Source organism: Notolepis coatsorum (assembly GCF_963971535.1).
Source record: "Notolepis coatsorum genome assembly, chromosome: 11".
Classification (NCBI taxonomy): domain Eukaryota; kingdom Metazoa; phylum Chordata; class Actinopteri; order Aulopiformes; family Paralepididae; genus Notolepis; species Notolepis coatsorum.
In genome coordinates this window covers 63,155,842-63,227,930 of record NC_140175.1, presented here as the reverse complement: position 1 = coordinate 63,227,930, position 72,089 = coordinate 63,155,842, and the positions used below count along the sequence as shown (strand labels likewise).

The 72,089-nt window shown below is 44.2% G+C and overlaps 1 protein-coding gene across 1 annotated transcript; it reads left to right on the top strand.

The window, feature by feature from the left end:
* The first annotated feature begins 32,638 nt into the window (after positions 1 to 32,638).
* On the top strand, positions 32,639 to 49,973 carry LOC311236367 (myosin heavy chain, fast skeletal muscle-like). Its single transcript, XM_084324023.1, has 41 exons — positions 32,639 to 32,664; positions 33,398 to 33,441; positions 33,815 to 34,033; positions 34,126 to 34,269; positions 34,362 to 34,518; positions 34,606 to 34,633; positions 34,713 to 34,818; positions 35,394 to 35,486; positions 35,574 to 35,637; positions 35,718 to 35,816; positions 35,934 to 36,037; positions 36,145 to 36,283; positions 36,397 to 36,515; positions 39,258 to 39,407; positions 39,514 to 39,684; positions 39,778 to 40,078; positions 40,314 to 40,378; positions 40,468 to 40,555; positions 40,686 to 40,803; positions 40,886 to 41,009; positions 42,103 to 42,239; positions 42,623 to 42,878; positions 42,980 to 43,222; positions 43,306 to 43,482; positions 43,562 to 43,707; positions 43,831 to 43,921; positions 44,073 to 44,462; positions 44,551 to 44,677; positions 44,860 to 44,978; positions 45,068 to 45,264; positions 45,359 to 45,542; positions 45,629 to 45,794; positions 46,648 to 46,772; positions 46,906 to 47,214; positions 47,576 to 47,779; positions 47,878 to 48,003; positions 48,199 to 48,369; positions 49,218 to 49,322; positions 49,432 to 49,527; positions 49,635 to 49,766; positions 49,869 to 49,973. The coding sequence occupies exons 3-41, from the start codon at positions 33,827 to 33,829 to the stop codon at positions 49,884 to 49,886; spliced, it is 5,796 nt and encodes a 1,931-aa protein (XP_084180149.1). The 5' UTR covers positions 32,639 to 32,664; positions 33,398 to 33,441; positions 33,815 to 33,826; the 3' UTR covers positions 49,887 to 49,973.
* Positions 49,974 to 72,089: the final 22,116 nt, after the last annotated feature.

Genomic DNA, 72,089 nt, shown 5'->3' with positions numbered 1-72,089 from the left:
TTTGTGATACAGAAGGAGTCAAGAAAAGGGAGTATATACATTTGACGTAGAAACTGTACATTGGAGGAAGTTGGGTGGGGGGGGGTTGGGTACACTGGGATATTGACAACCATACTGGGTAATTTACATTGGAGGTGGTTGGGGGGGGGGGGGGCACACTGTATAAACAAGCAAAACTGTACATTGAGGGGGGGGGGGGAGACTCTGTACAAACAAACAAAATTGTACATTGGACTATTGACAAAACCATACTAGGTAAATGACTGTACATTGGAGGGGGTTGGGTTAGGATATTTACAGGGGCCAGTGTTGAATTGCTACGGTTCATTTGAGATGTGAATGCAAAGCGGACCAAAGGCAGGAAAAGACCCAAAAATCGAATATTTCTTTTATGAGAAGACTGAAACATAATTATAATGAAACACACAATAGTTTTTTTCGATTGCTTAAGCATGATTTTGAAAACAGGGCCCGGTGTTTCAAAACACACAATTAGCACAACCACACACACAATTATCAGAACACCTCAGATCCTTTGCTAAATTAAACACTTGTCAAAATCATACACTAATTTATAAAAACTACATTTTGTTACCATATGAAACACACGTTTCATATGACTCAATTCTGTTTGAACCAGTTACACACACTGCTGTGCTTAACCTAAAACACATTTAGCAATTCTACTTCTCAGTGATTAGAGTACTGTAAGTGAAGTATGCAGAGAATGTGCAAATATACAATAAATTCACCAAACACTACACAAGACCAATGCTGTAGAGTAGACTGATGAAAATATAATTTATTTATCTACATAAACCCAAATCAATGATGCAGACTGCTAAAAAAACATTTTCTCTCCATATACCCAAATCAATGATGCAGACTGATGAAAATATAAATGTTCTCTCCATATAACCAAATCAGTCAACATTTCAACATGGAGAATCACAACAAAACATGTCCCAGTTTTCATGCTACTATGTGCATAACACTGTAAGCTCAGCAAATATCAGACAAGCATAAAATACTGTATCCAGTACAGGTTAAAATTACAGTAAAACAAAAACAATTTTGAAAAAATGTAAATAGAGTACAGAAAATACTAGACATTATCTCTTTGCCTATGGATCTGGCAAGAACATTTTTTGTTGTGATTCTCCATGTTGACATGTTGACGGATTTGGGAAAATGGGAGAAAATGTATATTTTCATCAGTCTGCATCATTGGTTGTCTTGTGTAGTGTTTGGTGAATGTATTGTATATTTTCACGTTCTCTGTGTACAGTACTTCACTCTCTTTCCATTTTGGTTGAAGACAGGTGAACTCACCTGCTGCATTTTTATAGTGCTTAAACCTGATTGGTGTATCTACAATTAAGCAATGGTGTGTTTGTGCATCTGATGGCTGTGTTTAACCAATTGGCTCATATGTGTGGTAATTTGACATTCTGTGTCTAATGTAATGGAAGTGTGTTTAGTGTTTTGCAAATCACTGTGTGTATTGTTTTGCAAAAAGTGTGAGGCTGACATTGTGCTTATAGGGGTGCAAATCTGGGCCTACGTTTTGCTCCTTGAGTGTAAGGTTTTGATAATTGTGTAATACTTTTGATTTGAGTGTTTATGCAATTGAAGAAAACTGTAAAGACTAGAGATGAACTGTTTATTTCTTTTGTACATAGGCTGTGCATAATGTTTGTTTGTTTGTTTGTTTGTTTATTTGCTTATGTGTATGATTCTTAACTGTTTTTATTTTGTTATTGGTGTATATGTGTGTATGTATGTACAGTATATGTATATATATTATATATATATGTATATATATATGTGTATATATGTATATTTGTACTCCTGTTGGGGCCTCTTGGACCAGATCAATGTTTTATCTGGCAAAATAAAGGTTAAATAAATAAATAAGAAACTGATGATTTGGTCCTGTTAACTTTGAATTTTCTATGGGAACTGCCCAGATCCCTCTCATGGACATGGACCTCACTTTGAGAACCTCTAATGATTCGAGTTCTTCAGTATTCATCTCTAATTACTCTAAAATTGCGTATTTCTGTGTTTAAAAAAAAATAAAAAAGGGGGGGGGGGAGCCCCCCTCCACCCCCCGGGCTGAAGCCCCCAATGTTTTCTAACCCTAAAAACGCCCCTGCCCTCCACTATTAGAGGATTTACGGTATCTCCATTTGACCATCTTAAGGTTACAGTTAAATTAGCCCTCATCCTTTACAAAACCCATAATAATAAGACAACTACAGTATATGGGGCAATAACCTTTTTTTGTGTTGTTTAAGTGCTGTCCACTGTGCTGTCACAGGGATGCAAGCTGTGACTGTCACCTTTTCTCTTTTATTTTTGAACCCAAAATAGGACATCCATGTGAATGATTGATGGGGGCATTTGTGTCTGCCCTGTTGTGTCACCTTTTTCAATCTTCTAAAGTTTGCATCCCTGTGTTAACATGATTGATACTGGTTTCCATTTTCTGTTGTGATTAGGACAATTCTGGAGTAAATGGGCCTGGGGGAAAATGTGACCAAATATATCATTTTACAATTTTAATAAACACTTTTGCTTAAATTCGTTTAGTTGCTGTTGTTGTTCTTGTTAACTGCCATGATTGATTTCCTCTGCCTCAGGATTGCAAGTGTCCAGGGCCAGGAGATGACATGAGTGGCAAACCCACTGCTGTTACTTGGCCGTGGTTTGCGGAGGCATTCCACCACAAACCCTGTCCTAATTGCTTCCATCTCTGAGGACACACCAGGGCCAAGTACAGCAGTGGATGAGGAGGAGGAGGAGGAGGAGGAGGAGGAGGAGGAGGAGGAGGAGGAGGAGGAGGAGGAGGAGGAAAAAAGCCAGTCAGAGCCATGTAAGAGAAAGAGAGGGAAAGAGGATGAGCTTCTTGAGCAGATGAAAGAGGACATGAGGTTGCAGAGAGTGAGAGGAGAGAGATAATGGTCCAAACATTCAACCAGCGTAGCTTGGAGGTAAGGCAACAATAGCCCACTTGTAATATCTCCATTTGACCATCTTAAGGTTACAGTCAAATTAGCCCTCATCCTTTACAAAGCCCATAATAATAAGAACACTAGTAGATTGGGCAATAACCAACCGATTTTATTTCATGAGATAAAATTAAATCATTGTTTAATAATACAATGGGCCTCATTCAACAATACTCTCTTATTATTTTTCTTATATTCTTGCTTACCTGTCTGTTAAGAGAACAATAAGAAAAGCCACCACAGATACCACACACCACAGATACCACAAATTCTTCTATGAAAGAGAGACATCGAGAGGTTTTGTATCAGATTTGTATCATCAATTACTAACGTCCTCGTATGAAACCCTCCACTTAGAATCAGTCTGGAGGAGGGATATTCCAGACCTGGAAATAGATTTTGATTTGCAAGAAGCCTGGGCAAATGTTCGACTTGCATCAAGGAACCCGGACCATCAACAAATCAATCTTAACTATATTCATAGGACATACTTGACTCCTATAAGACTGAACAGAATGGGTCTTAAACAAGACTCCAAATGCTCCTTATTTACAAATGGGGACGAGGGGACATTTATGCACATGTACTGGGACTGCCCACCAGTTAAAATATTGTGGAAAGAAGTGACCCAGCAATTATCAAATCTCTTAACTATGAATATACCTGTACACCCCTCTGTATTACTGCTGAATGATATTTTTGAGGATGCAGTACCTATACAGCTAAAGAGATTGGTTTTATCTGGTATCACAGTGGCTAAAAAGCTGATAGCATCACGATGGTTTCAACCGGAAAAAATTTGCTGGAAGGTCTGGATTCTTACATATCTCGATGTGATTTATCTAGAAATATCTACAGCAAGAATTTTGGGTCTCAATGAATCCAAAATGACAATGTGGTTAGAAGTGGTGGAGAGAATAAAAGCTAGCATATAATGGTAGTGTCTGGTTAGGAGCGAGTGATAATGGATGGATTATCCAATGGGGGGTCCGGGAGGGGGGGGGGGGGTACGAGCTAGAGCATATGTGTGTAGGGTATTAGATAGCAGGTATTAGGGGTATATCCTGTATAAAACAATTAACTAAATGGTGATTTCATTGGATGTGCACTGTTAATTAATGCTTGTATATCTTATCTTGTGTTGTCATGTTTGTTTATGTGTTTGTTTAAAAAATTATAAAAAAATAAAATACAAAAAAAAAGAAAAGCCACCACCACATTCATCAAGCCGTCCTTAACGTCCAAATCTGTGCTTACCCAGGTGTCTTGAATGATGAATCCCACTCATTATTAAACTGAAATGCGCGTTCGCGCTCAATTAATATCCATACAGACACACCCGCCATCTCCTTATAATGCACAAATCCCACCAGGCACGGACCGACGTAAGCACGCCCGGGTTTCATGCGAGAACAGCGCGCGTGGCTGTCCACACCGAGTCCGACTTCAGAGCGGGCGAAAGGGCACTGAGGAAGGCACATTTACATTGAAACAGCTGTAAATGCCTAGTCTGCAAAGTCAGTCCCCGTTTGACGATTTCTTTTAAGATTTCCAGTTCCAGTGTTCTATTGTCCATTTTGCATGTATAACCAGTTATTATATAATTAATTAGAATGTTAGAATTCATTTTAGAATGGTGATCAGTGTGACTGTACTCCTGAAAAAGTATAGTATGGTTTATTTGTATTGTATGGGAAAGATCATACAGGTGTCAAGTTAGACCGCGCTCTCAAGATTCGACACTGGGTGCTGAAATCCCATTAAGTATTACCGGTATATAAAAAAGAAGCAGTGAAGCTAGACCAGCACTCTCAGGTTCAAGAATTTAATGGCAGCCTGAAACAAACATGTTTCGGAATTACATATTCCTTCGTCAGTGTTATAGCTTGCAATGCACATGCAGTCAAGATGATGGTTATATACACAGGTGGTTAATGACTTGGCAGGAAATGACATCACGGCGCAGGTGTGCCTGAGTCTATTGGTCCTCAATGACAAAAGGAAAGACCTATCAAAGTAGAGTCTGTTAGTAAATACAAATTATACAACATATATAAAAAAAAAAAAAAAGCAAAAGCTAAATTACATTACATTACCAAGAAACTTGCTATGTAACATGCCCGTAGTTTATAGGGCTAATTGAGCCCCTTTACTTATTTACATACTTTTTTCTTTTTTCTATTAAGCATCATAGGATAAACATACCTCTTGCATGAAACAACCACTTGGATTAAACCATAATCTTATAGGTAAAAGGTACTTAAAGGAAACACGTTCTCTTCATTCATTCCTCTAGGTTCTATGCAATTAAACAGGTGAATATAATAACATTCCCGTCGCAATAATAACTTGTGTCTGTCTCCCCCTCTCGCGGGCCTGTGGACTAACTCAAGTCCCATATATCTGAGATCGTTAACGGTATGTTTACACCTGGAAAAATGTCTAGCTACTGACGACTTTATATCTGAATTTCTCACTGAACACTTATGTTCACTGATTCTTGTTTTAAAGGGTCTGGTTGTCTTCCCCACATAAGAAAAATCACACAGGCATTTTAGCAGATACACAAGATTGGAAGAATTACACGTGATACGCCCTTTAACAGGTATTTTTTTGTTCGTTTTCGGGTGCGTGTAAAATTTCTCTTTGATCATGCCTTGACACTGTACACAGGCATGACAAGGAAAATTTCTTTTTTTTGTATATGTTGTATATTTGTATAATTTGTATTTACTAACAGACTCTACTTTGATAGGTCTTTCCTTTTGTCATTGAGGACCAATAGACTCAGGCACACCTGCGCCGTGATGTCATTTCCTGCCAAGTCATTAACCACCTGTGTATATAACCATCATCTTGACTGCATGTGCATTGCAAGCTATAACACTGACGAAGGAATATGTAATTCCGAAACATGTTTGTTTCAGGCTGCCATTAAATTCTTGAACCTGAGAGTGCTGGTCTAGCTTCACTGCTTCTTTTTTATATAATACTTAATGGGATTTCAGCACCCAGTGTCGAATCTTGAGAGCGCGGTCTAACTTGACATTTGATTCATAGCTACCCTGGTAGCTTTTGAGACCAGCAGCTCCAATCCTTAGTTTTTTCTCTTTTTTTACATATTTAGCAGTCCACCCCGAAAAATGGAGAACAAAGGCTATGCTTATTCCAAAGTGGATAGCGACAGAATATGTCGCTTATTTCCAGTGCCAGAGAGTTAGGCACCTCCACCCAAAGGAAGAGAGGCACTGGCCTTGTCTCTTTCTAGACTACGGCAGAGAGAGACACGTACCCTGCTCCATGGTACGACCCTTACCAAATACTGGCAGGACGACATCATTCCGAGGGGCCTGCGCATCTCCAAGGAACCCACGCTAGGAAGAGAATCACCAGAATTTTGTGACAAATGGTGTTCGATCCTAGACAAGTGCTCCATGGATCTTATGCTTTTAATTATTGATAACGAAGGCTCCAAATTAGCCAAGGTCAGAGCTGAACTTTCCTCGTTAGAGGTTGAAATCAAAACGGTTTTAACGCCTGACCAGCTGACCGAAATGCTCGAGTCAGTGCACCAGAAGCTTGACAAGTACAAATTGGACATCGAGCTGCACAAGAGAGCTAAGAGGAGAAGAGACGAGCAAGACTATGCAACGCAAATGGTGTACCCATGGCTCCATCATCCCCACTCCAGGAACCGTAGGCAGAATTGGCAGCCTAGAGATAAACAACGGCATTCTGATTCTTCCTCCACAGCGGCGAGCTCAGACGAGACGCCCTCTCAAGGCAGATACCCTCTTCGAAGCCAGTCTAATTTTCGCGGAGAGCAGGACGCTCCTCTCCCTCCCAGACCGGCGAGGGATCCCGCAGGAAGACGAGGAGGAGCCAGAGAAAGAAATCCACGGTTCCGGTGATAAACATTGATTCTAATATAGTAAACATTTCTGACGCACATTTGAGCGACCCACATCACAATATCCTTTCTAAAGGTTTATCGTTTGTCCCGGCTCGGAAGGCGGACTCCTTTACTACCAAAGTGGAGTTATTTAAGTTTTTTAGAAACATTAAGTTAAAAGCATTTTATGCCAGAGGGTTTGATAAGAGAACTCAATATGTTGCTAATGAAAATGTGCCTATAAGCGATGATGTTGATGAAAGGCCAGAAACAGAGCCTGATACCCTTTGTTCTAAAAGAAAGGTATTTAAACCATGCAGCGTGTTTACCCCTCATCTCAACCCACCCTCAGTGGAGACATTCTGCAGATTGGTACAAAATGATGTCCTTAAATTATGTGAAACCAGTCACAAAGCCCATCTTTACCCTAATTTATTAGAATCAGAGTCAGCAGCACTTAAGGATCTCATGAAGAACGATGATTTAATTTTTAGGAAAGCCGATAAAGGTTCTGGAATCGTGCTCCAAAATAAGAGTTCGTATGTATCCGAGATCAATAGACAATTGAACGATATTGAGGTTTATACCCTTTTAAATACAGACCCAGTATTTAAATTTTCCACGGAAATTAAAACAACCCTTAAAAGCCTTAGATTGGCAGAGGTGATTACAGAAAATGAATTTAAGTTTATGTTCATAGAGTACCCGGTTACGCCTATTATTTACACTTTACCGAAGATCCATAAGGATCTGGTTAACCCTCCTGGTCGACCGATCGTCTCTGGTATAGGTTCTGCTACAGAAAAAATCTCGCAATTTGTTGACTTGCATATTAAGGATTTGGCCTCTTCTCAACGTGGTTATTTAAAAGACACTACTACTTTTTTGAGCAAACTATCGACCTGCAATATTAGTCCCTCGGACTATTTAGTTACCATAGATGTAGTCAGTCTATACTGCAGCATTCCACATGCTGACGTGCTAGACGCACTGAGTTTTTATCTAAACTCGAGAGAGGAATTACTCCCCTCCACAGAAGCGCTAGTTAATCTAGCCAACCTAGTTCTAACTCGGAATTATTTTAGATTCCAAGATAAATACTACTTGCAAAACAGAGGCCTCAGCATGGGCTCCCCAGCCGCTGTGAACCTAGCCAATCTGTACATGTCCAAGTATGAGTCTGATCACATTTTTAATAATAACCCGTTTGAGAAATTCGTCAAATCCTATATGCGATATATCGATGATATGTTCTTTATTTGGTCTGGTACATCGTCTGATCTTGATGCCTTCCTTGAGTACCTGAACACCTGCAGAGAAACTATAAAGTTTACATTAAAGTTTGATATGCATATTTTACCTTTCCTAGATGTTTTGATCAAGAAAGCCCCTGATGGTATCTCATTACATACAGAGGTCTTCAAAAAGGAGACAGACCGTAACTCGTTCTTACATTATTCCAGTTACCACACTCCTGCCTTGAAGAATAGTCTACCTTTCAGCCAAATACTCCGTTATAGGAGAATTTGTGACACTGAAGATAGATTTACTGCACAAGCAGAAGTTCTAAGAAGCAGTTTTCATGAGAGAGGCTATAGAGTCGATTTGACACGTAAAGCCCTGAATAAAACCAATCTGATCGATAGGGCCACGTTGTTTATCCCCAAAAAGAAAAAAGAAAAGACAGACAAAGTATCCTTTGTGTCCACTTTTAGCCCCATTACGAGAGGCATACGGGGCATCGTCAATATATATTGGCATATTCTACAGTCGGATCCAATAATAGGGACAGCATTTCAACATTCGCCTAATTACTTTTATAAAAGACAAGCTGTGAGGTTTCTGTCCTTGCTCACTCACTCGTTCTGTTCCTTTAAACCACCTCGCTCTGTTTTCATTTGTTTCTGTTAATCATTCATTTCCCCCATTCACACGCTTCTTCCCAGTGACGTCGTCAGAGACGTCGTTGATTGGTTCTCTCCCGTCCGCACGCTTTTCAATCACATTCCCCAGCTGTCACTGCTTGTCAATCAATCAATCCCGTATTATTTATACCCCGTTTCTCCACTCTAGTTTTGTTGGATCGTTTTGATATTTCTCTGTTTGCATTCTCCGTTCCTGCTGCTGCTGCTGTTTGCTCTCTGTGCTTTACCTCCAGGATATTCCAAGAAGCCTTCCTCTTGGACACCTTTTCCCCGTGGCGACGCGCTCACTCCGCTGCTGTTCCAGCACTCATTACGCACTTCGTCTGGGTGAGTTTTTTACTGACTGTCTTGATCAAATTCCGTTTTCGTGTGTTTCTATAACACTGAAGATTACCACCTTTTTTATCAGACAGTCACTCACCCAGCGATCGCCTTTTTGTTGTTCTCACTGGGATAATATTTTTGGGACTTTACATCTCCCACTGTGTGTTGTTCACACCGAAGATATTATTCACATTGGATTGTTTTTTGGACTTCACTCTCAGTGTCTATTTTTGCACCGAAGATATTCACTTGGGATTGTGTTTTGGAACAGTGCTCACTGTGTGTATTTACACGAAGATATTCACTTGGGATTGTGTTGTGGAACTTTGCTCACTGTGTGTATTTACACGAAGATTAGTTCACTTGGATAACTTTTGTATTTGGGTACAAGTCACCTCTCCTGTTCTCCTGCTCGTTCCACCTGCACCCTTGTTGACTCGCTCCCTCTCTCTCTCTCTCGGTCCCGCAACACTTCGGAGATTCTGCCGAGAGAAGTCTGCAGAGCGGCTCAGACGTCAGCATCTGCTACCCCCTACTACCACCACGGGAGAAGCTGCAGAGCAGCAGAACATTTTCCCCCTTGCTTGTGTACCTGTCTTGTTTGACTTGCCTATTCTGTGCTCATTAATTAGTCTCAATAAACAAGCCCTTGTTTTTGGCAACTCTGAATTCCTACTCTCTTGTGTCGTGCGTTTGGGGTCGGTGTCAAACCATAACATTACGATCCAACCAAAATGACGACCCCAGCCGACACAGAGAGGGTCAGAACCGCACTTGCTAATCAAGTCGAGTTGACCAGGGATCACAGTCTCCAATTAGAGCGGGCTGCGGCTGCGGTGCAGAGTCTCAGGGATCAGGTCCTGCCTATGCAAGGGTCAATGGCCGCTATGGCGGGACAACAGTCCGACATTCTCGCTCAGCTTCACTCGCTGGGCGACACTGTTAATGCTTTTCATCTCTCACAACCTTCAGGAGCATTCCCCGCAGCCCCAGCAGATCCCGCACCTCGGGAACCCCGTCTCTCCGTCCCACGGCTGTTCGACGGCAATCCCGAGGAGTGTGCCACATTCATCATGCAATGTGAGTTGGTTTTCCGTCATCAACCAAGCTGTTTTTCTGCTCGTGGGTCCCAAGTGGCTTATATGACGAACTTGCTTTCAGGCCATGCTGCCCAGTGGGTCACTTCCTCCTGGGCAATGGAAGCAGATTTTGTGTTTTCCTATCCAGACTTCGTGGCGGAGCTCCGCAGAGTGTTCCACCATCCAGCCCGAGGTCTGGACCCTGGAGCCCGGTTGGGGACTTTCCGACAGGGGAGCGGCAGGGTGACGGACTATGTCTTGGAGTTTCGACTGGCGGCGGTGGAGAGTGGATGGAACGAACCTGCTCTTCGCCTAACCTTCTTGAGGGGGCTCAGTGACGCAGTCCGGGACCAGCTCGCTACCCGGGAGATGCCCGACTCCCTCGAGGATCTGTTTAGCCTCGTCATCCGTATTGACGGACGCCTCCTGGAGAGAAGGCGCGAGAGGACCCGACTGTTACCTCCTGAGGCACCCCGGATTCCCCGGACGCATGACGTCACTCCTGGACGCCCTGTCCTCAACACTACTGGTGGTAGCAGGCCCCCCCGTTCGGTTCGCGAGGAGGAACCCATGCAGCTGGGACGCTCTCATCTGAGCCAGGCGGAGCGTGAGGCAAGGCTCAGGTCCGGTCTCTGCCTCTACTGCGGAGGTGCGGGACACCGAATCGCCGACTGCCCCACCCGGCCAAAAGATCAGGCTCACCGAGACCCCGGGAGATCCTGGTGAGCCGTTTTTCCCATTCCCAGCGCCGCGCACCACCTGACCATCTGATGAGCGTCACCCTGGCCTGGGGGGACCAACGTGCCACGGTGGAGGCCCTCATCGACTCAGGGGCAGACGAGAATTTCCTCGACTTCGAGTTCGCCACCCGAGCCAACATTCCACTTGAGGACCTTGTGAGGCCCTTGGAGATCTTTTCGTTGGACCAACACCGCCTGGCCGACATCTCTCAACGCACCGGCCCAGTCGTGCTGACCATCGCTGGGAACCACGTCGAGAGAATCCAGTTCCTCATCACCCAATCCCCCCTTGTCCCGGTGGTCCTGGGTAGGCCCTGGCTCGCGCTGCACGAGCCCCACATCGCCTGGTCCTCCGGTACCATCAGGGGCTGGAGCTCCTCCTGTCACGCCCTGTGTCTGCAGGCGGCGTCCTGTCCCCCGCCCCGGAGGCCCGCTGGTGAGTTGCCTCCGGACCTCTCGTCCATACCTCCCGAGTACCACGACCTCTTGGAGGTTTTCAGTAAGACCAGGGCTCAGGCCCTTCCACCTCACCGCCCCTATGACTGCGCCATCGACCTCCGCCAAGGGGCTCCCCTTCCCGGCAGCCGCCTCTACAGTCTGACTGTCCCGGAGAAGAAGGCGATGGATCTCTACATCTCTGAGTCATTGGAAGCAGGACTCATTCGGCCTTCCTCCTCCCCGGTGGCGGCCGGGTTCTTCTTTGTTGGTAAGAAGGATGGGGACCTGCGACCCTGCATCGACTATCGTCAGCTCAACGAGATCACCATCAAGAACAAATACCCTCTACCTCTCATGAGCTCCACCTTCGAGCCACTGACCCAGGCCTCGTTCTTCACCAAGCTGGACCTCCGGAGTGCCTACCATCTTGTCCGTATCCGTGAGGGCGATGAATGGAAGACCGCCGTCAAGACCCCCAGGGGCCACTACGAGTACCTAGTAATGCCGTTCGGCCTCATCAACGCCCCGGCGGTATTCCAGGCACTCATGAACGACGTCCTTCGTGACATGCTGGAGGTGTTCGTGGTGGTGTACCTGGACGACATTCTCATCTTTTCCAGGACCCTCGAGGAACACATCCAGCATGTCCGCCGTGTGCTGGAGCGCCTCCTCCACAATCGGCTCTTCGTCAAGGCGGAGAAGTGCCGTTTCCACTCCAACTCCGTCGACTACCTGGGCTTCATCGTTGAGAAGGGCTTGACCCGAGCGGATCCTCGCAAGATCCAGGCTGTGGAGGATTGGCCAGAACCCACCACTCGGAAGGAGTTACAGAGTTTCCTCGGGTTCGCCAACTTCTACCGAAGGTTCATCCGGAACTACAGTCAAGTGGCGGAGCCACTTACCAAGCTGACCTCCCCCGCTCTGCCGTTCGACTGGTCCCCAGCGGCATGCGCTGCGTTCGTATCCCTCAAGAGAAGGTTCACTTCCGCCCCTATCCTGCTCCACCCTGACCCCAAGAGACAGTTCATCGTTCAAGTTCAAGTTCTTCAAGTTCTTTAATAGTTGTCATACAGAAGTACAGAATACTTTCATACAAAATGCTTCTTACTGTTACGCTCCAGAGACTGTTCTAGACAAGATAGTATCAAATAACATAATAACATAATATAGCATGAATTTAGAAGAAGAAAATGAGGTCACAGTGTTCGGTATAGACATATGTACAATGTTCTGAGTTACCATATAATATACAATACACAATACTATGCAGTGTACTAATGTACAGTACTATCTAGTGCAAAGCAGAAATGGGATGAGGTACAATTTTAGGTACAATTTACAGTAAGGTGTACGAGTTGTAGTGCAATCCTTCATCCATAAATATAAAGTGTGGGGAGTGGGTGCTACAGTGTGTTTGTTTAAAGTGGGTGTGTGCTATAAAGTGTGTGTAGTGGGTGCTACAGTGTGTTTGTTTAAAGTGAGTGTGTGCGTGCGGATGTGTGTGCTATGTGTGTTTGGTGGTTGTTGTTGTGTAGTGTTCATTCATTGTTCGTTTAGCAGCCTGATGGCCTGGGGATAGAAGCTACTTCTGAGTCTTTCTGTGCTCGCCTTGAGACTCCTGTATCGCTTGCCTGACGGCAGCAGTTCAAAGAGGCAGTTGTTCGGGTGGCTCGAGTCCTTAATAATTCTCTTAGCCTTCCCCTTGCAACGCTTGTAGTAAATGTTCTGGAGGGTGGGGAGCCCCCCTCCAATTGTGCGTTCGGCTGAACGTGTCACTCTTTGTAGTCTGCTTTGGTCTTTTGCAGTGCTATTCCCAAACCAGGAGGTGATGTTGCCGGTCAAGATGCTCTCTATTGTACATGAGTCATCGTGGAGGTGGACGCCTCGGATTCTGGCCTGGGCGCTGTCCTATCCCAACGTTCTCTTTCAGACCAGAAGGTGCATCCTTGCGCCTTCTACTCGCGTCGCTTCCTCCCTGCCGAGAGGAACTACGACACCGGCAATCGGGAGCTGCTGGCGGTCGTGGCTGCGCTGGAGGAGTGGCGTCATTGGCTAGAGGGTGCCGAGGAGCCTTTTACCATCTGGACGGACCACAAGAACCTGACGTTCATCCGCGCTTCCAGGCGCCTCAACGGTCGGCAGGCGAGATGGGCCAGTTTCCTCAGTCGGTTCGACTTCTCGCTGACCTTCCGCCCCGGTTCCCGCAACACGAAGGCCGACTCCCTGTCCCGGATGCACTCCAAGGGGGCTCCACCCTCTGAGGACCCTACTCCCATCCTCCCGGAGGCCCGAGTGGTTGGAGCCATCACCTTGGGCATCGAGAGGGTGTGGTAAGGCGTGCCCTACGCTTCCAACGTGCTCCTAGCAACGTCCCTAGGAGTCGTCTCTTCGTCCCCGACTCTGTCCGGTCCCAGGTACTGCTGTGGGGCCATACCAGCCGGTTCGCCTGCCACCCTGGCGTCCATCGCACGTTCTCCTTCCTGGCTCGTCGTTTCTGGTGGCCCACCATGCGGAACGACGTTAAGGAGTTCGTGTTGGCCTGCACGGTCTGTGCCCGCAGCAAGGCCTCTCACCAGGCACCCTCCGGGCTCTTGCAGCCACTTCCCGTTCCGAGCCGTCCGTGGTCACATGTGGCGCTAGACTTCGTCACTGGTCTGCCCTCCTCCCAGGGGAACACCTGCCTTCTGACCGTGGTGGATCGATTCAGCAAGGGGGTTCACCTCGTGGCCCTCTCCAAGCTTCCCTCGGCGGCCGAGACGGCGGACCTCCTGACGCACCACGTGTTCCGCCTTCATGGGTTTCCCCAGGACATCGTCTCTGACCGGGGGCCCCAGTTCACCTCCCAGGTATGGCGGGCCTTTTGCAAGGGATTGGGGGCAACGGTCAGTCTTTCCTCTGGTTATCATCCCCAGACTAACGGGCAGACGGAGAGGATGAACCAGAGCGTGGAGTCTGCTCTTCGGTGTGTGGCAGCCGAGAGACCAGCATCCTGGAGCCGTTTCCTTCCCTGGGTTGAATACTCCATCAATTCAATGGTCAGTTCCGCCACCGGCCTCTCCCCCTTTGAGGTCTCCCTGGGCTACCAGCCCCCTCTTTTCCCCGCACAGGAGACGGAAGTGGCAGTTCCCTCCGTGCAGGTCCACCTCGACCGCTGCCGACGAGTTTGGGAGATCACCAGGACCGCGCTGCTCCGGACATCTGAGCGCGCCTGTCGTGGTGCCGACCGGCGCCGGGTTCCTGCGCCGACTTACCGCCCTGGGCAGAGGGTGTGGCTCTCCGCAAAGGACCTCCCGCTACGGTCCTCGGCCAAGAAGCTCAACCCCCGTTTCGTCGGACCTTTCGAGGTCCTGAAGGTACTCAGTCCGGCGGCCCTGCGCCTGAAACTTCCTGCATCCATGCACATCCACCCCGTGTTCCATGTCTCCCGGGTTAAGCCCGTCTCCCTCAGTCCCCTTATGCCTCCAGCTCCTGATCCGCCGCCTCCCGTGTTGGTGGATGGTCACCCCCAGTGGCAGGTCCGCCGGTTGATGGGCGTTCGTCGGCGGGGCCGGGGGTTCCAATACCTGGTGGACTGGGAGGGTTACGGCCCTGAGGAGCGTAGCTGGGTCTCCCGGCAGCTCATCGTGGATCCCGGCTTGATCACTGACTTCCATCGTGCCCATCCTGACGAGCCGGGTCGGCCTGGTCGCCGGGTGGCTCCCGTGGAGGGGGGGGTACTGTGAGGTTTCTGTCCTTGCTCACTCACTCGTTCTGTTCCTTTAAACCACCTCGCTCTGTTTTCATTTGTTTCTGTTAATCATTCATTTCCCCCATTCACACGCTTCTTCCCAGTGACGTCGTCAGAGACGTCGTTGATTGGTTCTCTCCCGTCCGCACGCTTTTCAATCACATTCCCCAGCTGTCACTGCTTGTCAATCAATCAATCCCGTATTATTTATACCCCGTTTCTCCACTCTAGTTTTGTTGGATCGTTTTGATATTTCTCTGTTTGCATTCTCCGTTCCTGCTGCTGCTGCTGTTTGCTCTCTGTGCTTTACCTCCAGGATATTCCAAGAAGCCTTCCTCTTGGACACCTTTTCCCCGTGGCGACGCGCTCACTCCGCTGCTGTTCCAGCACTCATTACGCACTTCGTCTGGGTGAGTTTTTTACTGACTGTCTTGATCAAATTCCGTTTTCGTGTGTTTCTATAACACTGAAGATTACCACCTTTTTTATCAGACAGTCACTCACCCAGCGATCGCCTTTTTGTTGTTCTCACTGGGATAATATTTTTGGGACTTTACATCTCCCACTGTATGTTGTTCACACCGAAGATATTATTCACATTGGATTGTTTTTTGGACTTCACTCTCAGTGTCTATTTTTGCACCGAAGATATTCACTTGGAATTGTGTTTTGGAACAGTGCTCACTGTGTGTATTTACACGAAGATATTCACTTGGGATTGTGTTGTGGAACTTTGCTCACTGTGTGTATTTACACGAAGATTAGTTCACTTGGATAACTTTTGTATTTGGGTACAAGTCACCTCTCCTGTTCTCCTGCTCGTTCCACCTGCACCCTTGTTGACTCGCTCCCTCTCTCTCTCTCTCGGTCCCGCAACACTTCGGAGATTCTGCCGAGAGAAGTCTGCAGAGCGGCTCAGACGTCAGCATCTGCTACCCCCTACTACCACCACGGGAGAAGCTGCAGAGCAGCAGAACATTTTCCCCCTTGCTTGTGTACCTGTCTTGTTTGACTTGCCTATTCTGTGCTCATTAATTAGTCTCAATAAACAAGCCCTTGTTTTTGGCAACTCTGAATTCCTACTCTCTTGTGTCGTGCGTTTGGGGTCGGTGTCAAACCATAACACAAGCGAATTTATCTAACCTATTAGTTAAAACCGACTTGCCCGTAAGGAAACCTACACATTTTTTGTCGAATATCCCTGATGGAAATTTTCCTTGTCAAGCCTGTGTACAGTGTCAAGGCATGATCAAAGAGAAATTTTACACGTACCCGAAAACGAACAAAAAAATACCTGTTAAAGGGCGTATCACGTGTAATTCATTCAATCTTGTGTATCTGCTAAAATGCCAGTGTGATTTTTCTTATGTGGGGAAGACAACCAGACCTTTTAAAACAAGAATCAGTGAACATAAGTGTTCAGTGAGAAATTCAGATATAAAGTCGTCAGTAGCTAGACATTTTTCCAGGTGTAAACATACCGTTAACGATCTCAGATATATGGGACTTGAGTTAGTCCACAGGCCCGCGAGAGGGGGAGACAGACACAAGTTATTATTGCAACGGGAATGTTATTATATTCACCTGTTTAATTGCATAGAACCTAGAGGAATGAATGAAGAGAACGTGTTAACCTGTTTCCTTTAAGTACCTTTTACCTTATTATGGTTTAATCCAAGTGGTTGTTTCATGCAAGAGGTATGTTTATCCTATGATGCTTAATAGAAAAAAGAAAAAAGTATGTAAATAAGTAAAGGGGCTCAATTAGCCCTATAAACTACGGGCATGTTATAGCAAGTTTCTTGGTAATGTAATGTAATTTTGCTTTTGCTTATATATATATATTAATATATATATATATATATATATATATATATATATATATATATATATAATATATATATATATATATATATATATATATATATGTATAAATGTATATGTTGTATATTTGTATAATTTGTATTTACTAACAGACTCTACTTTGATAGGTCTTTCCTTTTGTCATTGAGGACCAATAGACTCAGGCACACCTGCGCCGTGATGTCATTTCCTACCAAGTCATTAACCACCTGTGTATATAACCATCATCTTGACTGCATGTGCATTGCAAGCTATAACACTGACGAAGGAATATGTAATTCCGAAACATGTTTGTTTCAGGCTGCCATTAAATTCTTGAACCTGAGAGTGCTGGTCTAGCTTCACTGCTTCTTTTTTATATAAAGATCATACAGACACATTAGCTTGTTGAACTACATCTATATGTGTAGTAATAATGCAGATATTGAGTGTATTTCTGTGAAAATGCACGTGGCGCACGCCTCTGAATCCAACCAAAGCGATTTTATTCGCTTCCTGCGCGAGTCGCCTGCCCGCGCGCGGCTGGTGGGAACAGCGACGCCTGTTAACATGGGAGCGAAAGTGAAGCGCTGATAGCCCGCCCGCCCTCCTCACCCGCGTCGCGCCTGGTGGGATTCGTGCGTGGCGAATGAGGCGTGTGTAAAACAGTTGTGGTCTCACGACTCGTGACTGTGTGCATGTGTGTGTGTGTTCCTGTGGGTCGCTCATCGCATGTGTATGTGTGTGTTAATCTCATGACAAATAAAAACGTATACTTGTACTTATACGTATACGTACTGTATAGTGCGAAATAAATCGTTCCAGCAAAGTATAGGCTTTGTCAATACTGAACGACTGCACGCTTGTCAAGAACCAATCGTGCAGTATACTTAAGCATTACATCATGCAACGGAGTGTGTTATAGACATTAGATCACGCCTATGGGTGGTTGTTAGGCCAGAGGTGCAGCCGAGGGTCGTTAGACCCCCATAGGTGTGATCTAATTTCTATAACACACGACGTCAAGTGGTGTAATACTTTTATACAATGGCCGAATTCATCCAACCTTATTGCTATACAATAAACACACAGTAATTGAAGCATGATGGAGATGTATTCACAAAACCATCCGCAGAAAAAGTAGGTACATATTTTTTTAAATAAGTTGCCTCCGTGTCTAGAAGCAGCTGGGAGGTGCGGTGCTTCAAAGCATGCCATCTAACAGTGAAGTTACCGGTTGTTATTTGATTGATTGTTTGATTGATTGAAAATGTTATTAACAGATTACAGAATGGGTACAATACAGTACAGCTCAATACACACAATTGTTAAGGGGATGCAGACCAGAGAAAGACTTTCGTCTTGTTTACATCAGGGTCCCCCATTTTCAATGCATCATAACATATATGACATACAGATAGACAGTGCTACATCTATACATAGGTTGCTACAAAGCATGCCATCTAACAGTGAAGTTAGCGGTTGTTATTTGATTGATTGAAAATGTTATTAACAGTGAAATGACAGTGTCATTTTGAAGGAGAGGGAGGTTCTACAACGAATGGCATCTAACAACACACTTCCCGCAATTTATATTTTGTTTCACAATGAGTCATGACCAACCAATTACATAATCCAACATTGTGTAAGCAACTAACACATTCCACGTGACTTTATCGTTTTTGAATGAGTCGTTATGACGATATCAATACATCCATTCATAAAGAGAAATACTTTCATCTTGTTTATAGATGGCGTCGGAAGCTGCCCATATAAGGGCGTGGAAGTAGGTAGAGAAATAGCGGCTCTCGCCATGATTGTGACAGAAAGAAGTGTTTCAGCCAATCAGAATCAAGAAATGTGTATAATTGTATAATGATATGTATGCCGCTGATCCTATGCTCTATCCTTTCAGAGAGAGATGACAGATGTACCTATAGGTTCGGAAAGACTGGATCTGTCACCTGTCATCTCTCTCTGAAAGGTCCCTGTGGCTAAAACCCAGAGTGTGCTCAGAACTTGTAGGTGTGGAGCAGAGAAGAGAAGAGAGGATAGAGGGGAGGAGAGGAGAGGAGAGGTTATAAATATGCGTTCTATGCGTACGGCCTGGGCAGCCAGCATCTAACTGTTCTAACAGCAATAATATAACCCATTTCAGAAGCAGAACGCATGCAATAAGTTATAATAATAATAATTATTATTATTGAAAAGTTCTGAGTTTATAAAGTCGTATTTGGGGGCAATTGACCAATGGTTTGCTTTCAACCCATGAACTCCTTCCTCTCTCACCTTTTTATATATTTTTATTTGATCTACTAAAACTGTATTGTATTATATTGTTTGTTTTGTAAAGTGTCTTTGAGCATTAGGAAAAGCGCTATATAAATCTGATGTATTATTATTATTATGAATGGTAGGCTTTTTTTTAAATGTTTCTCATCTGGGTAAGAGTTTCTTATCTGGGTAAGAGTGCTCTCGTCCACTCTTAGAATTTGGTCTTGCCTGAGAGAAAAGCAACAATAAGAAAACATTGCTGAATCCCAGGTAAGAACTAAATAAGAGGAAATGCTAGTTAAGAACGAAATCTGTTCTTATATCGCTTCATGAATGAGGCCCATTGTTTATTATTTATTTACAGTGATTTTTTAAACAATGTACTTATTTTATAAAAAAAAATCCTTTTGATAATCCTCATATATATATATACTGTATAATTGTTTTTGTAAATAGTTCAGCTGAGCAGGGAGTCGAAACGCTGGTGGTGCTGTTGGACCTAGATGGGCTGCCACAGTAAAGACCCTGGTTACTTTACTTGCATATCCTCCAGGGCAGACACCTCCGCAGACAGCTGGTCACGCCAGGGAGCCACTGACTGCCTCCAAACCATTTCCCTCCTCATCCTCCTCCTCTACGTCCTCAGGCTCATCCTCCTGGGCCACGATGTCACCAGCCTCAAGGCAGAGGTTATGGAGGACGGCAGATGCTGTTATGACCTTAAATGGTGAAATGGTAAAAAAGAAAATGAAAATAAAGGCAAATAAAAAATTATACCTCCTGAAAAAAGAATTCATCATGTTTGATTTACTCTTTTTTAGTATTCAAAAATTCCCGTTGGGTGATTAGTTACATGAGGTAAAGGTGTGCTGCACCTCCAACGCTTGTAGGAAGATGGCACGGAATTGGGTCATCCCAAAAGCACACTATAATGGGGTCACTCTAGCATCATGGACCGACCCAGGCCAGCCCATGTAGGTGTCTATGAAGTGGCCCTGATGCTGATGGTCACAAACAGCCTGCAAGATAATGGAGGGGAACAGTTTCCTGTTTCTGTAGCACTAACCATCAGGGCCGCTCAGTGGCTTGATCCGGACATGGCAGCCATTGATTGCTCCAGCAGCTCTGCGTAAGGCCCTTTGTCATGCCAGCCCTGCAAACCCACAGGACTCTACAGGGGCGACAGTGGCTCGGGAGGTAGAGCAGTAGTCTTGCAATCTGGAGGTTCCCGGTTCGATTCCCGCTCCTTCCGGGCAGCGTGTCGATGTGTCCTTGAGCAAGATACTTAATCCCTAATTGCTCCTAATGAGCAGGTTGGCAGTGCACGGTTGCCTCCGCCGTCGGTGTGTGAATGTGTGAGTGAATGAGTAACAAATTGTAAAGCGCTTTTGATAAAAGCGCTATATAAAAAAGCAGCCATTTACTACCTCCAGGTCTTCTGGGGTCTTCGGGAGGTGGGTGACTTTGTGGCCAATGGCCACCACCTCCTCAGTCACTCTGTGGGCCATGTGGTGGACAGTGGAACAAGGCATACCGAAGACTTTTGAAAGCACATTGTATGATGCCCCACTTGCCGGCCTGCCTGCTCAGCCGGCACAGGGATAGTCATGTTAATCTTGCAGTACAGGGGTCTGGGCTGATTTAGGAAAAGAAGAAAAAGAAAAGCTAGATAGAGTGGTGGAAGTAGGATGCAGAGCATGTATAGCACAATCCACTTTATCATTACTGGGAGAGTTGGACATTCGTAGGCGGAGTTTGCGAAAAACGCTAAATGAGATGTTGGAAGAGGCAATGAAAGTGGATTAAGGAAAAATAAAGCTAGGGGCCAAAGTAAAAAAAAGGGTAAGATTATTCCTCTTCTTCTCTGTTGTTGCTGTTTCATGTGTGATATTGGTGTCAGAAATTGTACTATTTTTAACATAGGGAGGTTTGGCATCTGGATATCATGGAAAAAGTGGAGCTACATGGAGCATGGAGGGGGTGGTTCTGGAGCTACATGTAGCATGGAGGGGGTGGTTCTGGAGCTACATGTAGCATGGAGGGGGTGGTTCTGGAGCTACATGCAGCATGGGGGGGGTGGTTCTGAGACGCTGAAACTAACCGTTGAGCTTTCCTGAGGTGTCGTGGGCCTAACTCGATGAAGCACTAGTGAAGGGAGATGCCCATTTGATGACCCTGGTGATATGCTGGCCATTGGGGGCCATGTGGTAGGGTATATAGCATCGGCATTGTCAATACCTGGAGCTCACATTTGAACCATTTCCTCCTGCACCCACACGCCTTACCCTAAGCCGGGTTCGTACCCCACCCCTCCACCACACACACACACACACACACACACACACACACACACACACACACACACACACACACACACACACACACACACACACACACACACACACACACACACACACACACACACACACACACACACACACACACACACACACACACACACACACACACACACACACAGATGGATGACCTTTTTATTTGACCACTATGAGTAGCTTAGATGTTTGGTAAGGGGATTGGGTTTCTTATCTGATCATTATCATTATGGCCTCATTATAAAGGAGATGGACTGTTTGGTCTGGGCCCGCTCTCCCTTGTGGTGAAACACACCTGCTCTCCTCCTCAAAAAGCTCTGCTCCAGTTTAGCTCTTGGCGACTAACAGTAATGACCTGTCCCAGTGGACGTATCGCCTGCTTTGTTTAGCCGTTTAAGTGCTTTGTCAGCAGTGTGGCAACGTTGGTGGGGTGAGTGGGGTGAATCTGGCCATGAGTCCAGAGTAAGGTCAAATAATAGTCATACGTCAAAATATTTATTGTTGGGGCGGTCATGTGGCGTAACGGAGATTGCGTTCGTCACCAACCCCGGAACGGCTGGATTCGCCTGTTCGAATCCAGCTCACAGCTCCGGGGTTGTTCACACTAATACAATTGGCAGTATTAGAGGGTGGGAGAAGCTGGCGGGGTGGGTCCGGGTCGTTGTAAACAGCGACTCCTACAGTTCGGTCGGGGCGCCTGCTAAGCGCGGATAGGATCTAAGTGGGATAGTGTGATCCTTCCACACGCTACGCCCTCTCAGTGAGAATCCGCGCTGCCAGGTGAAAAGAAGCAAAGAAGGGGTTGATTGGCTGGACGTGTGTTGGAGGAAGCACGTGGTAGCCTCCACTCTCCCAGACCGACTGTGGGGGATAAGTGCGCAGCGACCAGGAAGGGGATTGGGAATTGGCATAACGACTAACATTGGGATGGGAGAAAATCGGAGGAAAAAGGAGGGGGGAAAAGATTTAAAAAAAAAATTATTGTTGAACAATTACAGAGAAAAGTGGATTCTTAATATATGATTCAATTCTGAAGGTGCGTGAGCATGAAGGAGAGGTTGAGTCTGAGCAGAGATGGAGCAGATGCTGTTAAAGCTGTCTGCAAATATGAGAGGAGAGTGAAGGAACTCACCTACCAGGTGACAAGTTCCTATTGGCTGAAGGAGAATAATTTACAGATAATTTGAATAGCTATTTCCATGCTTCTTTTTAATTTTTTTTATCCACTTTTTCTCCTGTTTTTCTCTGATTTTCTCCCATCCCAATTTCGTCATTATGCCAATTCCCCCCTCCCCTTCCTGGTAATTGCTTGCATGTGCCCCCCACTGGTCGGTCTAGGGAGTCCTGAAGTCTAACAGATGCTTCCTCCGTCACATAGGAGACAGCCAGCAACCTCTTTTCACCTGCCAGCGCGGACTCTCATTGGTGAAGTGTAACGCGTGGGAGGTCACACTACCTTCAACATATCCCTTCTTTGCTGTGCAGGCGCCCTGACCGACCTGTAGGAGTCGCTGTTTACAACGACCAGAATACCACCGCACCGGCTTCCCTCCCGCTGACTCTGCCAATTGAGCCAGTATGACGGCCGGCCAAGCCGGAGGCAACGCTGACAGCCGGATTCGATACCGGTGTCTCTTGCGTTGGTGACAAGCGCTTAGACCGCTGCGCCACCCAGTCGCCCTATTTCCATGCTTCTATTAGACTGAGGAGGACAAGATGAATGTTTCCAGGCTGCAGGATCTGGTTGACAAGCTGCAGCTGAAGGTTAAGGCCTACAAGAGGAAGCGTTGAGTTTTTATTAAGAAAATCTACTTGTTTTTCTTTTCTTCGAATTATATTAAAATTAAGTAATACTGATCTATGAAACTTCCACAGGAGGAGCAGGCCAATGGTCACCTGTCCAAGTGCAGGAAGGTTCAGCATGAGCTGGAGGAGGCTGAGGAGCGTGCTGACATTGCTGACATTGCTGAGTCCCAGGTCAACAAGCTGAGAGCCAAGAGCCGCGAGGCAGGCAAGGTAATTGTTATTATTTTATCAGTGAATATTAATACAGTGAATTTTAAGTGTGATATGACTCAAAATGTTAAATATAATTGTATCTTTCACAGGGAAAAGAAGCTGCTGAATAATTCTGCCAATCCAACACATTCACAACAAGTCATAAATTATGACCACATTGTATTCCAATAAATCTATAAACGTTTATCCTTTGTTTCATTACTGTGTCTTTTTGATCTGGTCTGTCAAAGCTTCACAGTTAGCTTCCCACTTAACTCTAGGTAAAAAATGACAGTTACCAACAGTGGTTGTTCTTCATAGGGAATTGTACTAAATGTATTTTGATAGGAAGAGGATTCTTGCTGACTGACCTAAAATGAGTGAACTTACACATTGACTGTTGTCCTAGTGTTATGGGGTGGAGACTTCAATACTGTAATGAATCAGTGGATAGATAGCTGCCAAATAAGAATTATTCTACATGTGAATTAAATAATATATGTTCAGATCAGGATTCATAGACAGTTTGAGACACAAAAAGGATAATTCTAGATGTAAATTAAATAATATACCATATTGTATCTATTATATATAATATACATTTGCTTAGTTCTTTCATTTTCGGGGTGTATATATTGGAGGGGTTCTATTTTGTAGCAGTATTGAGCCCTTTTCCGACTAGTATAGACATGTTTGGTATCAATGGATTCCTTGTGATTTCTAGTTTCATATGAACAGGGCCGCCTGGGAGAAATGCGAGGCCCTGTGAGCGAGATTTAAACGCGAGCCCCCCCCCCCCCCCCCTAAAAGGTAAAAAAAAAAAAAAATATATATATATATATATATATATATATATATATATATATATATATATATATATATATTTTTTTTTTTTTTTTTTTAATACAGTCAACATATTCTTAAATAATAGCGCTGCCCGAGGCTAGGCATGATACAGTCAACATATAGCAAGAGAGAGAGCGAGAGAGAGCTCCCGTTCTACAGTCAATATACAGTGTTATCGCTGCACAGACCCGGCAATGCCCCTGACCCTCCACCAGAGCAAGGCCAGAGAGAGAGAGATAGAGAGAGAGACACATTGGAAAGAAACAACCCAAAACCAGAGCAAATTGAAATGCTATTTGGCCCTAAACAGAGAGTACACAGTGGCAGAATACCTGAGCACTGTGACTGACCCAATACTAAGAAGATCCTTGACTAGGTACAGACTCAGCGAGCACAGCCTAGCCATCGAGAAAGGCCGCCATAGGCAGACCTGGCTCCCAAGCGAAGACAGACCCACTGCACACAAGATGAGGTGGAAACCGAGCTCCACTTCTTAACAACCTGCCCACTATACCAAGACATACTTCCCACAAATTGCAAACACCCAAAGAGACTTTGAAAACATCGACAATAACTCAAAACTCCCATACCTACTGGGAGAAATACAAGAATGTGAAATAAAGCCCATTTGAATTGAAGAGAGAGAGATAGATAGAGCATGTCTGTGTGTGTTAGAAAGAGAGAGATAGAGAGAGAGCATGTCTGTTTGTGTGTGTGTGTGTTAGAGAGAGAGCATGTATATGTGTGTTAGAAAGAGAGAGAAATATAGAGAGAGAGAGCATGTCATTTTGTGTGTTAGAGAGAGATATAGAGCATGTCTGTGTGTGTTAGAAAGAGAGAGAGAGAGAGAGAGAGCATGTGTGTTTGTGTGTTAGAGAGAGAGAGCATGTGTGTGTGTGTGTGTGTGTGTGTGTGTGTGTTAGAGAGAGAGCATGTATGAGAGAGATAAGCAAAGATGAGCCCCTAAAGGATATTCAACTTTTAATGGAAGAACAAAACAGAAGGAAAAGATAACTTCACAAAGGCAACATGAATATACATAGATCCAAAAGGACAAAGATCAACACTTAAATCCAAAGAGAAGAGGGTCTATACCAGAGAAAACAAAGTAGCAAGGAGCCAATGGCCGACATCAGCTAAATAGGCTAACTGCAAATAGAGTAGCCAGGTACTGACACCAGGCCACACACCGTTAGCTACTACAACAGCTAGCCGGCCCGTTTGGCTCAATATAACGTTAGCTAGCCGGCCCGCTTTGGCTCAATATAACATTAGCTACAACAGCTAGCCGGCCCGTTTGGCTCCCGAGAGAGAGAGAGAGATATATCCACGGCGGAAATAGAATAGAGTGCATTAAAAACTCACCAAACGTCCAAGAGGATGGAGACAACCGCGTGGAGTTGACGAAGTTCATCTGCCGAATGACCGTCCTCTTCATCTTGGCATAACAATGTTGCACGCGCTCTCTCTAGGTTAGCTAACGCTAGTTAGCCTTTAGCTAAGCTAGCTACTAGCCGACATCATCATGGCTATCCCGACTGAACCACACGTTAGCACTCGATATTATAACGTAGCTAAAGCTAACTAGCTGTCCCTGCCTTTAGATAAGCCGACATGGCTAGCCTGACTGAACTGTCTAACATGCAACAACTTTCATCTTCAGTCCATCTGCCGAATGACCGTCCTCTTCCTCTTGGCTGGCATAACTAAGCATAACCTCCAAAGCTGCACACGCGAAATAGTCAAACGCAGCTGACGCACGCCGGCGTACACATGATGTAACCCCTCCCTTCGTTGAAACCAATAGTATGTCTGCTGCAGAGCCCCAGAGCTCCAATAGTGAGTATGTCTGCTGCAGAGCCGCAGAGCCAGGAACAAGTCACACACATTCTACAAACGTGTCTAATGTGAAATATATAAGCATATAAGCAAAACTAGATTTTAGGTCTGTGATGAAAAAGGGCCTCGCGGGAAGGGGGGCCTCGCAAAAAATAAAAAATGTAAATAAAAAAGATTATAAAAAAAATAATAAATAAAAAATATTTATTTTTATTTTTTATTTATTTATTTTTGTGCGAGGCCCCCCTTCCCGCGAGGCCCTGTGCGACCGCACTGCTCGCACACACCCTGAGACGGCCCTGCATATGAAACAGCATGGCTTTACAAGTGAACCCATGAGCTTCAGTAAGACAGTAATGTTATTGCAGATTATCCACCAGCTCATTATTAGGTTTCAGAGGGTTGAAAGTGAAGTAGTCCAAATTAACTGAGGTCAGGACTGAGAAGGAGTTAATTCACATTTTAAGATCATGGTAATCGATGAGGCAGAGTCTAATTGAAATAGAATATAATTGGTTATTTTGTTCACTTTGAGATAAGCATTATGTTATAAATAGACCTACTATAGTTTCATGCATTGCTCTAACCTGGAAAAAGGGCACCACTCAAAAGGGCACTTTAGCATGTTTAGTTTAGACCATTGGAAGGGCACCAATGGGGCACTAGTTTTTGCCACTTAAAAGGGCACTTTAGCATGACATTTTTCAACCATGGGGAACCAGGTGTGTCGCTGCGCCTTCTAATTTTTTATGTAAAAGAAAAATGGAGAAAAAGGCTCTCCAGAGGGGCAACTCAGCCAATCAGAGTAAACAAGTTCAAGTTCAAGTTGTTTTATTATTAGTTGTTGTCATACAAAAATACAGAATACTTTTATATGAAATGCTTTTTTCTGTTCCTGAGAGTGTGCTAGATAAAAATAGAAAAGTATAAAATAGAAAGTCAAAAGTATGTAAAGTAAAAGAGTAGAGGGAAAAAAAGTAACTGAGTTACAATACAATAATGTACAATGCAGAAATGGGATGAGGTACAACTTAGGGTAAGGTGCAATGAGGTATGAGTTGTAGTGCAAATCTCTTTACCAATAAATATAACTGTTAAAGTGTCTAAAGTGGGTAAAGTGGGTGCTACAGTGAGTTGTTTATTTAAAGTGAGTGTGTACGTGTGGATGTGTGTGCTGTGAGTGTATTTGATGGTTTGTTACATAGTGTTATTGTCATTGAGCATCCTGAATAGTATATCCAAGAAAATGTAGTACAGGTCCAAATTTCATAAAAATTCATTCAGAAATGAGTGATTAGGACTAGGAGCGATTTTGGTAAACTATGTACAAAAAAGAAAAGCTCTTCATTCTATTTCCTCATTGACATCAATTCATTTAGCGTTTTTTTCTCTTCCGGTTTTCGCTCGTGACTTTTCACCTAGATCCCCACGTGGCTCATTGGCTACAACCCTGTCCAATAATTTTCGAGATCACCAAATGATTGACGGAGCTAGAGCCTCTGGAGTGGTAATCTGACTCTGCCGTGTACAATGGCTCACGCCTCACATGTAACTCGATAACTGCTGAACGGATTTTGTCACCTGAGGTGGCCATCAACAGGCAACAAATAGAGCTTTTCTTTTTTTTGTATATGTTTTTGGTAGATTTTTATTGTTTTTCTCCGGGCAGTCCGCCAGAGAGAGAGAGAGGAAGTATGGGAGATAGAGGGGGAAGACATTCGGCAAAGGTCGCCGGGTCCGGGAGTCGAACCCAGGACGGCCGTGTTGCACCACAGCGCTGTACGTGGTGCGCCACCGTGGCAAATCAAGATTTTATTATATATATATATTGTATTAAAAAAATTCAGACCCGAGCCGCTAGAGGCCCCCAAAGTGGTGTGTCGCGCCAGTGGGCCGGGCGTTGCAAAAGATGTAAACTCCTACCTTGTTTTTTTCTATGTTAAAATTACTGGTCAGATAGATAGACTATACTTATTTTCTTCATAAAAACAAGATTTGACAGGATATTAATTATATGTGTAAGATCAGGACAGGTCCTAGATATTTTGAGACAAAAATTATAATTTGACATGTGAATAAAAATACACATCAAAGATTAGGAGTCATGAGAACACCCAGGGAGATTGGAACTGCAGTGGCCTTCTCCTCGCTCTTAGCTAGACGTTTAATATTGCTGAAGTGGAAGCATGTCTACCAACCTACACACATCAGTTGGGTTAAGGGGGTCCTACAGACTCTAGTACAATTGAGCTGGGACAGTGGGTTGTGAAACTTGTGGGTCATCATCATCATCATCATCATCATCATCATCATCATCATCATCATCATCATCATCATCATCATCATGGGTGTTTATGTATAATTAATTACCTATTCATTTTCTATATAACGTTTATTTTTTTAAAGAGAAATAAAATATTTGGGATTGTACACATTTTGAGATAAAAATGTTCATTCTGCATGTGAATTATTGAATAATTATGTCAGTTCAGGATTCATATACATTTTTAGATCTTTGCCAGACACTGCTTAATTTTCTTTTGCAAAGCACTCAAATAAGCTCTCAGTGCCCTCAGTTCACATGAGCACACGTCTTGGATTCTAAACTCCCATTGGCTTTGCATTACAATGAGAGGGGAGGCTTTGTCAAAAGAGCATCCCAGGTAAACAAGCAGGTCAGGTGACCTGAGCCTACCTGATCATAATAATCATCATAATACCTCCCAAAGATAAGTACATTACGTTACATTAAGCACCATGACAATTCTATGAGAAAAAAACTTGAAAAAGATGTCAAATCACTTTGGAATTGGCACTGAAAAAAACAAATGCCATCAAATAATGTTAAACTCAAAGTGAGTAGAGCAACAGCCTGAGAGGCTGAGACTGGACTTCATACCCTTCACTCGCTGCTCATTTGAAAGGGCAAGTGGGCTCACTCTGTGCAACGTGGTAAATTACATATATAGTTATTAACGTTTAGGTAGAAAACACTGATTCAGATATTCTTTGCTACTGAAATAGAAAGGTAGTGTGCCCAGGTGTTCTTTTCAGGTCATAACTTAACTCAATAATTTAAATCAACTATGACTTTTTGTGACTCAAATATAATGCTGTGCCCACTGCACCGGAATCCAAGTCTTTCCCATGCTGTTACCAATGCAAAATTGTATGAGAGCTAAGAGTTAATGAGTTTGAATATGGCCACCAGTGATGTCATCAGAGAACACTGAATCCTTGTGTTGTGTTAATTACAGCTCAATAAAATTATTTTTTTGGGAAGAAATAGAGACAAGGATTGCAATAGGGATTGCTATTTTCAGAGAATGAACATTTCCAAGCTCAAAATATAGCTCTACTTGTTGTTTTTGTCTCAGTGAGATCCTTTATTCATCTTTATCACAGGTTAATAATTGTGAAGGAACATCACTTGTATTACAATACTCTGACCGATGACATCTAAGCATGAAGAACTATAACCAAGTATTCCAACCATATAAGTAAATGCAACATTACACCCACTAGCTCCTTTATAATAACCCACTGACTAATACATTGTAAGCATGATTAACCATAAAAGTATTCCAACACCATATTAATAAATGTAACAGAACACCCACTGGACCGCGAATCGTACCCACAGACTAAGGATCTGTCCTTTGCCAAAGGCATGGCCAGTTATGGCAGCAATTTACAAACACCATTATAACCATGCATGGCTTGGTTTATTAATAGTTTTGAATAGGCTGCTAGGGGTATTTGTTTACATGTGCAATTAATTAACAAAACATATTTCCTAATCTGTCTTCCTAAATGTCATCATAAATCAAATGTTGCGATGCACAGTGAACAGTGAAACAGTTTAACAGTACTTTTCAGGTAGATTTCTAGCCTGAAATAAGTGTTCCAGTGATCCAGTGAGAACAGTGTATTAAGCCATGAATATATACAATAGATATACAAAGATATACAACTTCAGAGTTTCAAATGTATCTCCAAAAGCTGCATAGTGCTACCCTGGATCCAGTCCCTTGAATCACACCCTTCTGTCTTTTTCCAAATTCTATAATTCTGTGATTCAACTGAAGCGATTCAGAGTGTTGGACCTGTCATTATCTGGACTCGGAGCGGTGGTTGATTGGACACTCCGGAGCTGAGGAATCTGATAGGACCTTTATTAATTTGGCCTGTAAGAAACTTAGTCATTGTGTCATTTGAGGGCTAGCTTCTAGCTAATTACTGTCTGGTATCTTAGCAGTAGCCAAGCTGCAGAGAGAGATAAGTGCAGATCTTTGATGGTATTGTTACATTTTCTGACATGGTAGAATATAATATAGAATTGAATAGAATAGAGTAGAGTACAATAGAAAATATTAGAATAGTCTTTATTGTCATTATACAAGTACAACGAGATTAAGAACTCAACCTTTAAGGTACTACACAATAAGTCAAACTGTACGTCAAATGTATATACTCTCTTTTCTAGACTCTTTTTGTATCACAAACAGTACTGAATTTGCAAATCTGGTATGTCATAAATGTATAGATGTAGCAGTACTGTCTATCTGTAAGCTGTGTATGTCATATATGTTATGATGAATTGAAAATGGGGGACCCTGATGTAAACAAGACGAAAGTCTTTCTCTGGTCTACATCCCCTTAACAATTGTATGTATTGAGCTGTACCGTACTGTACCCATTCTGCAATCTGTTAATAAAGTTTTCAATCAATCAATACACAATTATTAATTACAATTATATTAATGTAACTTTACAACTCTAGCTAGTTTAGTAAGGTGGGGGGGGGGCAATATTATTTTCATTCAACAGGCTTGAGTGATCTAACCCTGTCTGCTAGCTAGAGTATAGGTTATTAGTATATCTTTCAAACCAAGTGCTGCTGATGCCAACCTCCTAACACCTCCCAGGGCCAGGCTCCGGACCTGGGGCGACAGGGCCTTTGCTGCTGCCGCCCCCTCCCTCTGGAATGCCCTCCCCAGCCATATCCGTGATGCAAACACCCTGACATCTTTTAAATCAGCCCTCAAAACCCACCTTTTCTATCTTGCTTTTGACCTCTAATTCTGTCGGTTTTATTTTATTTTGTCATGTATTATTTCTTGTTCTGTTTTTTTTGCCATAGTTTTGTTTCTTCTACCCATGTAAAGCGTCTTTGAACATCTGGAAAAGCGCTATATAAAATAGATGTTGTTATTATTATTAAGTGTGTCTCATTTAATTTATCTATACTTTTACAAAGTGTAGAAAAGTGGTGCTGCCTTTTAGCCTGTTGCTTCACAAATGAGCCACCCTCGGAGCAGTTGGATGACATCATCTGACACAAGAAAATCAACATAGCAGTGAATCGTCTGAACCAAATCTAGAATTATTAAAGGAACTTTGAAAAAGGGAAGCGGGTGATTCAGGGGGCTGGATTCAGGCTAGCGTAGTACACCATTAATTCAAGAATGTTAATTTAAAAAAACATTCTTATGGAGAAACTGTATATATTTGTATATGTACCGCAAATATATATATGCATAGAATATTCCTGCATACCCCTCTATATACTTACTTATACACTTGCATAACCAATAGCTCTGTATGATAGCATGTACAATAATGCTGTATATACCATATATATTTATTCTCACCGCATATCTATCTATCCACACCTCTCTGTACTTACCTGCACATAATCCTTTTACATACTATCTGTAGATACTATATCTATATATGTACATATCCTACTCTTACTAGTTACACTGCTAGCCAGTATGACTACTACCATAATGTCTTTATACGTATCACTGTACATTATATTACAATTCTGTACTTACATCTGATTAGCACTACACTCAGTAGTACTAATTTGTATATTTTGTACCCAGTCTAATCACCTGTACATTGTATATTGCTGTTGCACTTTACTGTTACATTTGCACTCTGGTTGGATGCCAAACTTATTTCCGTTGTATTGTACTTGTGCTGTATAATGACAATAAATTATAATCTAATCTAAATTGCAATTGTTTTGAACTATAATATTCCATAGCATAATATCTCATCTTTGTATGCTCTATTGTAAATGTGCTATGTGGTTTTGATATGATTTGTCTAGCATGAATTGAGCAGCATATCACATATAATAACATCTAAAAGATAAAAGTATATGATCAAGTAAAGGAAATGCAATGGCATATGAGGTAGCTCTACAACAGTAAATGCTGCTGGAAGAAAACAAATGCCCATCACTCATTCATGTAACGTTAAGCCTTTTTGAGAGATGCCCATATTTAGTTTGTGCTTGGCAAGCAGAATGACCTGCATATATATAAGGAGGTTGAGAGGGTGATGAGCCTGCAGGAGTTGACAGGTCTGTTCCAGCTAGTGGTAAGTGACACTGTTCATTCATTGTGAAGGCACTGCATGATGCCTTAGTGCTTGTTGAAAAGTGATTTACTGATGAATAAGCTGACATTAACTTGGTAATCACTAGGGGTGGAACGATTCACAAAACGCACAATTAGGTTCATATCACTGTTTTCGGTTCAGTGGCTCAGAGTATAGTTGAAAAGATTTTTGCTTTATGTAAAACCACAAAGAAAGTCCTCGTGATACCCATCAGATTTTTCTATTTGTTACGGCTGTCTAGCAACAATTGAAAAGACAAGGAGTGCATTCGAATTATTTCCTTTGATGGGAACAATTGTAAGTATTTTGTAAGTCCATTTTAATGTTTAAAACTAGATGTAAATAAAATATTACTATATTTGTCCAGCATAGCAGTTGCCATTGATTCCTTTTTGAAAGTAAACACAGTTTTTACTTTGATAGAATGTGTGCGATGATTCAATCTTCCAAAGTTCAATGAATATAAAAGAACCTTCAGTTTTAGTCTATTTATTGATCAAATAGTCTAGTATAGTTTAAGTCCTTAGTGAATCTCCATCAATTCTACTTCTACATCAATGTTCTGTAATGAGATGCATGGTATTTGTTCTGCAATATCAGTTCTTCACCCACTGGCGATGTGCATGTAATTCTTTGGTAAAATGTACATAATTGTATGTAAGCAAATACTCATCATTTAAGAACTTTTTGAAATATATGTTCTCTCATGTAGGTTGTCCAGTAAACACTTACTCTGTGATTGGTTCTTAGAACAAGGTGAGAATTACTTAAATTTTTTCCTATTACAGAACATCCTATAACACAGTATTTGTGGTGGTTCAGTATAATGTTAGTTTTGATTCCACATACAACAGTAACATGGTCCCAGTTCTGGATGTAGCTTAGTTTGCAAATATTAACATAATGTATTACAGTGGATAACATATATTTATGTATTGGGGGGACATTTGGCAAAAATGTAAAGGATGTTTTATTTAATTTGTAATCTGTAATTTTCTTGCTGTTATGGCCCATGACTGAAAAATGTATTGACTGTACTGTAAACACTGCAAAATACGCTCTGATCAGACTACAATGAACAAGACATCCACTTCAGACGAGAGTCAAATTTTATTGTATTTGTCTGCAGAAAACCGCCACCATGAGCACAGATGCGGAGATGGCCATTTACGGCAATGCCGCCATGTACCTCCGTAAGCCAGAGAGGGAGAGACTTGCAGCTCAGACCTTACCCTTTGATGCTAAGTCTGCTGCTTACGTGGCTGATGTTAAGGAGCTGTACCTCAAATGTACCATCCTGAAGAAAGACGGTGGCAAAGTCACTGTCAAAGTGCATGACACTCAGGAGGTAAATTAACTGAAGTGTTTCATATAGAATTCAAGGCAATGTGACTTAGAGATGAGTCAGAGATCAACTGAAATTGTGTTTCTTTATTTCAGGAGAAGACGGTTAAGGAGGCAGATGTTTCCCCTATGAACCCTCCCAAGTACGACAAAATTGAGGACATGGCCATGATGACCCATCTCAGTGAAGCCACTGTGTTGTATAACCTCAAAGAGCGTTATGCCGCATGGATGATCTACGTAAGATATTCTCAAATGAGTAAAAGGTACAATATTAAATAATGACCCTTATGTAAATGTTCCTAAACTCTAAACTCTCTCGTAACCTTCAGACCTACTCTGGGCTGTTCTGTGCCACTGTGAACCCCTACAAGTGGCTCCCAGTGTACGACCAGTCTGTTGTAAATGCCTACAGAGGCAAGAAGCGTATGGAGGCCCCACCCCACATCTTCTCTGTCTCTGACAATGCCTTTCAGAACATGCTTACTGGTATGTGCTGGTCAAAAAAATTCTATGAATTATTATGTTTAGTTTTGGTTAAAGATAATAAATATGTCTTTGCTTTACATTTCACAGATAGGGAGAACCAGTCTATTCTGATCACGTAAGTCTCTCGTCTATTGATCTTCAAAAATATCAATATAATAAAATTATCGATTATTAATCAATGTAACTATACACAGTGGAGAATCTGGTGCCGGAAAGACTGTGAACACCAAGCGTGTCATCCAGTACTTTGCCACAATCTCTGTGGGTGGAGAGAAGAAAGCGGAAGCTGGAAAGATACAGGTAAATTACTGAGTAAATATTCTGCAACCGGAAAACACAGAAAGATGAACAAAGGGTAGACATTTTGTATATGAATGTTAAATGTGAAACTTTTCTTTTTTTTAACAAATGTTTTTTATTTTCCCTTTTTTAACACACAACTAGACAAACAATACATTAATAGTAGAAATCTATGATAAATCACAGGACAATGACCGACATAATAATAACAATAATGACAGTCCAGTAATTAAATCAAAATAAATGTAGATTGAAAGACATAAAAATAATAAATACAATACAATACAATACAATACAATACAATACAATACAATACAATACATATGCTCTTGCCTCGCTCTTCATCACTCTTTCCTTCCCCTTCCCTCCTCCTCCCCCCCCCCCCCCCCCCCCCCCCCCCCCCCCCCCCTCAGGACCCCCTTTTGGACTATACATCCACTATTCCAATTAACATCAGGGATTACAAGTTCATATGCTACCCTTTATCTTCTCCACCACATCTAACCAGATTGCTATCCTGGTTTCATTAACACCTAAAATTCGTGCGGTAGGTAAATGTGAAACTTGAATTATAGGGCTCACTGGAGGATCAGATCATTGCAGCCAATCCCTTGCTGGAGAGTTATGGTAATGCAAAGACCGTCAGGAATGACAACTCCTCTCGCTTTGTAAGTTGAATATTTAATTTTCTATCAAATATTACTTTGGCATTACTTGGTTATAAAATAATAACACTGTTGTGGTCTTCTGAAAAGGGTAAATTCATCAGAATCCACTTCCTCCCAACTGGCAAACTGTCCAGTGCTGATATTGAAACATGTAAGTATAACATTCACATACTAAATAAAAAAAGTGACATTATTAGTAGGCTAGATATAAATTATGACCAAACCTAATAGACCTGCTGGAGAAGTCCAGAGTGACCTTCCAGCTTCCAGATGAGAGAGGCTACCACATCTTCTACCAGATGATGACCAACCACAAGCCTGAAATCATTGGTAAGCTGAATAACTGATGAGACAGTAACTAATGTAAATGATCATACTTAGTCCATAATCACAGGAAGAAAAGCCGATCCAGTCTAACGTATTTGATTCTATGTGTTTCCACACCAGAAATGACTCTCATCACCAACAACCCCTATGACTTCCCCATGTGCAGTCAGGGTCAGATCACTGTGGCCAGCATTAATGACAATGAGGAGCTGGATGCCACTGATGTGACTGATTTTTTTTTATCACCTATCATTTATTATATGCTATCAGTTGTTAAGTAATGTATTTTCTATAGTATTCTTAATTCATTTCAACAACCTTTTGCATACAGGATGCTATTGACATTCTGGGCTTCACTGGTGAGGAGAAGAATTATATCTGGAAGCTGACTGGTGCTGTGCTTCACCATGGCAACATGAAGTTTAAGCAGAAGCAGCGTGAGGAGCAGGCTGAGCCTGATGGCAATGAGGGTCAGTATTAACTTTGGCATGAAATTATTTAAAATAAGTAAAATATGTATTTTCTATTATGCTAAGTTGTATTTCCTACATTGATCGACATTTATTTTATGTAACTTTTGCAGAAGCTGACAAAATCGCCTACCTTTTGGGCCTGAACTCTGCTGACATGCTGAAGGCTCTGTGCTACCCCAAAGTGAAGGTTGGAAACGAGTATGTCACCAAGGGACAGACTGTGAATCAGGTTAGTAATATAGTACATTCTTCTCTCTTCCATGAATCTCACTCACAGATCATAATCAATAGGTTGCTCTTATAGGTAAGCAACACATAAAGGTATAATAAATAAATAAATAAATAAATAAATAGGGTGTAAAAAATAAACTGCTGTGTTCCCTTTTTGGCCATTTCTCCCATTTACCACACAAAGGTGAAGGTGAAAGTGAAATCAGCCTTTGTACAGGGGATTTGGATTGCCTGGTTAGATTTGGAGACAGTCTAATCTCCTTCATAGCATACACTAGTTTGTCCTTTTTTCACAGCCTAATGTTGGCGGGTATAGATTTAAAGGTGCTATAGATCAGTGTTTCTCAACTGGTGGGTCGCGACCCAAAAGTGGGTCGCAGGGCCATTGTGAGTGGGTTGCGGATGTATGTGTAAAAAAATAAGACAATGCAGAGAAACAGATTGGACATTGAGCATGACCTCAGAGTTGCTTTGTCTACCATCACCCCAGACTTTGAGACTCTTGTCAGGAGCAAACAACATCCCCAGTTATCCCATTAGTTCCCTGGGATGTTAAGCTAAGAAGTCTGCTAAGAAGCATATATTATTTAATATTATTATTATTATTATTATTATTATTATTATTATTATTATTATTATTATTATTATTATTATTATTATTATTATTTGATTGTGTTTTTATCCCTAGTTGCACTTTTGTTGCAACCCCAATTATCCCATTAGTTCCCCCAAACTTACTGTAGGTCTGTTATGTTAAGCTAAGAAGTCTGCTAAGAAGCATAATTATTTATTATTATTATTATTTTATTTCATTGGGTTTTTAGCCCAATAGTTGCACTTTTTAGTGTTTATTTCATGTTTTTAACAGTGCATGACAGATTGTGTATTACTCCAAAAAAAATCTTTTGAAATAAATCATAGTGGTTAAAGAATTTGGGTTGCGAGGCTAGACCAGTTGAGAACCACTGCTATAGATAACATTCAGGCACTAGATGTTGCACTACTAGAGCACCAGCATGTTATTTATCCAATCAGATGCATTCCACGTGGGGAAATGGGAAGTAGGGAGGAGATACATGCATGCAACATGTAAACAATAACGTTAATTTTGGAACTGCCAATCAACAAAAAAATTCACCTTTCCGCACCTTTCTAAACGCTGTATTATAATTATTTTAATGACTTTTACTCTACATACAAATCTTATCTATAGCACCTATACAAAATTGTGTCAATTAAAAGGCTGACCTGCGTGATCACATGGCTTTGTTTAGAAAGTTTGGTTCATTCATCAGTTGACAATGTGGACCATAACCAAACCTTTTGATTCTGACCATTTCATACAAACTTAGGTGTGAAATTCCCCTAAATGTTTATTTGTTGGACAGCCTTAAACTGTGTCATATTCTCTTGAGATTGATCCACTAACATCAGTATGTTACTTCATAAATTACTGTTTACCTGCTGCTTTGATAAACCCACTTTCTGTTTTAGTCAATTGAAGGGGACCATTTGGAGTTTACATGTTGGCATCTACATACACAAAAATAATAATAATAAACAGTTCAAAATGTTTACATACAATACAGTAGTAACAGTATTGTGCAATAATAACAAAATCAAGCTAAACAACTACAGGTTTTTACAGTGGATCAGACATCTAAAACATTCAAGAGAACTACATTTTAGGTCAAGTGGCAACCAATTCCATGATGCCACTGCATCAATACAAATCCTCAAAGCTTTCCATGTTCAGTCTGAGCGGGTTCTGTTTGGACCAGTATTCCAGTGCAACATAGATGAGATATAGGATGGTAGATTAAAGAGCAGAGCTTTGGGCGCCCCAGTGGCGAACCACATAACGCGCTGAGTCGCGGCATGGCCGACCCGGGTTCGATTCCCGAACCAGTCGTTATTTGCCGAATGTCTTCCCCCCCACGTCTTCCCCCCCACTCTGTCTCCCGTTCCTCCTCTCTCTCTCTCTACTGGACTGCCCAGTAGAAAAAAAGCGATAAACGCCAAAAAATAAATCTTAGAAGAAAAAAAAAGAGCAGAGCTTTATAAATGTACAGATACCAATGATTATCACATCTGTCAGTTAGTGAAGACCAACCAACCTTATTATACACGTACAAAATACAGTGGTGACTGTTGTAGCCATCATTGGTAATAAACCTCAGGGCAGAGTGGTATACAGAGTCTAAGTGGCTGAGTGTGGTGACAGCAGCGTGTCTGTAAATTACATACAGTAGTCCAGAAAGTTGAATCAATAATCCTTTTTTTGGGTGCCAGGGTGGCGCACCATGTAACGCACTGTGGTGCAACACGGCCGTCCCGGGTTCGACTCCCTGACCCGGCGACCTTTGTTCCTCTCTGCCGGACTTGTCCAATAAAGCCAATAAAAATCTACCAAAAACATAATCTTTAAAAACAGAAAAGAAAAATCTACAGAACAAGGGGAAGTTGGCTTTGTTTCTATACAGAAAGACAATCTTTTGTCACAATTTGCTAGATAGGATATTTGTATTCTGTGACCCTTTCTATATTTGAACCATTTACAGTTGAAATATGTAGGTTATCGTAGTCTATGTTTTTGGATCTTGAGAAGACCATGCATTTAGTTTTATTCACATTTAAGACCAGTTTGAGGTTTATAAGAGCTTTCTGGAGGGCATTAAAAAAAAGCTGCAGAAATCTGGCTATGCTTACAATAATTCATGCAAATCACCACTTTCTTCAGGTCCATAACTCTGTGAGTGCCCTGGCCAAGTCCATCTATGAGAGGATGTTCTTGTGGATGGTCATCCGTATCAACCAGATGCTGGACACCAAGATGCCAAGGCAGTTCTTCATTGGTGTGCTGGACATTGCTGGTTTTGAGATATTTGATGTATGTATGCATTCATTAATGATAAAAAATAAATGGCTGTGTCATTTTATGATAAGACTTTTTTAAGAAATGTTGGAGATAAGGCTAATGCTTTTTCCACTGACAGTTCAACACCTTGGAACAGCTGTGCATCAACTTCACCAATGAGAAACTGCAACAGTTCTTCAACCACCACATGTTTGTTCTGGAGCAAGAGGAGTACAAGAAGGAGGGTATTATCTGGGAGTTCATTGACTTCGGCATGGACTTGGCTGCCTGCATTGAGCTCATTGAGAAGGTACAGCATTATGTTGTGACTTAATTAATACAATGATTCTTAATTTGCCACAACAGTGTCTCTATGGTGACTCTCTTTTCCACTTTTATAAAGCCCATGGGCATCTTCTCCATCCTGGAAGAGGAGTGCATGTTCCCCAAGGCTGATGACACTACCTTCAAGAACAAGCTGTATGACCAGCATCTTGGCAAGAGCAAAGCATTTGAGAAGCCCAAGCCTGCCAAAGGCAAAGCTGAGGCCCACTTCTCCCTGGTGCACTACGCTGGAACTGTGAATTATAACATCGGTGGATGGTTGGACAAGAACAAGGATCCACTGAACGATTCCGTGATCCAGCTTTACCAGAAGTCTTCAGTTAAACTGATGCCTGTACTGTATCCCGTTGTTGTTGAAGGTACAATATCAATGAATAAAATGTACTTTAAGTGTTATTTACATTTTGTTATTGATTTAAGTGCTTTGTTTTCCCTCAACTTTCAAATATCCTCTTTTTCAAACAAAATGTCTCCTCAGTGCTATCAATTAAATCACATGCATTGTCTAACAGAAATGTCTGGCATAATCATGATCATGATCATAATCAGATAATGTTGAATCTATAAAGTGATGATGTATTATCAAATCAACAGAGAAGGGAGGCAAGGGAGGCAAGAAGAAGGGTGGCTCCATGCAGACTGTGTCCTCCCAGTTCAGGGTAAGATGTAACAATAACACAGAAAATATAATAAATAAAAATATTTGCTTTTCATGAATAATGGATTTGGTTTTGATATGTATCTACAGGAGAATTTGGGCAAGCTGATGACCAACTTGAGGAGCACCCATCCTCACTTTGTGCGTTGCCTGATTCCCAATGAGTCAAAGACTCCAGGTATGCTGACAGCTACAGTAACATACGTTCTGTGTGTTTTTATGATGTCCTTCAGTGACTTAGTGTAGCGTAGTAATGGATCATTACATTGTCATGCTAATCATGACCTTTTCATCTCTACACTCTGTAGGTCTGATGCAGAACTTCCTGGTTATCCACCAGCTGAGGTGTAATGGTGTACTGGAGGGTATCAGAATCTGCAGAAAGGGATTCCCCAGCAGAATCCTCTATGCTGACTTCAAGCAGAGGTATTAACTTTCAACAAGCTCTGAAGTTCACAACTATATATATATAAAGTGCTGAACATGACCATGAACTCTTTCACAAAAGGTACAAAGTACTGAATGCCAGTGTCATCCCTGAGGGTCAGTTCATGGACAACAAGAAGGCCTCTGAGAAGCTGCTTGGGTCAATTGATGTGAATCAAGATGAGTACAAGTTTGGACACACCAAGGTAAAGAACATTTAAAAAAATATATATATATAAAAAAATATAAAAATAAAATGTCCACAACCAGGGCTTGAACCAGCAGTCTCTGCAGGTAGAGACAAGACAAGTGCATTCACCACTACAATACCACCACATGTTCCACTTATGTTAAAGTTCTAAGATTCGATTAACGGTTATGGTTAGGGTATAAAGTTAGATTTGAATAAGGGTTAGATCAACGGTTAAGTCAAGTCAAGTCAAGAGTTTTATTTGTCACAGCATACAAGCATACAGTGAAATGCGGGAGGTCATGCCTGCAGCGATTGTGCAATAATACAAGTAATAAGTATAAGACATAACAGGTATAATGTACGTTATGTTAGGGTTAGGGTTATCATTTATCATATATTGGGATTAAAATTATAATATTGTAATTTTGTTGCACACAATTCTGCTATCTAAATAGATTATTACAACCACATATTTTCAGACATATCTCAAATTGAGATCTTCAATATTTGAGGGGATGTTATTTGTAAATAATACTTTTGGTTTGATATCACACTTTACATTAGCATGCATTACTGCAATGTGTTGCTACTGAACATACAGCAAGTAATATAATATAATCACATTGCACTTCATTGTGAGTAACTGTCAATATGGAGTTTCACAACACTGCTAAGGTTCATCCTATTTGATGAAGTATAGTAACTTTTGTACTGCATATTAATGTCATTGTAATGATGTCCTGGGATGTTACTCCATTTTCAGTTGTACGTCAAGTACACTTTTGTCACCAGAAACTAAGCTATGGGTTACTGACAAACACCTTTTAATTTTTAATGCATGAAGCTTGAACATATGAATGAACCTTCTTTATGATTAATGTTTTGCATATGACCATGGTATCAGTAAGATGATGCCCTTTGAGGTGTATGTTAAAAAAAATATTATGAACTCAACAGAGGTGACCTGCTTATTGTTGGTGGTCCTTAGTCATCCATTGAAATTGTAGAACACCTTGTGTATGCACAAGAAAAACATCAAACTTAATTTGACATCATGGTTTAAAAGTCTTGTGATTGTAATGGCATATTTATCATCTCATAATCAGGTGTTCTTCAAAGCTGGTCTGCTGGGTGTCCTTGAGGAGATGAGAGATGATAAGCTGGCTATCCTGGTCACTATGACTCAGGCTCTTTCCCGTGGTTACGTCATGAGAAAGGAGTTTGTGAAGATGATGGAGAGAAGGCATGTTGAAAACCGCCAATTGTAATAGATGATTATTTTAAAGAAACATTCTAACATTTTGGAAAATACCCTTATTTGGCATCTTCCACAGAGTCGGACAAGAAGATTGATATCAATGTCATATCTGTGAGTGTTGTACATTGTATTTCTTCACTTTTGATGAAGGCTAAGCTAGGCTAGCTGCTCCCTATTGCTTCCAGTCTTTATGCTAAGCTAGGCTAGCATGCACCTGGATCTCTCTGAGGCTACTGGACAGAAGAGATTAAACTGATTATCTTGTCTGACTCTGGGGAAGATGGTAAACGAGTGCATTTCTGAAGGTGTTGGAGTGTTCCTTTAAGTACAATCCTAAAATAATTTTGTTAACAACTCTTTCTCCATAGGGAATCAATTTTCGCCATCCAGTACAACATACGCTCTTTCGTGAATGTCAAACACTGGCCATGGATGAAGTTGTACTTTAAGGTCAAACCTCTTCTGAAGAGTGCTGAGACTGAGAAGGAGCTGGCTAACATGAAGGAGAACTATGAGAAGATGAAGACCGACCTGGCCACTGCTCTGGCTAAGAAGAAGGAGCTGGAAGAGAAGATGGTGTCTCTTCTCCAAGAGAAGAATGATCTGTCTCTGCTAGCGGCATCTGTAAGTAGACGTCAACTGTATAGAAACCTTGCTCACATTGCATACATTTTGTGATATGAATGTTGACACATTTGCCCTTTTTCTCTATTTTTGTCAACTAGGAAACAGATAATCTGTCAGATGCTGAGGAGAGATGTGAAGGACTTATCAAGAGTAAGATCCAGCTTGAGGCAAAAGTCAAAGAGACAGCTGAGAGACTGGAAGATGAGGAGGAAATGAATGGTGAACTGACTGCCAAGAAGAGGAAACTGGAGGATGAATGCTCTGAGCTCAAGAAGGACATTGATGACCTGGAGCTCACCTTGGCCAAAGTGGAGAAGGAAAAACATGCCACTGAGAACAAGGTTCATACATATTCTTTCTGGCTAACATATCAAACAATAACAGGACAATCATTAATTTATGATGATTCGTTTTCCTTATTCAGGTGAAGAACCTGACTGAGGAGATGGCCGCTCAGGATGAGAGCGTTGCTAAGCTGACAAAGGAGAAGAAAGCCCTCCAAGAGGCACATCAGCAGACTCTTGATGACCTGCAGGCAGAGGAAGACAAAGTCAACACTCTGACCAAGGCCAAGACCAAGCTTGAGCAGCAAGTGGACGATGTGAGTTATGAGTGAGATTGAATTGTTGCTGAAAATTTTTAATTGAAATCATTGACAATTTTTTTTGTTAAATGTGTAGGTTGAAGGTTCTCTTGAGCAAGAGAAGAAGCTCCGCATGGACCTTGAGAGAGCCAAGAGGAAGCTTGAAGGTGACCTGAAACTGGCTCAAGAATCCATCATGGATCTGGAGAATGACAAGCAGCAGTCCGATGAGAAAATCAAAAAGTAATGTAGATTGGGTTTCACCTGTACATTTTCTTTCATCCATGACAGAATGTGTCATGCGTTAAAGGATGTGGTGAAACCACTCTGAAATGACACTATGCTGTTCCTTTATGACTCTTACAGGAAGGACTTTGAAACTTCCCAGCTGCTTAGCAAGATTGAGGATGAGCAGTCCCTGGGTGCTCAGCTTCAGAAGAAGATCAAGGAGCTCCAAGTGTGTAATGTTTTATATTAACTTTGTACAACAGCTTGGCTACACACTCAATTCTGATTATTATTCCTTGAACTACTGTAACTACTACTACTAATGCAAATGTGAATTAAATGTTTCAGACTAACGTTGCACATGAACATTATTTTTAAAGGCTCGTATTGAGGAGCTGGAGGAAGAGATTGAGGCTGAACGTGCTGCTCGTGCCAAGGTTGAGAAGCAGAGAGCTGACCTCTCCAGGGAACTGGAGGAGATCAGTGAGAGGCTTGAGGAGGCTGGTGGAGCCACTTCTGTTCAGATTGAGATGAACAAGAAGCGTGAGGCTGAGTTCCAGAAGATGCGTCGTGACCTTGAGGAGTCCACCCTGCAGCATGAAGCCACCGCTGCTGCTCTCCGCAAGAAGCAGGCTGACAGTGTTGCAGAGCTGGGAGAGCAGATCGACAACCTCCAGCGTGTCAAGCAGAAGCTGGAGAAGGAGAAGAGTGAATACAAGATGGAGATTGATGACCTCTCCAGCAACATGGAAGGTGTTGCTAAGTCCAAGGTACACTTATTTATTAAGTTGCCATGAAATCACAAATAGAAAATATTTGTATGAAAAAATACTCAACCTTTCCAATATGAATTAACAGGGAAATCTTGAGAAGATGTGCCGCAGCCTTGAAGACCAACTTAGTGAACTGAAGGCCAAGAACGATGAGAATGTGCGACAGTTAAATGATATGAGCGGTCAGAGAGCAAGACTCCAGACTGAGAATGGCAAGTCTTCTATTTTTTTTTCTCTATTTTTGAGATGTACAACTTTTCTGAACTGTGACATTCATTTATATTCTCACTGTGACATGATTTGTCCATGGGCTTGGGCCCCACTCATGGCCGCTTGCAGTTATACATATACATCGTCCCAAATTGATCTAAAATCTATCTAATCCCAAAACCAGGTGAGTTTGGTCGTCAGCTGGAGGAGAAAGAATCTTTTGTCTCCCAGTTGACCAGAGGAAAGCAGGCCTTCACTCAGCAGACTGAGGAGCTAAAGCGGCAGGTTGAGGAGGAGGTTAAGGTGAGGAATATTTAAAAAAGAAAAAAAACACTGTAGACTTGATTTTCAAATTATTGTTATCCTTTATTCAACTCTTCTGATTTGTATAGGCTAAGAATGCCCTTGCCCATGGTGTTCAATCAGCCCGCCATGATTGTGACCTTCTGAGGGAGCAGTTTGAGGAGGAGCAGGAGGCCAAGGCTGAGCTGCAGCGTGGAATGTCTAAGGCCAACAGTGAGGTAGCCCAGTGGAGGGCCAAGTATGAAACTGATGCTATCCAGCGCACAGAGGAGCTTGAGGAGGCAAAGTAAGTCAATATGGTTATTTTCTTCTGCCCATCTTAACAATAATTGTTTTTTTTATGTTACATGACATGATTTAATTTAACAACTGTTCACCAGGAAAAAGCTGGCAGCACGCCTTCAGGAGGCTGAGGAGCAGATTGAGGCTGTGAACTCCAAGTGTGCCTCTCTGGAGAAGACCAAACAGAGACTCCAGGGTGAGGTGGAGGACCTCATGATTGATGTGGAGAAGGCCAATGGTCTGGCTGCCAACCTTGACAAGAAGCAGAGGAACTTTGACAAGGTACATTGATAATAATTACCTTAACTAAGGAAATGTCAATGTTAGCCTCCAAAGACTAGGTTACATTTCTTAAAATTACTTTTCAGGTCCTGGCAGAGTGGAAGCAGAAGTTCGAGGAGGGCCAGGCAGAGCTGGAAGGAGCTCAGAAAGAGGCTCGTTCTCTCAGCACTGAGCTGTTCAAGTTGAAGAACTCCTATGAGGAGGCCCTGGATCAGCTGGAGACCCTGAAGCGCGAGAACAAGAACCTGCAGCGTGAGTGATGTTTTGACCACATCAATGTGGGGTATAGATGGAATATATTATTTGGAATTTTCTTAACCCACTGTAATATTGGAATATAGATTTGTTTTAGTCCAGTGTTTACAACATTATCAACATAAATAAACATTTTACAGCCACAAAATACCGCAAATACAGTTTAAAAACTCACCTGTTACCTCTTGTAGTCCTTTTGTATCAAGAGCTCATTTACATGTAATCAAACAGACAATAAAAGCATGTCTCCATTCGTATTCCTTGGTTGTGGCAAGGAAACTATAAAAGAAGGATGGGTCATTATGTCAGAATACCAGCGCTCTATGCTCTGCTTGGTGCCAGACTTTTGTTTAAATATACAAGATATGTGAAGAAATATACATCAACCAATATATCAAACGTTAGCTAGTTAACAATGCAGCAGATTGCAGATGATTCTGACATCCGAGGTAATAACCTGTTTAAATGACAGGTCATAAACAACCTCATTCAACTCAATGTTGGTCAAACTAAAAGTTTTCACACTTGGCACCAATTTGCGTTCACGCACTACACAGTGACGTAATGACCCTTCTTTCTTTAATAGTTTCCTTGGTTTTTGATGGCTGGGCTACGCATTAATTTACACGTGGATGTCTGATTGGGTCACTGGACAAAGCTCTGTCCAGTTGAGGTTGAACTTGGGGTTGGAGAGAAGGCAGGCTGTGGTAGATCTGATGGACCAAGAGGGTTTTTAGGGGGAGAGGGGGAGGCCCCTATTTGAATGAATATGATGACAAACCCAGAGGAATACACTTGCTATGAAAGCTACAATGTTGTGTTTCTCGTCATTGTTTTGTGGTATCTACAGAGGAGGTCTCAGACCTGACTGAACAGATTGGTGAGTCTGGAAAGAGCATCCATGAGCTGGAGAAGGCCAAGAAGACAGTGGAAACTGAGAAATCAGATATCCAGATGGCCCTTGAGGAAGCTGAGGTAAAGGTTCTCCTGGAGAGCTCAACCTCATGATTCCAATGTGATTTTGGTTGAATTAAAGTTTTACAAATGATCAAAGAATGGACATTGCCTTCAAAAGTCAACCAGGACTATATTCTGTACACATTTCTAGGGAACTTTGGAACATGAAGAGTCTAAGATTTTGCGTGTGCAACTGGAGCTCAACCAGATTAAGGGTGAGGTTGACAGGAAGCTGGCAGAGAAGGATGAGGAGATGGAGCAGATCAAGAGGAACAGCCAGAGGGTGATTGACTCCATGCAGAGCACTCTGGACTCTGAGGTCAGGAGCAGGAATGATGCCCTGAGAATCAAGAAGAAGATGGAGGGAGACCTGAATGAGATGGAGATCCAGCTGAGTCATGCCAACCGCCAGGCGGCTGAGGCCCAGAAGTCACTGAGGAATGTTCAGGGACAGTTCAAGGTACTGAATCTTTGTATTTACTTGTATTTAGAGGTCTGTCATATACAGTATATCAACATTTGCCTTTCATATTTAGGATTACTGATTAAATACAACATGCAGAGGATCATATTTTTAAGTACAGCTGTTGTGCATGTGCCTTCCAGTGCTATTGCAATATTAAAACACCAGTCCAGTTTACACAACTCCCACTCACTAATTAACTAGGTTAACAAGGTAAAATTATGACACTTGCCTGACATGATGTATAAAAGAGGCACTCCAAATAAATGGCTGTCTGGACCATTAAAGCATGAAAGCTGCCATCTTTAGTGTTGTATAGCCAAATTGTCATTTATATGTCACCATCTTTTAACATTAGGATGCCCAACTGCACCTTGATGATGCTCTCAGAGCACAGGAAGACCTGAAGGAGCAGGCTGCCATGGTTGACCGTAGAAATGGACTCATGTTGGCTGAGATCGAGGAGTTGAGAGCTTGTCTGGAGCAGGCAGAGAGAGGCCGCAAAGTGGCTGAGCAGGAACTGGTGGACGCCTGTGAGCGTGTTGGACTGCTGCACTCTCAGGTAAACAAATACAATTATGTCATCACTATTCTTTTTATTAATTAATTAATTTGGATTATGTGTGCATCATATTAGTCATCTGTATTTATTTATTTTAGAACACAAGCCTTTTGAACAGCAAGAAGAAGCTTGAGACTGACCTGGTCCAAGTCCAGGGTGAAGTAGATGACAGTGTTCAGGAAGCCAGGAATGCAGAGGAGAAGGCCAAGAAGGCCATCACTGATGTAGGTTTACATTTCATATGATAGTTTCTTCATGGCCAAGAAGGCCATCACTGATGTGGCTTTACATTTCATTAGCTTGTTTCGTTATAGTCAAGAAGGCCATCACTGATGATTTGGTTTCTTCATGTCATTTCAGACAACAATGTGACATTTTCTCATGACATTTCTAGTGAATACAAATCATGTCTCTTCTAGGCTGCCATGATGGCTGAGGAGCTGAAGAAGGAGCAGGACACCAGCTCTCACCTGGAGAGGATGAAGAAGAACCTGGAAGTCACAGTCAAGGACCTGCAGCACCGCCTGGATGAGGCTGAGAATCTGGCCATGAAGGGGGGCAAGAAGCAGCTCCAGAAACTGGAATCCAGGGTAAGAGAAAATAATAGCCATATGTCAATATATATATATATATATATATATATATATATATTAGGACCATTTAGGACCAGTGTATTCTTTTTAATTTTTTTTTTAATTATCTTTTTCCGTTTTTCTCCCCTCCCAATGTTAGTCGTTATGCCAATTCCCAATCCCCTTCCTGGTCGTTGCGCACTCTACCCCCTACCGTCGGTCTGGGAGGGCGGAGACTATCACATGCTTCCTCCGACACATGTGTACCGAGCCCACCACTTCTTTTCACCTGGCAGCGCGGACTCTCACTGGGAGAGTGTAATGTGGGGAAGGTCACACTACCTCTCTTAGATCCTTCCCTCGCTGTGCAGGCGCCCCGACCGAACTGTAGGAGTCGCTATCCACAACAACCCAGACCCACCCACCGGCTTCCCTCCCGCCGACTCTGCCAATTGAGCCAGTATGACGGCCGGCCAAGCCGGAAGCAACGCTGACAGCTGGATTCGATACCAGTGTCTCTTGCGTTGGTGACGAGCGCCTTGTCCGCTGCGCCACCCAGCCGCCTGGACCAGTGTATTCTTAATACAGGGTTCCTGCATGTTTCAACAAGTATTTTAAGACCACTTTGAATAGAATATAATACTTATTTCACAGCCATAATGGCAGAAAGGTAAGAAGGACTTTGCTAGAAGTCATTCCATAAGAATTGTTGGGGGGAACTGATTACTATCACGTACTGTTTTCTTTGCAGCCCAGCCATTTTCCCAAAAGCGAAGTTATTGTAACATAGAAGTAACCTCCTAATCCAATATATTTTAATAATAATACCCCATGGTAACCCTGTAATGTCTGATTAAATGATATAGGTGCGTGAGCTGGAAGGAGAGGTTGATGCTGAGCAGAGACGTGGAGCAGATGCTATTAAAGGTGTCCGCAAGTATGAGAGGAGAGTGAAGGAACTCACCTACCAGGTATGTCATGTTCACATTCATGACAAGTTGTGAACAGCAGTGTTCCTTCTGGCTGAAGGAGAATAATGTTGTTGATTCGTTTGAATTGGTGTTTTCATGCTTCAATTAGACTGAGGAGGACAAGAAGAATATTGCCAGGCTGCAGGATCTGGTCGACAAGCTGCAGCTCAAGGTGAAGTCTTACAAGAGGCAGGCTGAGGAAGCGGTGAGTTTTTTATTAAGAAGAAATTCTGTATCTACTTCTTTTCTTCTATTTTCATTCTACTCTTACTGTAGCAATCATAAGTAATATGATATATGAATATTTCACAGGAAGAGCAGGCAAATACTCACCTGTCCAAGTCCAGGAAGGTTCAGCATGAGCTGGAGGAGGCTGAGGAACGTGCTGATGTTGCTGAGTCCCAGGTCAACAAGCTGAGAGTCAAGAGCCGCGAGGCTGGCAAGGTAAATGCAAATATTTTAACATTAATGCAGTGAATTTTAAGTGTGATATTAGTTCAAACATTATATTGGATATAGTCTAAATATCGTTGTTATCATTCACAGGGAAAAGAAGCTGAATAACTCTGCTAATCCAACACATTCATAACAAGTCATACAATATGACTACATTGTGCTATGTATTCCAATAAATGTTGGTATAAAAACATATATTTTGTTATCCTTTGTTTCATTACTGTTAAAAAAAACGATTTTCTATTTGTTCTGGTTTTGAAGCTTCCCAGTGAGCAGCAGTTAAGAGTTACTGTAAGTGAAGAATTGCAGTGACCAACAGTGGCTGTTCTTCATGGAAAGTACTTTTGTACCTTGGCCTTCACAAGGCTGACTATTCTGGCAATGGTCATTTGAGCTTTTGTTGGCAGATCCTTTGATCTTTGTCAGCAAATCCACAATAATGAGGCAACATGTTTTTTTTGTTTAGTTTTATTTCAAAAGCACATTTAAAACATCTGTAGTTGCACCAAAGTGCTGTACATACTGTATAAATTGCACTATAATAAAACACAGTAAAACAGATTACTGCAATACAAATACGACAAATATAACGACAAGTAAGATTAAAAAATAAGGCATCGAAAAATACACAACATAAAACAGGGTAGGTGTGAGAACAGACTATCAAGACCAAAAAAAGCTCAGTTTAAAAGCTAAAAGGCCTGGGTAAACAGGTAGGTTTTTAACCTGGATTTAAAGGCAGACAGAGACACAGCTTTGGGGCAACAACTGCAAAGGCACGGTTGCCCTTGGAGGGACCACCAGAAGAGAGTGACTGGAGGACCTATGCGATCTAAGAGCAACGTGGGGGGAGAGGAGATCCATTAAATAAGTGGGAGCCAGGCCCTTGAGGGCTTTGAAAGAATAAGACTGTAGAATGGATCCTGTACTGGACTGGGAGCCAGTGAAGGGAAGCTAAAACTGGGGTGATGTTGTCTTTCGTTTTAGTGAGTCATTCTACTCATGACCATTGTGGTCTGCCATGGAGCACACATGGCGCACAATCATGAGGCAGAAATAGCTTCCTAAGTACTGTAGTTTGCATTAGGCTATTGTTTCCTTGCTTTGGTTTTTATTATGTCCCCAAACGACGGTGTCGGGATGTTATGGATTCACCCTGACCGTCGCAGCAGATCCTTCATGTGAACACGATAACTCAAATAGCTCTCATTGAAATCTTTTCAAATTTGTAATGTATTGTTACAGTTGATGTTGTTGTTGAAAATGTAAAATAAAAAAGAAATGATCAAAAAGAAAATGTATAGTGCACATCCATGACCCAGAGAGGAAAAACTCTCTTGACGTTGTTGACCCCATGACCTTTCTTCTAGTGCCACCTTCAGGCCAAACTACCAATTTTAGAATTTGTGTATCAAATATGCTGTGCACATTCATGACAGCAAAAAACAAGCCTACCGATATTGGTGACTCCATGACAAAATGTGTGTATTTCCTGCTCTAGTAGTCATAGTCATGAAATTGGTATCCAATGGAAAACTAACTTGTCATATGAAGTCTGCTGTAGTGTTTGGGTCCTGGACTTATTGATTACCTTGTATCCATTAGATTATACTCTATAATCATTGATTGGTTTGGAGCGCTGGGTACAGCTGGGTCCAGAAAGCTTGGGGCACCCACCAATGTTTTGTGTCATAATGTTAGATTATAAATCAGATTATCAACCTCTTCTGAAGTTCATAAATTATTTTGCTAAGGTGTAATTGAAATATCCCAAATGTACTGGCAACACAAACACAGGTCTCTTTAAATTCACAAGCAATTTATTAAACACAAGCAGATAAACATGAACATGATCTAGGAAGGAATAAGGATTCAATTACCACAAGGTTAAATTACTTTAGGTTGGTAGAATAGAGGCGTAGGAATGGAAAGTAGATTCAAGAGGTTTATTTGTCACATACATACCAGGGCATACAGTGAAATGCGGGGCATACAGTGAAATGCGGGTGTATGAAGTATGATTACAGACAGGATTCGACCACTTGGTGTAACTCGTGGGACAGACTAACATTAGTTGGGTAGCTATTTGGATAGCTCAGTAATTCCTACATACACAAACAGGGGGGGGGGAATAACAATCCAGATAAGACTACTTATTGGAGATATGTTTGTTTGTAACGTTTGCTTTAGCCACTTCATCCAGAACGGCACACCCCGGTCAGAGAGGGACACAGAGATAGAGAACAGTCCTTTGTACTTTAATGCTGTATCAAGGATCAGAGGATGATGAGGTTTATCAGAGTGATGGTATTTCAGAGTGATTTCCATCCAGGTTGTAAGGCTGGATGAAACAGTAAGAGATTGAGTGAGTGGTATTTCTGGGGGCTTTCTCATTAGGAACGGGTGCTCCGCTCCGTCCTCGCGCCGTCTTTGAGTGCGAACTCCCCCCCTCCCTCGTGTACACACTGCAGTCTTGGTTCGCTTTGGGTTTTGTTTACGTTTGCGTTTTGAGCGTGTAAGCTGCGGTAGGCGATGATGTCACACTTGAACGTCAAAACATCAACAGTTGAACATACGGAGATGGAAACTGGATGCCCGATATAAATAAACGAACAACCAATAAATATGAAGTTATCTTTGAACCTCTGGTGTCAAGCCTTGTCAATATATATATATATATAATATATATTGTATTATGCACATCGTTGCGGGCAAGACCACCCGCATTTCATTGTATACTCGTATGCCGTGACAAATAAAACTCTTGACTTGACTTGATATAACCCACCCCCTTTTCTCACGAATGGAACTGGTGTTGTGGAGCTTTGATCGCTTTCCAGGGTTAGCGGCTAATGCTAATTAGCTTAGCCTAGTTATTGGATAACTAGTTAGCAGCTAACATTAGCCCATTGCTCGCATCAATTATTGAAGGTCCGCGCTGGTCTGTGTCTAATGAAATTACAATTGCATGTCATTGAAGGTCCGCGCTGGTCTGTGTCTATAATGAAATGAGGGGAAAGCTCTGCGCTAAAGCAAGCCTCATCTCAGCCGCGACGTGACAACATACTCAATGTTCTATAAAAATTATCTCACGGTCTACTTGAAAATCAGCCTGCAATCTACCGGTCGATCATGGTCGACTGGTTGGGCACCACTGGTCTATATAAATAAATGCATTCGAACAAGAAACCAATGTATAGACATAGCAATGGCAAAAAAATTGCCAGGCCTAATGCGAGCCAGGGAAGTCTTGGGCTTGTAACGTGGCTTCATCTCGAAGTTTTCATCCACTGAGCCGTGAGGTTCAACATGCTTGTTTAGTTGAGGTCTGAACTCGCCAAATAGCCCATAAATATCGTTTTTGTGGGTATTGTCCAGTTGTTGCTGTATGTTTTTATCTGACCAAAATTCAAGCAAGCATGAAAGCATTACAGTAAGCTTGCAAGTCAAGTCAGTTTTATTTATATAGCACATTTCCAGGCAGCGGCAGCTGACACCAAAGTGCTTTACAAGCAAGTTGATAAAAACAAAATAGTGTGATGCAAGTGTTATAAGATTATGGTCTGTTCCTTTAAGAAGGAGGCACCCACGCATACAGGTTAGCTACGCAAGGAGCGAATATGTGATGAGACAGACTGTGTGTACACAGGAAGAACAACAGAAGCAGGTAGCTTGTTGTGAGATATGTAACGTTAGTCAACAGCATGATATGAAGAATATAATGGAAATAAATGCACAGTCCTGAAGATAACGGTTTCCAGTGGTTTATTGTCACCACCACACATCAAGAGGGAATTACCCCGGAGTCCGGACAGTACGTTAATAATTACGTGACTGTACATGACCACTTCGGCCCTAGAGTGAAGATAACACTCTCCTGTACTCTTACTAAGGTTCGAGTTAACACAGAAAAAGGTAACATTGGGGGCTCGAGTCCGGGATATGAAAAATCCTGATTTCATCAATGAGTTGTAAACTATGGACACGTATAGTTAGCTCATGCTAATAGACGCACGAGGCAATTTCGTCAGTCAATGAACTGAGTTGAGAAGATGACGGCCCATGGATGTAACGTTGACGGGGAAATGACCAACTATGAAGAGCAAGTGATCAACTACTCTAACCCATTCATGTTAACCCCCACAACTACAACCATGTACTCTCAGTCTGATGTCGCTAACCTGAGACGTGAAATGAAGTACCAACATGGACAAAGCCTCAACCCGTTCATAACAGAGGATCAGCTGCCCCCTACTGGTGCAATGTCAAACCCATTTACTGCACGTAATAAGCCATTGATAATGGCCAGTGACAATTACCCACATGCTCATCTGTCGTTGTCAAGCACAAACCCCTTTGCTCATATGAATGATCAAAGTATGAGAGACAGTGGCATTGAAATGCAGCAAAGTCATTATGGAACTGAGCCTCCCCATATGAATATGTTGTATGGACAAATGCATTCAATGACCATAGGAGATGCAGCTACCCATAACATTAACCCCTGCATTGCTGCTAAACCAGCAGCCTTTATGGAGAGCACACCTATGAACAATGTGACAGTCTATTCCCCACATATTGAACCTGCAACCCTGCTTTCCACCCCTGTGACACCGGGTGTGTGTTCCCGTCAGGTGCAGCCAGAGGGCGCTGTACACCACAGGCAGAGTACACCGGTCCATGGAGGTAATGAAGCTGTGACTTATGGCTATGATCAGTCCCATCGCAGGCGAGCAGGCTTCCATCCAAGTGGCCGGCTGCCCCGGCGTGTGCAGTACAACCTGTCTTCAGACAGCGAGGACGACAGTGTTCAGCGAGAGAGGATTCCTACACTACAACCGGGTCAGTATGATGGCACCACACCATGGAAGGACTTCTTGCAGCGCTTTGAGAGCTGTGCTGAGGCTAATCGCTGGTCAGAGAACACTATGGCTGTCCAGTTGAGGTTCTGTCTCATAGGTGCAGCAGGAGCAGTGGTCCACCGCAACCCAAGGTCAGCACGCTGGGACTACAGAGACATTGTTGAGGAGGTGGAGGTTGCTTATGGCCCATCATCAGAGTATGCAGTGGCTGTTGCCATCGAGTTAAGGCAACGAATCCGCCTGCCAGGTGAGGCACTACACATCTTGAGGGACGACATATATGAGAAAGTGTCTATTGCATACGCTGACCGTTCTGAAAAGGAGCAGGATGCAATCAGTGTTGAGGTGTTCACTAATGCTATGGGGGACGCCAACATTATTCAGAAGCTCCTAGAAGACCGACCTCGCACATTAGCCCAAGCTTACGACATTGCTCGTCGTTATGAAACTACCAGGAGAGCAGCTACCAGCGTTGCACAGCTCATGCAGACTGGAGCACGGAATGTAGCTGAGCGGAGAACCAGAATGGCTATGGTGCGCGATTATGCCCACTCTGATGAAGCTGAGGGAAATAATGGTGCAGCACCAGCACCCACAAAGCAGAACCAGAACCACCCCGCGCAATACAAACAAAGGAGACAAAAAGATACAAATTGGGATAGCATCCGCTGTCACAACTGCTCGGGTATTGGACACATGTGGCGTAATTGCCACTCTCTAACAAACCCAACTAAGCTGCAGGCGGACACAGTTTTGAATGTCTCCAAAAACCAAAATGCACGCAGAGGGTCCAGTGGTAAAGGTGAGAGCCCAGAAATGTGTATCCACCTGCTGATGTATGACATGGAGATTTGTGCCATCTTAGACTCTGGGGCAGGGAGAAATGTGCTGCCTTTGCGATACTATAATTCTATCCACCCGGAGGTCAGACCACCTATCCAGCCATCAACTGTACAGTCCCTGCATGGCATTGGTCCTGGGAATGTCCCTGCTTTGGGTGAAGTTCACTTACCTGTTCAGATTGGCAGCCAGACTGTGGGTGTAGATTTCATACTTGCCGACCTGCCAGGCAGTGCTGAGGCCATCCTGGGCCATCCATTCTTAGAGCAGTCAAGAGCACATCTGGACTTTGGCAACCGAAAGATTGTGTTGTTCGGTGAACAAATACAATACTTCCATCCGGACAACAGGCCGAGAGCACATGCAGTAAGAGTAGCTCGCACCACAGTTCTAGCACCAGGACGTGAGTACATTATACCGGGAAATGCTCATTTCCGGACCCCTGTGAAAGGAGAGGTGATGCTATGCCCTACAAAAGGCTTTGTTGAGAAGCACCGATTGCTGGTGGCCCGGGTCTTAGTAGGAGCCCAGCCCAGTAAGAGTATACCAATCAGAGTATTTAACCCAGGAACCACTGATGTTACCATCAAGAAAGGAGCTGTAGCAGGGTTTCTCCAGTCTGTTGAGATAATGGAGCCCCCTACCATCATCACTGAATCCCAACAGTCCGACCGTGCCTTCCCCACCGTGCCAGAACATCTCACCACTCTGTACGCCCAGAGTTCCATTGAGCTAACTACCGAGGAAAAGTGCAGTCTAGCGAAGCTCCTGCAAGACTACGGCGACATCTTCTCTACAGGACCCACTGACCTAGGCCGTACTAACCTAGTGCAACATGACATTCAAACCCTGCCAGGTGTCCCAGTGAAACAACACCCCCGCCGCATGGCCCAGGAAAAACAACTGAATGCTGACCAGCAGATACAGCAGAGCCTCGAGACTGGACTCGCCCGTAACAGCCACAGCAGTTGGGCCGCGCCCATTGTCATGGTACGCAAAAAGGACGATACTTATCGTCTCTGTGTGGACTACAGGGCTTTGAATGACTGTACCATTAAAGATGCGTACCCATTACCTCGTATTCAAGATACTCTGGACACCTTATCCAGCGCCAAATGGTTCAGCACTCTGGACCTTGCATCTGGCTATTGGCAGGTGGAACTAACCCCCAGAGCACGCAAGGCCTCAGCATTCTGCAGCAGGAAGGGGCTCTTTGAGTGGAATGTCATGCCGTTTGGGCTATGTAACGCCCCAGCAACGTTTCAACGTCTAATGGACCGCGTCCTTGCTGGCATGCAATGGGAGACCTGCTTAGTATACTTAGATGACATCATTACACTGGGAAAAGATGTACCAGAAATGCTGCAGCGGCTATCCCAGGTGTTTGACCGACTGCGCCAAGCCAAGTTGAAATTGAAACCAGCAAAGTGTTGCCTGTTCCAACGGCAAGTAGCCTACCTCGGGCACATCGTCTCCGAGCAGGGGGTCGCTACCGACTCACAGAAAGTCCAGAAAGTCAGAGAGTGGCCTACACCATCCGACGTCAGTGAGGTCCGCCAGTTTGTAGGCCTCGCGTCATACTACAGACGTTTTCTAGACACAGATGCTTGTGACACTGGAATCGGAGCTGTCCTTTCTCAGATGCAGGACGGTGAGGAGCGTGTGCTGGCATATGGCAGTAGAAGACTCTCCCAGACTGAACAAAACTACTGTACCACACGGAGGGAGTTGCTAGCCGTGGTGGAATTCACATCACACTTCCGCCAGTACCTGCTGGGAAGATCTTTCACCGTCCGCACGGATCATAGTAGCCTCCGCTGGCTAATACGGATGAAGGAGCCTGAGGGACAGTTAGCCAGATGGCTTGAGAAGCTTGGTGAATACAACTTCAAGGTGATCCATCGCCCAGGACGGCAGCACTGCAATGCCGATGTTCTGTCTAGAAGGCCTTGTCGTCAGTTCTGCCCTTGCAAAGTGCCAGACCCGTTGTTGAACATGGAAAAGTCAAGACATCAGGCTGTGCAGTGTGACCTGGGCGGTAGTGTGACAGCAGGAACTACTGAAGCTCATCCCATAGAGTTGAGCTTAGTGGGGGTAGTGGACTCCCCATCCCCTGGAATGGGAAGCACAGGTGTGGAGGACTTAAGGTCTGATGGAAATTCACAAACTGAAGAAAGGATTCTTCTCACAGAGACTACAGAGGCGCAATTATTCCACGGTTGGACCGTTGAGCAGCTGAGGGAGGCTCAGATAGCTGACCCTGATATCACTCCCATCAGGAAAGCGCTGGAACAGGGAACAGAACGTCCCTCATGGGCGGAGATCTCACCTCATAGCCCGGCCACCAAAACATATTGGAGTCAGTGGAAAAGACTGTATTTCAAAGAAGGTATTCTGGTGCGACGCTTCTATTGTGCAGAGGAAACCATATTCTACCCTCAGATAATACTACCTCGTATGTACCAGTCAGATGTCCTGAGACAAATGCATGATGGTCCTGTGGGGGGTCACTTTGGAGTGGATCGGACTCTCACCCGTCTGCAGACAAGATACTACTGGTATCGTATGAGAGAAGATGTCACGCTGTGGTGCCGCACATGCGCTAGCTGTGCTGCCAGAGCCAGGCCCTCTAAGACACCCCAGGCCCCCATGGGCACTGTCCGCGTTGGAGCACCTATGGAGCGAGTGGCTCTGGATATAATGGGCCCCCTCAACGAGACTGATCGTCATAGTCGCTATGTGTTAGTAGTTCAAGACTACTTCAGCAAATGGGTGGAAGCCTATCCCCTACCAGATGAGCAGGCTGTAACTGTCGCTGAAGTATTCACCTCTGAATGGGTATGTCGTTTTGGAGCACCTCAGACTTTGCACAGTGACAAGGGCACCAATTTTGAATCACAAGTGTTTCAGAAAATGTGTGAACTACTTGGAATAGAGAAGACGCGCACCACTTCTTTCAGGCCACAGTCTGATGGGCAGGTTGAACGTTTCAATGCCACTCTGCAAAATATCTTAGCCACAACAGCTGAACGCTGCCACTGGGATTGGGATATCATGATTCCCTATGCTGTAATGGCCTATAGGGCAACAAAGCACAGCTCCACTGGGTTTACCCCCAACATGATGTTGTTTGGGCGGGAAGTGACTGAGCCAATTGACCTGGTGGCTGGTCTGCCACCCGGCCATGAAAGTGCCCAGACTCCTCCACAGTATGTCACTCAGCTCCGTGAAAGGCTGGAGCTTGCTCACCAGATCGCCAGAGATGCCCTAGGTCAGTCTGTGGAACGGGCCAAAAAGCAATATGACAAGAACGTTTGCCGCACTCTGTACCACACAGGTGATGCTGTCTGGCACCTAGTAAAAGGCACCAAGAGAGTAAGAGATAAGGTGAGGAAATTCTTGCCATCATACGAGGGGCCATACTTTGTCCTAGGCCAACTGGACGACTTGGTGTACCGCATCAAAAAGGGGCCTAAGGCAAAAGTCAAAGTAGTGCACCATGACAAACTCAAACCATACCACTCCCGTACCCTGTTGGATAATGTCTGGGTCATCGAACAAGCACAAGTCTGGAACCCTGCTGAGGTTCTACCACCCATTCCAGATACCAGCCTCATCGACTCTGATCTGTTCCTGGCTAATCTGTTTCCGGATACGGCGGCGGGGAGTGATAGTGGACAGGAAGCAGAGTCATCTACAGACATTCCCTTGAGCCCTGTTGCTTTCCCCTCTTCGCCACACACAGCCCAAGTCTCCTCGAGTACAGAGGAGGTTCATGCTAGTGGGGGTAGTGCAGTGCAACGTACTCAAAAAGCAACGGTTATGGACTCCACTCAGTGCCAAACATCCAGGGGCAGGTCTAGCAGGACCAGGAGACCTCCAGATAAATATGGAGAGTGGGTGACTTACTAAAAAAAAAAGGGTTATATTACTCCTGTTTAAAGAAAAAATAGTTGAAAGGAGTTTGTTGTTTGAAAGACTTTGTATTGTTTTGGTTAAAGAAAAACACTTGAGGCACTGTGGCATCATGAGTAAATTTACTTTGGTGGTGATCTTGTTTACGGTGAGAAAAGTGAGACCATACAATTATTTTGGGGTGAACAGGTGAAGCAGGTGTTTTACTCAGTTAGAAGCTAGAGAGGATACTGGGAGGTTGCCTTTAATATTGAGTTAGAGCTGTGGTTATATTGGGGCTGTATTCGTTGCGTTGTAGGTGTGTTTCATGCTTCTTTTTCAGAGTGTGTTGGAACCTCAGAAGCACTGAAAGGAGGTGGACTGTTTAAACTCCTAACACTGCACTACCTTCCACAATTTCACCCTGTTCTCAAGGGAAACAACTATCTTAAGGATTATAATGGACTGTTTCTTATGGACTGTTACTCCGTCAAGGGGAGATGTTCTTGGGCATTGTGACCCTAAAGGACTCCAGAGACTCAAGGGGTGTTCAAAAGAAAAAGAAAAAAGTCTATGTAATCTGTTTAGGATATTTTGTGTGTAGTCATAGGGGTGCTGGAATGTTATTATATTTAATTGTTAATTGCCATCCAGAGTGGGGGTAGTGTTATAAGATTATGGTCTGTTCCTTTAAGAGGGAGGCACCCACGCATACAGGTTAGCTACGCAAGGAGCGAATATGTGATGAGACAGACTGTGTGTACACAGGAAGAACAACAGAAGCAGGTAGCTTGTTGTGAGATATGTAACGTTAGTCAACAGCATGATATGAAGAATATAATGGAAATAAATGCACAGTCCTGAAGATAACGGTTTCCAGTGGTTTATTGTCACCACCACACATCAAGAGGGAATTACCCCGGAGTCCGGACAGTACGTTAATAATTACGTGACTGTACATGACCACTTCGGCCCTAGAGTGAAGATAACACTCTCCTGTACTCTTACTAAGGTTCGAGTTAACACAGAAAAAGGTAACACAAGGTATAAGATTAAAAAACATAGCAAAGCAATGAAAGCAACAAAAACAAAACAATATGGTGCAAGATATAAGATTAAAAACATAATAAAGCAATGAAAGCAATAAAAAACTGGTAGGACACAGTAAAACAGAGGATAGAAGGGCCAGGGGTCTAGTGGTGATTAAGTAGGGGGGAAGGCCAAGGAGAACAGGTAGGTTTTCAAGAGTGATTTAAAAGCCTGCTCCGTCGTCGGGGACGCTGGTTCGCACCCGAGACCACCTATTCCAGCAGTCCATGTTTGGAGCGAATCAGCGTCCCCGGGGGGATTCACCCTGACCGCCGCAGCAGATCCTTCATGTGAACACGATAACTCAAATAGCTCTCATTGAAATCTTTTCAAATTTGTAATGTATTGTTACAGTTGATGTTGTTGTTGAAAATGTAAAATAAAAAAGAAATTATCAAAAAGAAAATGTATAGTGCACATCCATGACCCAGAGAGGATGAACTCTCTTGACGTTGTTGACCCCATGACCTTTCTTCTAGTGCCACCTTCAGGCCAAACTACCAATTTTAGAATTTGTGTATCTCTGATAGCTTTTGTTCAAATCGTTTCAAATATGCTGTGCACAGAGGATAGAAGGGCCAGGGGTCTAGTGGTGATTAAGTAGGGGGGAAGGCCAAGGAGAACAGGTAGGTTTTCAAGAGTGATTTAAAAGCCTGCACGGTCTGGGCACACCACGCCTCGCTCCGTCGTCGGGACGCTGGTTCGCACCCGAGACCACCTATTCCAGCAGTCCATGTTTGGAGCGAATCAGCGTCCCCGGGGACGCGGGGGAGCGTTCTCATCACACCCTATTTTGGTGCGATCGCGCTCGGATTCGACCCCGAATGGCTAGTGTGAAAACCCCCTCAGAGTGATTGCGCGAGTGGTTTCTGTAACAGATAAACAGACACACAATTAATTAGCAAAATGCAATGGCATCCCGAATACACGCATAACTGAAGATGCTACAGCATATTAGCAGAGGTAAAGGTCATATGTATTATGCATTATACACTGCCTGCATTAGGCCGTTAGGTGACCTATGACCATGACTAGCTGCTACTCCATGCCATGTCCGGTCCATGCGGCCAACCGAGCCAATGCTAATGGAAATATGCTATATAGCATAACCAGCTGGGGGATCATCCCTATGTTCCCCGGGTCCTATGTTCCCCGGTTGATTGATTAATTGAAAATTTTATGAATTTTTATAATTTTTTAATTATTAATGTCCGTCTTGTTTCGAACTGGTTAAGCTTAGGCCCTCTTTCGAAGTTGGTTAAGGTTAGAGTTTGGAATCAGGGCTGGTGGTCTAAAATGTTCAATCAATCAATCAATCAATCGGGGAACATAGGACCCGGGGAACATAGACATGCTCCCCCAGCTGGCTAGCATTAGCTCAATTAGCAGCACGAACAACACAAGGCAGAAAACCCCAAGTCATAATCACATACACAAGTCACAGCATCTTAACAAAACACAATGCAGGCTATACATATGACATCAATCTACTTCTAGCATAAACCACAGGCACTACCTTTGGAGGCTGTGCGGGCAACTTACTTCCTCAGGAACGCACTCTCATTCTGCAATGGAAACACAGGTGCCGGCAATTCACCACCAGACTAAGGACCCTTGGGCTATCCAGAGAGATCTCTTCTCTTCTTCTTCTTTTTGGAGTTTTACGGCGGACGGCCACCATAATTGGGGCATTTACCGCCACCTACCGACCCGGAGATCGGGCCAGTCTTCCAGTCTCCCCTCTCTAACCCCTAGTCTAACTACCTAACCTACAAAACAACTTCCTACAACCACACTGTTCACCATCCCTGACCAACCACCATCTACATTATACTATATACCCCACTCTCTGAATCACGTATAATTCAACTTTCTATCTAACTTCCAACTCTGACCCTTTCCCTCAAACCCTATCATACACCCCCACATTTCTCAAAAACCCCATCACCACTGTTGTGAAGGGCCAGATTAACACTGAGAATCTACGTTTTATTGTTTTATATAACTTGTATATTATTTATATATATAAGCTATATCCCTTTAAGCCTCTTTGAATCCTAGCATCATTCGCTCTCCTCACTGGATAATGCCCTTAACGTTGGCGGCGCCAGGCAGTCTCGCCCTCAGTCAGGTTCAAAGACGTGTTTAGACAAGTTCGGACATGCCCGTAGCGGGCGCATTGATTCCTGGCAAGTGGTTCGGTTGCGCACTAGAAAGCCCTCTAAGTATATATTGTGGAAGGCGCAAACAGTGTTTGTTCATCAGTACAACGGTGAAGCAGTTCGTCCTTAGAGTTCGTGAAGTAAACAAGTGAAGTTCGTCTAGCAAGCAAGTGGAGTTCGACCTAACTTAATGTGAAGTAAAGAGTCGTCATTTAGTGTAAATCGTATTACAGCAGTTCGTTCGGTGTGTAGCATTACCAAGCAGTTCGTTCGTTTAGTAGCTAGTGTAAAACCTTAGCAAGTGTGTGTGGACTTAGTAATTAGTGCCAGCACACGAGGAGGGCCTAGTCGCAGAACTACTGGACATGTGCATATTGGAACCTGCTGCGGCGATATTGTAGAACCAGTATTGGTTGGATTATAGTGATTGTGGAACGTACTACCGTGGAGAAGAGCATCGTTGTTGTGAAGGGCCAGATTAAACCGAATATATATATTTATTTATATATATATATTTAATTGTATTTGTATATTCTCTAATATTCCCTGATATCCCTTGTATATTCCTTGTACAATATGCATTGAATATCCATTCTAGCCTACTGAACATCCCATAATAGTCTCCATTCTACTATTGGTCGAGACCTTGGTGCCAGGCTGCCATACCCCCCAGACCCAGTTCAAACGTACCGCTCAACATGTACGAACAAGTCCTAGTTCCGCGTAGGAATCTGGCTACCGCACCACTAATGGTACTATTTGTTCATAGTGCGTATATATACTGCGCTACTAAAGTAGGACTTCCTTTTAGTCCAGTTTCTTACCCTCCGATAGAGTGACAGACGTAAAGCCTCCCCGCGACGCCACGTGTGGGAGTAAGGCCAAGTTCGGCCTACCATCGGTATTGAGACATCATGTATATTAATATTTGAATAGTCATATTTGGCACTATATCGTCGAGTTGGACGTAGTCTATTAAGCTAATAATAGTCTATTCATATGTAGTGCTTCGTGCGGTGAGAATACTATCGTAGTCAGTACCCCCATCGTTTCGGGTAGAACTGGCTGCTTATCCAGGGTGGCCGACCCCATGTGAGGCTGCACCCGAGGAGCCCCAGAGCCGACGAGCGAGTGGACCTGCATACCGGATTATTCTACCGACGACAGCCCGCCTTCCCAGGCACGGATTATGCTTTGTATACAGTGATTATTCTATGGATAAAGACCAACACTGCCGTGTGTTGGAAACCCCCCCCCCGGAGAGGACGACAGGTGAGGAGACGCTCTACACGACGAGGTCGCTTCACGTCTCTCCATCGTGGACCGGAGGAAGCCGGCCCACAGAGAGTCCAACTGCTTTCATCTGTGGATCGAGGATCGCTGAGGCACCGAGCCGCACAACCGTGGGTTCTCCCAGGATACCCTCGGCCAGACGGATACAGCCAGACTCTACCCCCCCCCCCCTTCTCCAGTTGTCTTACAAGCGACCGGAATTCCCCCCTAGTGTATCCAGTTCTATAATCATTAAAGTATCATTGCTATTATTCCTTAAATATTCCAGGTTGTATATTTACCGCCTGCGCCACCAGAGATTGGACGTTCTCTATTGATATACCAACGAATACTCATTTGCCATAAAAGTGCATCCTATTTCAAATCATAAATGTAATTAAGTGATTGCTCTACATACCTTTTGCTATGTATTAATTATTATTAAACGCAGACTTTCGACTTGGTACATTTGTGTTGGATCGTTTCATCTACGTGGGAGTGTTTACCATAATTATTTATGCCTAGTACTGGGTGGCCAGAGTCTAAAGTACAAGAGGTAGTGGTAGTAAGTATCATATCTAACAATACAGTCAGGGAATTGTACCCCTCAGTTACAATTGGTCCTTCGAGCCGGATGGTAATTAGTGTAATATTAATATAGTGTTATTAATATTGAAATGGCCTATGATGAACACTCCACGAAACGATCCTCCTAACCAACGCCCGCAGCGCGAACGACGGCTCCCTCAGTACTTAGAGGCTTACGCTGTCAGTCAACAACCTAGTCTTCTACTAACAGTAAACGCGGTAAAACTAGAAAGTAAAAGTATGTCTAACCCCAACGCCCAGACTACCCCGACCATAGAGGCCCCTACGGGTTCTAATGTAACTGACCAAGCTCACGGTGGGGACCAGTGGGAACCAGACATGACTTCACACCCCGCCAGTACTGAAGAAGTAGTCCCCGATGAGTCCCGGGAGGAATACAACGCTACCGAGAGAGAACTCAGCACGGAAGAAGACGGGGAGAGCACCGTGGAGATAGAGCTCCAAGGCTCCGCAAGGAGTACCCCGAGGGAAGGCTCCCCTATACAACCGCCTTCTCCCAGCGAGGCAGAGAGGACCCTACAGCAGGCCTTCCTCATCAGCCTGAACGCCGCTGCTGAACGCGACCGACTGCAGATCCAGCAGCGGAGCGAAGAAGAGCATATACGTCTAGAAATAAGACGCATTCAGATGGAAGAGAATGTGGCCCGAGACCGAGCAGACAGCCAGCGAGCAGCTGCTGGTGCTCTACGGGACGCAGAGCGCGACAGACAGCAAGCGCAACTAATAGAACAGCTGATCAGACGGACAACACCCTCTCCCTCCGCCAGAGGCTCCAGGAACTCATCTAGACACACCTCCAGGGCGGCATCCCCTAGCCGAGTAAACAACCCTGAACTTGACCAACAGACGAGGTCTATACCCCCCACAGACCACCTCCCCCCACCGGTCCAAGCGAGACCTAGCAACCGGGAAGGAGCAGCATATCCTGTGGAGAGGCTAAACCAGAGACTACAAGCACTGGATGACCTAACTGAAGACGAAGAGGAAGAGGAGGAGAACCGCGCCCGACGACAGCACAGTACTCTACCGGACCAGGAGGTCCGGTACAGCCCAGGCTATACTCCCGCGGAGCTGCGCTACAGACCCCCGACTCTATACACGGGTGAGCACGACGCACGACCCGCACCGAGGAACAGCACCTGGACAAGCGGGCCATGGTACACTGCCGGTACCAGCCCATACCAAGGAGCGGGAGGAGACTCGCCTAGGAGGCCTCTCCCCCAACGCTCGCCGATGTATCCGCAGTCAGCGTCATACATTGGCACGCCTATGGTACCCGACTTCACCCAAGAGAACCGGGCCCAGTATACAGAACTCCGCATGTGTCTGGAGACCATGTTGGTGGATGTATTGGATGAACGCCATAAATACGCCATCCTACTGAAGCACTTAAAGGTACCCCGCGCACATAATATAGCGCTCGCCTACGCGACTTCCACCACCCCATACACAGCAGCGCTGGTAGCATTGGACCAGAGGTATGGGCGCATATGGGATTACGTGATCCAGGAGATCCGACACATCGACCGCTTACCCCCAGCAATAGACAATCGAGCACTGGACGACCTGTCCATCAGAGTGCAGTCCCTGGTAGGGATGTTGGGAGCGCAGAGAGAGAAGGGGAGGCATGAACTTTACGCCAACTCAAATGTGGAAAGGATCTTGGAGAAGCTGCCGCCCGCTCGACAGGAGCGTTTTAGGCGGCAGAGAGACCACCGAGACCCGAATGGCCCCGAACCGAACCTCCTCGATCTAGCAGACTTCCTGGCGAGAGAAGTCAGCAGCCTACGGCTAGATACATTCGGACGGAGCACCCCTGGCTCCAGAGAAGGAACCAGACGACTAAATGATGGAAGAAGATCGGTGACTGTGATGCACCAATCGGAGTCAGTACCGAGCAGCAGGAGCCACAGTACCCCCTCCAGAACGGAGAAGTGGAAGATAGTGTGCCCCTACTGTGAGAAAGAACACTGGCTAGCGCAATGTGACTCCTTCCCCAAGCTGAACGCGGAGGAAGCAAGTCAATGGATAAAGTCCAACAAGCGCTGTTTTCGCTGTGCGTGCTCACACATGGCAGCCGAATGCCGCTTAAAGAAAAGGTGCACCAAGTGCGATGGAGCCCATCTGGACATACTTCACGACAGTAACAGACGGCGCCCTTCACCCGCACCATCCAGCAGCAAAGCGAGCGTCATGTACATCGATCCCGCCAGCAGCAGTGGAGCCCGAGTACTCCTAAAAGTAGTGCGTGTGACACTAAGCTACCAGAATAAAGTCCTGGACACTTACGCCGTCCTCGATGACGGGTCAGAGAAGACCCTTCTGCTCGCCTCCGCTGCGGCCCAGCTAGGGCTGCGGGGAAGCAAAACCCAAATGACAATTCGGACAATAAGACGAGATTTGAAGACGATAAAGGGCGAGAATGTCTCATTCTCTATCGCAGCAAGCGGCCAGCCCGAGCGACGGTACCAGATTACAGACGCTTTCACCAGCCAAGAAATAGGACTGTCGCGGTACACATACCCCGTCGCCAAGCTGATGGAGAAATATGCACATCTGCGCAAGTTACCGATCCCGCTCATAGACAATGCTATGCCGACCCTGTTGATAGGCTCCGACCATGCAGACCTCATTGTCCCGATAGACCGGGTTCATACCGGACCCCGAGGCTGTCCTGCAGCAGTCGAGACCCGTTTGGGATGGACTCTCCAAGGCCCGCTCGCCAAATCTCTCAACCGAAGTACAGCCACTAGATGTCTCCACTCCCGAGTCACAGAGGGAGAAACCGCACTCCTGCAACACGTAGAGCGGCTATGGACCTTGGAACAAATGCCCTTTAAGAACGGAAAGAAAGACATTCGCTCTAAAGATGACATTTACGCCATTCACCTCCTCGAGACAGGGACCAAGAGAGTCCCGGTCAACGGCGTGTTGAGATACGCCACGCCACTCCTGCGGCGAGAAGGAATGCCTACTTTCCACGCCAAGACAGACGCCACAGAACGGTACCTGCTGAACACGGAGCGGCGCTTAGCCAAGAACCCCGCCCAAGAGAGTGTATACCGCGCTGAGATTGAGAAGCTCATCACAGCGGGACACGTCACAAAGATGGACATTAAAGAGGCTGACCAGACCACTGAATCGTGGTACGTGCCTCACCACAAGGTCCATCACAACGGTAAAGACCGCATAGTATTTAACTGCAGCTACCAGATCGGATCCCAAAATCTGAATAAAGAGTTACTGCCCGGTCCCACACTCGGCCCCTCCCTACTCGGCGTTCTACTCCGCTTCCGCCAGGAAAAGGTGGCCATCAGCGGGGACATTAAAGGAATGTTCCTGCAGGTGAGATTAGTAGAGGAGGACAAGCCCCTGTTACGGTTCCTATGGAGAGAGAAGCCAGGAGATGAGCACCCAGCCATCTACCAATGGGAAGTCCTCCCCTTCGGAACGACGTGCAGCCCCTGCTGTGCTACATTTGCACTACAGAAACATGTAGCAGAGGACCCAGCAGCGGACGAAGAGGTCCGACATAGCGTAAAGAACAGCTTCTACGTAGACAACTGTCTACAAAGCCTTTCAACCCAGGAAGAAGCCGAGGCTCTCCTGATTAAACTCCGCGCCTCATTGATCAAAGGCGGCTTTGATCTCAGGCAGTGGGCCAGCAGCGATCCGCAAGTACTGCGCAGCCTCTCCTCCGAGGACAAGGCAGCCAGCAGCGAGACCTGGATGGCTACAATCCCGGGAGAAGCCCAGGAGATGACCCTGGGATTGGTGTGGCGATTCAAAACAGATTCGCTTCACTACAGACACAAGCCCCTGACTACGGAGCAGGGAAGGCCGGCGGCGGCACCGACCACCAGACGGAGTGTGTACACAACACTCGCCCGACAATATGACCCGCTAGGATGTATTCTACCGTACACCACCAGGGCAAAAATGATTGTACGAGCATTGTGGGACAAGGACCAGGGCTGGGACGACCCCATTCCCGCACACCTTGCATCCACCTGGAGAGAGTGGGAGATGGAGCTCCACTCACTCCCAGGCGTTAATATGCGCCGAAGCTACTTCCCACCCACGGTGAGGCCAGAGACATGTAAAACGGACTTACACGTCTTCAGTGACGCCTCAGAGGTCGCATACGGATCAGTAGCCTACTTGCGGGCCCAAGAAGAGGGGGGAGAGATCTACACAGCATTTGTCCTCGCCCGCTCGAGAATAGCCCCACGCAAGCAACAATCTATCCCACGTCTAGAGCTCTGCGCAGCCCTAGCCGGAGCGCACCTAGCCACGCTCATCCAACGTGAGCTCACCATACCGGTGTCTAGAACAATCCTGTGGTCAGATTCCACGACAGTACTCGCCTGGATCAAATCGGACTCATGCAAGTACAAAGTCTTCGTGGGAGTCAGAGTCACCGAGATTCAAGACTTAACCGAAGAGTTAACCGGAGAAACAGAGTGGCGCTATGTTGATACAAAACAGAACCCAGCTGACGTCATCACCCGGGGAATCCCCCTAGATGACCTCACCCGTCGCAATGTCTACAGTGACGGCCCAGCATTCCTAAAGCTCCCGGAAGGAGAGTGGCCCACGCCTATCCCGAGGGAAGCAAGTCAAGAGGAGGCTGAGAATAAGAAACCTATGTTCTGTGGATTGAGCACTGTTATCTCCGCAGACCCCAACATAGATGATTGCACTACCATAGAGAGTGCACAACAAAGGACATTCCTACTGCACTACCTACCGTCTCTACAGACCCGCCAGAAGTGGGTAAAGGAGAGAGACAATTTGACAGAAGGAACAGTCGTCATGATTATTGATCAATCACTGCCCAGAGCTATGTGGCCGACCGGCCGCGTAAGCAAAGTGATCACCGGTGCCGACGGCAAGGTCCGAGCAGCTGAAGTGCTTGTGTAGCCGGTGTGATCTTGTCTGCGTTGTGTTTTTTTTTAAAGTCGATTCGACCCCTGTTAAGGGATCGCCCTGAGTGGGAGTTGAACCCCGGACGCCGGCGTCGCGGGCGGCATCACAGACCACCAAGCAAGAAGTGAATTCACTGCTTGCTTCCGGGTCTGGATGCCTCTGGGGAGTGAGTTTACTTGCAGTACCGCTTACCATCCACAGCCACGTCACTACTTGTACCCGTGACTGTGGATATACTGCGGTACCTCCGTTACACTCACCCCACTAAACTCACACCACCCAGGGCATCCGGGTCTAACGGCACCACATGTAGCCGGTGTGATCTTGTCTGCGTTGTGTTTAGTCGATTCGACCCCTGTTAAGGGATTGCCCTGAGTGGGAGTTGAACCCCGGACGCCGGCGTCGCGGGCGGCATCACAGACCACTAAGCAAGAAGTGAATTCACTGCTTGCTTCCGGGTCTGGATGCCTCTGGGGAGTGAGTTTACTTGCAGTACCGCTTACCATCCACAGCCACGTCACTACTTGTACCCGTGACTGTGGATATACTGCGGTACCTCCGTTACACTTGTCCAGGGTCGCACTTACACCCGTCCCGTGGCGAGGCTCATAGAACTGCCCCGACTCCCAGACACAATCGAGGATGACCATGACCCTATAACCCTATGACTTTGTGAAGTTGACTGACCCCTACAGCAAACCCTTATGTGTAAATAGACAACGCGATTAATCTGTCTCTGCTTAACTGATTAGGTCTGGGACCAATCAGGGGGTGGCTGTTGTGAAGGGCCAGATTAAACCGAATATATATATTTATTTATATATATATATTTAATTGTATTTGTATATTCTCTAATATTCCCTGATATCCCTTGTATATTCCTTGTACAATATGCATTGAATATCCATTCTAGCCTACTGAACATCCTATAATAGTCTCCATTCTACTATTGGTCGAGACCTTGGTGCCAGGCTGCCATACCCCCCAGACCCAGTTCAAACGTACCGCTCAACATGTACGAACAAGTCCTAGTTCCGCATAGGAATCTGGCTACCGCACCACTAATGGTACTATTTGTTCATAGTGCGTATATATACTGCGCTACTAAAGTAGGACTTCCTTTTAGTCCAGTTTCTTACCCTCCGATAGAGTGACAGACGTAAAGCCTCCCCGCGACGCCACGTGTGGGAGTAAGGCCAAGTTCGGCCTACCATCGGTATTGAGACATCGTGTATATTAATATTTGAATAGTCATATTTGGCACTATATCGTCGAGTTGGACGTAGTCTATTAAGCTAATAATAGTCTATTCATATGTAGTGCTTCGTGCGGTGAGAATACTATCGTAGTCAGTACCCCCATCGTTTCGGGTAGAACTGGCTGCTTATCCAGGGTGGCCGACCCCATGTGAGGCTGCACCCGAGGAGCCCCAGAGCCGACGAGCGAGTGGACCTGCATACCGGATTATTCTACCGACGACAGCCCGCCTTCCCAGGCACGGATTATGCTTTGTATACAGTGATTATTCTATGGATAAAGACCAACACTGCCGTGTGTTGGAAACCCCCCCCCCAGAGAGGACGACAGGTGAGGAGACGCTCTACACGACGAGGTCGCTTCACGTCTCTCCATCGTGGACCGGAGGAAGCCGGCCCACAGAGAGTCCAACTGCTTTCATCTGTGGATCGAGGATCGCTGAGGCACCGAGCCGCACAACCGTGGGTTCTCCCAGGATACCCTCGGCCAGACGGATACAGCCAGACTCTACCCCCCCCCCCCTTCTCCAGTTGTCTTACAAGCGACCGGAATTCCCCCCTAGTGTATCCAGTTCTATAATCATTAAAGTATCATTGCTATTATTCCTTAAATATTCCAGGTTGTATATTTACCGCCTGCGCCACCAGAGATTGGACGTTCTCTATTGATATACCAACGAATACTCATTTGCCATAAAAGTGCATCCTATTTCAAATCATAAATGTAATTAAGTGATTGCTCTACATACCTTTTGCTATGTATTAATTATTATTAAACGCAGACTTTCGACTTGGTACATTTGTGTTGGATCGTTTCATCTACGTGGGAGTGTTTACCATAATTATTTATGCCTAGTACTGGGTGGCCAGAGTCTAAAGTACAAGAGGTAGTGGTAGTAAGTATCATATCTAACAATACAGTCAGGGAATTGTACCCCTCAGTTACAATCGTTAATACCCACTGTCGTTTGGATTTAACTACCTTGAAGATCTTACCTCGGGCTAGCTTCGAGGACGAAGCTGGCTGGCTATCATCATTGCTATCGAGCATTGAATTACAGCTATTACCTTGCTACTGAGCATTTGGATTATAAGGACCGGATCCGTATGAGAACCCCTTTTTCTTCAAGTGAACAGACTGAGTATCCGAACATTCTTCCTTCCTCCAGAGCTTACATCTCTGGGAGGATACCCCCTGTCTCCAGCGGTACCATCGTTTGCCCCCTATAGTGCCATCCCACGCCAGGCGGCGTTTGGTCTAGTATACCCAGCTTAGGAATTATTCATTCCAACTGACTTTGCTACTCACTGACTTTATCCTATTCTTCGCCATAAAAGCGCGATCAATTAATTCCCATTTTGTATATTGCTGCATAATAATAAATACTATAAATGATA

Coding starts and splice junctions, on each gene's coding strand:
- LOC311236367 (XM_084324023.1), top strand. CDS start 33,827: ATGAGCACAGATGCGGAGATGGCCATTTACGGCAATGCCGCCATGTAC. Junction 35,638..35,717: donor CAGTGCTGATATTGAAACAT/GTAAGTATAACA, acceptor CAAACCTAATAG/ACCTGCTGGAGAAGTCCAGA. Junction 40,804..40,885: donor TATGCTGACTTCAAGCAGAG/GTATTAACTTTC, acceptor CTTTCACAAAAG/GTACAAAGTACTGAATGCCA.